This window comes from Nelumbo nucifera, chromosome 1 (assembly GCF_055504915.1).
Source record: "Nelumbo nucifera cultivar China Antique chromosome 1, China Antique-T2T, whole genome shotgun sequence".
Taxonomy (NCBI): Eukaryota; Viridiplantae; Streptophyta; class Magnoliopsida; order Proteales; family Nelumbonaceae; genus Nelumbo; species Nelumbo nucifera.
This window is the reverse complement of record NC_142649.1, coordinates 102,439,121-102,500,068: the sequence shown is the minus strand read 5'-3', so window position 1 is coordinate 102,500,068 and position 60,948 is coordinate 102,439,121. Positions and strand designations below refer to the sequence as shown.

The following is a 60,948-nucleotide window of genomic DNA, read 5'->3' as shown; positions in this document are numbered from 1 at the left end:
GTTTTGGGTTGCTTTTGGTGCATGGCGGGGGACGACAATAGGAGGGATAGAGGAGAGAAAGGAGGAAGAGGAGGAAAATGGAATAAGTTTGTATGGGGGAAGGGAGAGGGGGCAGTCATCGGACTGGTTTGATGATCACCCTATTCAATGATAATGGAAGAAGGAGAAAAAGATGGAAGAAGAAGAAGAAGAAGAAGAGAAAGTGGAGAGAAAATAAGGGAACCTACTGCACTTCTTTGGTTAGGTTGCCAAACTGGGGAAGGAGATGAATAGTATCTTTTCCATATTTCCCATATTGGTTTTAATGGGTGGGTTGGTAAAACACACCCACTTGTTATTGATTTTATATTTAGGGTAAATTATGGAAACCTCCCTTGAAGTTTTTGATCATTATTGAAAATTTCCTTAAAGTTCGGTAATTGCAATCACCTCCCCTAAACTTTCTAACACAGTTGCAAGTAGACCCCTTTTGTCAAAATCTTATAAGGGGCACAAAAATGTCCAAAATACCCATATAGTTACTAACTTACTATTAAGGCTGGTTTCTACAAGAAAAACAATACAAACTTTTTGAACAACAAAGAAAGAGAGTTTAAAGTTGTAGTTTTACCTTTGAGCGATTGATATGAACGGCAAATTTAGAAAATAAATCGATTTCGGAAAAGATATTGGAAGGGATTGAGGTAGCGATTAATATGAAGAGAAAATTAATTTGGAAAATAAACATTTTGATCGAAAGTAACTATATGGGTATTTTGGACATTTTTGTGCCTTTTGTTAAAGGATTCTAACAAAGGGATTCTACTTGCAACTGTGTCAAAAAGTTCAAGGGAGGTGATTGCAATTACTAAACTTCAATAGAGGTTTCAACAACGATTAAAAACTTTAGGGGAGGTTTTAGCAATTTACCCTTATATTTATATTCTTACTTCCCTCCAATCATGATTAAGCCAATTTAAGGATGACAAAAATAAAAAGATTTAGGTGGTGTGGATGGGCCATGATATATTTCCTTTCAATCCACGAGATAGTGTGGATCAATGCACACCACAACGCTTTTTCTCATCCACGGGTTTTTCTCGTGGAACCATCTATTACATTGTTTTTCACATGGAATAATGATCTCATGCTTCACATGGTCTGTTTAACCCTAATACAAGACCTCTTTTCTTTCTATCGTTGCAACACCTCCCACTGTGAGCTCACTAATGCTACTCTTATCAATTATCATTAATATTACTACTCATTTTTAATTAATATTAATATCATTATTTGTCATTAAATATTATTTTTATTAATTATTAAAATTATTAACAATTTATCAATATTTTTCTATTGTGTATATTACCAAAAAATAAAATATTGTTTTTTAATGATTAACAGTATAGATTATCTCAAATGCGCCACATCTTGCAAAATGCCCATGGGGTGTGGTGTGGATCGATCCACACATCTTTGTCCATGACATAGAACAACCACCTTGTTGGGGTGTGGTGTACCACCCAATTTCTCATCTACATTATAGAGCACCCCCTTAGTAGTGGTTGTTGCAAGGAGATGTACAAACAAATTTTTAGCTGAAAAAAGGTTTCATGAAGATTTTAAGGTTGCAATTCACCCACTTATTTGTCATGGCAAATAAAAAAATGAAGAAAAATGGAAATATGATATGCTTTTCACTTACACTTAGGGGTCAATCTATTTCATCCTATACCCGGTATTCATGCCTTGTATCTCTCTATCTCTAGTTATTTCTTCATAGCATCCAAGGATGGATTGATATTGATTTCTCGTTTTCATATCATTATCATCACCATCATCCATCATTCCATTCTATTATGTGTCATATATATCCATAATTTTAAATTATGGATGCTTAACTAATTTCTCTACCACTTCCACCCAAAGTCCTTTAGCTTGTAAAAAATCACTTTTCATGCTGTAGATGGTCTTCCATCCACTTGACAAAATGATCTCAATCTATTTTCTCTCATTTTGTCACCTATTAGAGATAGTTGAGAGTTTGTTAGTCTATTATATTTTTTTGATTTAAGAATGTAAAATTGTGTTTTAAAATATAAAAGAAAGGGGAAAAACCATCTTATAGGCCCATTGTTCATTTAACTAGGAAAAAAAACTATCTGAATTTTTAATTCTAATTTGAATAGGGAAAATTGTTTTTTTTATTAGGTCGGGCTTCGGGCTCAGGCTTGGGCTTCGGGCTTTTTATCAGGGCCGGGCTCGGGATCAGGCCTAGAATATTTCCCTTAATGACAAGTGAAAGCCCGGCCCGAGCCCGGCCCATGAAAAGGTCTAGTCTATTGTGCCACAAATGAAATACAGGAACAGAAGAGGATGTTGCTGCAGAAGAGGATGCTGAAGTAGTGTAAGCAGTATGAGCAGACATAGGTGTAGCAGAAGGAGATGAAGGCTGTTGAGACACAACAGAAGCAGGACTGAATGCTGAAGAAGAAACATATCTGGTTACATGTAAATCTTCAAAAGAGTAGAGACCTGCTCTAAGCTTGCCTTGCAAAAGAATTCTCTTGGAAACTTGGTCATTTACCACACAAAAATCAAGATAGAATTCAAAGAAAACATTATTATCTCTAGCAAATTGAGAGACATTAAGAAGATTCTTAGTAATAAGAGGAACATGAAGCAGATTTTTCAAAATCAAAGGTGAAGGAGAGGAAGAAGAGTGAATTAGAGCGTGTCCAACATTAGAAATTTGCAAACCTGATCCATCACCAATATAAAGAGCATCAGTTCCTGTGTAGGGAGTCTTGCTAGCAAGATTGGCTGCATCATAGGTAATGTGATTTGGTGCACCCGAATCAGGATACCATGAGTGGTCCGAGACTGATTCAGGAGTAGCAATATAAGCCTATAGATGTGGAGAGGAGACTTGTTGTTGCTATTGCTCCTGCTGCTTCTGTGCATTATGAAAATCTGCAACTGATAACTGATAATTCTGGTCATACCTATGGTAACAATTGGATGCAAGATGACCAAATTTACCACACACTTGACAAGTACCAAATGGTCCGTTGAAACCACCTCTGCCTAGTCTTCCTCCTTGCCTACCAAAGTTCATACCTCCTCTGGCACCTCGAATATTCATACCTCCTCTTCCTACAAATGGAGGTCTGCTGCTAGGATTATTTGAATTATTCTTGACTTGCAATTGTGCAACATTAACTGTGAGAGTCTCCACTGATTTGTGTTTCTCAATTCTACATTCTTGTGCAAGAAGAAGTGATTCAATATCACTTACAGTGTATGGATCCAGCCTAGATGTAACTGATGTGATGAAAGGATCAAATTCCTCTGAGAGTCCATCGAATATAGCTTCAATATGATCACTTGGAGAGATCGGATTTCCGATCGCAGCCAAAGCATCAACAATACCTTTAATTTTCAACAAGTACTCATTAATAGACAATGAACCTTTCTTTGTGTTCCATAATTGCGTCTTCAACTGATTGATTTTAGCGCGAGTCTGAGACGCAAAGAAGATTTGAATTCGCTTCCAAGCTTCCCAAGATGTCTCACAGCCAACAACTCTGGTCAATATGTTCTCGGACATTGACGAAAGCATCCAAGACAACAACAATTGATCTTGTTGATCCCATTCTATAAACTATTCACTGGCTCTACCTTGATCTTCATCTTCTTGCCTCTGAAACTTCTTTAGAACTGAAGAACCATCTAAGAAGTGTTGTAATTTGTATCCTCTGATCGTAGATATAATTTGCTGCTTCCATAGAAGAAAATTGTCCTCTGTTAATCAAACAGAAATCGCATGAGTAAAGGTCTTCACCTCAACCTTTTGATTGCTCGGTGTTGAAGCAAGCGTGGTGCTCGACGATGCCATATCTCCACTAATAGAAGGATAGTAGCTCTGATACCATGAAAAACATAAAGAACATTCAAGATAGAAAGAAGAGAATTCTTTTCATTACATGTCTGAGAGAGAGGTCACTATATTTATAGATACAAGTACAACTGGATGTAACTAACTTATGGAGGGAATCTTGTAACTAACTCTTAACAGACTTCAATCAAACTAATTCTATTAACAAAGGTGATGAGTAAAGCAGAAAGCGTTTTCATCTGCCTTTGTTGTACATTCATCTTCTCGAAATAGCAAATTGAGAGGAGAGACAAGGAGAGTTGAACCTTGTCTTTTCCCCAATGAACTGGCATTTTTTATGGAGGTGGTTTTAAGAGGGGCCAAAGGCAGTGGGAATGGAGGCGACAAAAACCTTCGAGAGCAAGAACCACGGAATGGAGCTGTTGATTGCTACAACCGATGTTCGTCTAGTGCATGAATAAAAGAATAAAAAGGATGATAAAGCCTAGTGTTTGTTAACGCAGTGTTTTTATTCTTTTATTTCATGTGTGTAGAGCGAAGCGGCTGTTGATTGTCGCAGCCATTTCAGCGGTTACTGGAGCTGTTGATTGCTAGTATTTGTTAACATAAGATGCAATGGCAAGCAATCGCACGTCCAAGTGCTTCAACACCTCGAAGAGCAGATCCTCGTAGAGAAGCACAAACCTAGTCTCTTGACTACTCTCCTCCTCTTCTTCTTTGCTCCTTTTTCTTCTTCCTCATTTTCTCATCATCAATCATCGAATCTTCGCCAGTGACAAGTGCTCTCCTCATCTCGAAATACAACCAAAAAACGAAAAACCCCAAAGGAAACTTTCGATCTTAGAAGTCTGAGTCTAGGACTCTTCTCCCTTGCTTCTCTCTAATTGTTGATTCCATAGCTCTGCTCCGAAATTGGTTTTGATTTGATGACAATGGTCTATCCGATAATAATGGAGAATAGAATAGAGGTCCCCAGCCCCAAAGTCCCCAATATCGGTGCTGAGTAATTTATATTGTTTGGTTGAGTTATTAAAATATTTAGGACTGGGATTTGATGAAATAACGAGGGGTAAACTAATGGATGGGCATTCTTGGGTTTCAAAAGTTTGGGTATTGGATTGTCGTATTTTAAAGTTTGGGGATCAAATTGTCACTTGAGCCAAAGCACAGGGTACTGATCGGAAATTTTTCCTTTGAGAAATCGGTATTCTTCTTCCAATAGTATGATTTTCATCATTTATAATAAATTAATAATGGCATAAACCCATTAAGTAATATGCCTGAAAGTAGAAGACAATGTGTAATGTGTGTCAGCGTGTGTTTTGTTCAGTGGTTATTTCTTGATAGACATTTATTAGAACGCCACCATGTCATCGCCAAATCAGCATTTTTCCCATCATATTTATCCGTACACATTGATATTCACAAAAGTGAGTTTTTTATTTACTATTCCCCTAATGTGGCACTTAATGGCGCCTAGTTGTCCATAAATGATTTATCAAGTACTTTTCTCGGTTTTGAAGATAAATCAAATACAAACGTTCATTTAATAAACGGAAGCTATACGAAATACATACAATGTGGTTCACCTCAAAATTGTTCCATATATATATGGGTTGAGACTTCAACATAGACAACACAATTTATATATAGTATAGTTATCATGCTTTTCAAACCGTCATTGACCTGGATGGTCGGATCATTCGACCTAGAAACTATTCAGGCAACCGGTTCCATTTCACCCCAAACCCGATCTTATGTTAATAAACTTTGACTTGGTCAATGATCCATTGACCTAGGCTGTCGAACCGTCAATTCATTCGACCCAATGAATGGATTTTGACCATTTTTTGGTTTCAATTATTTTTTAATTTTTTTTTTTAAATTGTGATGGGCCGTCCATTCGAACCAGATGATCGAACCGCTGACCCAAAAACCAGCGGTTCCGGTTCGGTTTTTAAAACATCGGATAGTATAGATAGAGATTAATTTGCAAGCTTTTAAATGTCAGTACGCCCATATCTGCAAGAGGGAATGGGCATGGGCTGATGATGTGCGTTCATCTCATCAGTCACCACCCTGTCGCCAGTTGTCACAACCAAAATCATATCCCAGTACAGCCCATACTATCTAATAATTTTTTGTGTGTGAGAGAGAGATCCACTGTTGCAAACCAGAATGCAATTAACTCCGCCCCATCATAAATTCATAATCATGTTCAAACTTTAAAATAAAAAAAAAAATGAAAATGTTATTCTTCAACAATTCAGACCTACACACCGAAAAAATAGAGATAAAACATTCAAACCAACATCACCACCATAAGATCTAAGCATAGTGTTCAGACGCTAATGCACCATTCTCTCTGAAGCTCATTTTTCAGCTGGGCAACTTGGTTTTCTGGCAGCGTCACAGTCACCGTTCTTCCTCCTCTACCTTCAGCAATACTGCCTGATTCTGGGCCTGGAAGCACCAACACAACGCCTTCATCGCCAACTCCGTCGATCAGACAGTTCGCATAGATAGGCTTCTGTCCCCTGAACTCCAGTCCATAAAGCTCGACCTCTTCCAAATTCACAAATGTCAGGTTTACGCCCAGTGCAATAAAGTCAGTCAGCCCCTGGTCTCTCTCTACTGCCTTCTCAATCTTGCTATTCTCCTCCACTGATCGTCCAACCAACATCTGTGCTAGTTCTGACGCACTGGCATCTGCAATAGAGAAGTCTGCCTTCACTACGCTCACTGCCTGGTTGTTGCCCAACTCCCCATCATGGCGACCTTTCCGATAAACAGTGACCGTTCTTGGCTCTGGTTTTCCTCTAACCCTTGCTAAGCTCTGCCAGATTATAGCTGAGAGCGATTCAAATGTTGGGGTTTTACCAGTTTGATTTCTCATCTTTGAGTGCAAGTTAGTCAGTTCTGCGGAAGTCAGTTGGAAGGAGAATGTCTCCATTTGGCAGTTATTAGCGACTAACCAGTGTTCTCCCACGGGTTCGACCTGTTTCACTGAGACTGGTTCTGAGCCATCATGAACCGGGGTTTCGGGCATTTGGGGTTTGGGCTCTGCTTTTGGGAGGTTGAATGATTTGGGTGGAAGACGATCGGACAGCATTTGGGCCCAGATGTTGATGAGTCTTGAAGCTGAGAATGGATCTCCAAGGACATGGGCCCAGCTTAGGCCCACTGATACTCCTCCACATTTGAACCAAGTAAACTGAAAAACGATACAGAAAATAAAAATTCTGTTGAGAGTTGGAACTGTCTGGAAAGCCAGTTGAGAATAACAAATACAACAGATCTGAGCTGTATTATTTATGAGTTCATCCACAAATTAGATGAGTGGATATTCATAAGTTGGTGTAGTTGTGGATGTGGACATTGGGAGAGCAAGATTATTTGTGGTAGATGGTTAGGCCCAATCCATGGAAGAAAATGGACTGTTGGGGTCCAATACCTCTATTGATAGGGACTGGACTACTACAGGTGAGGTGTTCTTTCAAGGGTATCTTCAATCCGATCTTGAAGGCATGGTTTTCAAAACCAGACTGGACTGGACGGTCGGACTGGAAAAATCAGGAACCGGTTCCATTTTACACTAGAACCGTTATTTACCCCTAAACCGTTAATTTGGTCAGCAAACTGCTGACCCGGACGGTTGATCCATTCGAACCATTCGAATCATTCGATGGTTTGGCCGGTTTTTATTTATTTTTTATTTTTTTGTTAGAATGGGCTGTTTGTTCGGTTTGAACGGTTGAACTGTTTGACCCGGGAACCAGACCCCTAACCGGTTTGTTGTCCGATTCGGTTTTAAAAACCTTGCTTGAAGGTACTTTGTGTAAAGAAATTAAAATCCTTCATTTCAAATTTTTAATGAAAGATTTTTCTTTTTCTAAGACCCTCCATTGTATCTATCGAAAAATAAAAACAAAAACAAAAGACCCTCCATTGAGAGTTGTTCACCAAAGTTCCACGATTCAAATAGCATTATTATGTGTTTAATATATTTCAAAAACTAAAATTAAAAATAAATCTGACATGGATGGTTATTAAAAATAAAAACAAACATATGTTTAATTTATTTTAAAATATTTATACCTATACTAATATGAATGAGCTTGGATATAAATCTAACATTAGAATTAGTTGGTGAGAAAAAGTATCTTAAATATATGATTTAATTGGAGAATGAGAGTTAATATTAGATCTATATTCAATACTTTTAACAATGTAAAGCCTATATTTTTTAAAACAAACAAAAGGCAAAATTGTTTTTGTATAGGTGGTAGATAAGCAATTCAACCATTCAACTATTAGGGTCAAATGGGTCAATCCATTTTTTGTAATTAAATAAAAATAAAAACACAAAAAGATTACAAAAAATACATAAAATTTGTAGAAACCATTTGGGCACATCCATGCCTTATCTCAACTATATGGTGTCCCCTACATGAATACCATTTAGCTAATCCATTCTATTTAGAGCTATATCTACCATTAAATTGTTAGTGCTTAAATAGTTTTGTACTATTTCTACCTATGTCTGTTTGGTCTACCCCTAACTCTTCTAGGCCCTTTCACTTGTAACAAATCATGAAACTACTTTCTTCTAACTCTAGCCATCCATGGTCTTCCATACACGTAATCAAACCATCTTAATCTACTTTTTCTTATTTTGTTACTTATTGAAACTATTACTAGGTTTTTATTGATGGCTGCAACCCGGATCCTATTCTTTCTAGTTTTTCACTCATCCATCCTAGCATTTACATTTCTATCACCCTCGTTTTCTAATGTAAGGCCAACTATGATGTATGAATCAAAGTGTTGGACAGTAAAGAAACAACAAGTTACTTTTATAAACATAGAAATATATAAAAAATTAATTCTATTTTCAAATTATTTTAAACAAAAAAAAGTTTGATAAATAAGAATCATTTTTATAAACATAGAAATGTATAAAAAAATTAAAATAATTTGGACACATTATTACTACCATCATCATTATCATCTAAAATTGCCATGTATAAATCATGTTTACATTAGCTAGTGAAATAAAAAGCTCAGAAACCTTAATATATTCTTGATCCCATATTTTTAGAAAACCATTGAATAAATAAAAGAAAGAAAACCATCTAAATTCAGATTTCAAATACATGTTTTTTATTTGATTGTATATCCCATTTCTAGTAAAAAAAAAGACTATAACTGATAAGGGCAACTTTTGGGCCCTAATATCAATAAAAATAATACTTTTAATATACTTTCTAAAATAGGTTATTTTTTTAAAAAACATATCAAATAAGGGCAAAATCTTCTTCCTCTTCCAAACCACTTTCACCCCAGCCCAGCCCTGTAAACCATTCAATAGCACTGCCACCTACCGCTGCCTCTAACAATGCCTCCACCCCAGTCCTACGAATCTCAATGACTACCATCCACCAGCATCGCCATCGCCCACCTTTGGCAATGCCAATCAGACCACATAAGGTGACCGGTAGCGTTGCTAGAGGTGGGCGGAGGTGTTGTTGGAGGTAGACCCCGTTCATGGGCCGGGTGGCCTGACGGGCCGGCCCAGCCCCCGAACGGGCTTGAACACGCAAATGGACCCGCGGGCTTAACCTCGAGCCAAAAAGCCCGGTCCGCAATAAATTCGAGTCGGACTTGGGATTTGCCAAAATAGCCCGACCTGGCCCGATCTATAATTAAAGTTAAAAACCCTAGTCGAATACCCCTCTTTCTTTCACCTCTTTTTCCAGCCGAACCTCTCTTCTCCACATCCTCCACAGTTCTTAGTCCTCACACTCTCAAGCAGCCACACAATCGGCGAGGCGGCGAACATTCACCGACGCAACAACTCCAGCGGTGAGTCTTCTCCTTCTCTCTCTCTCTCTCTCTCTCTCTCTCTCTCGTTCCTCTTCTCAAATCTCAGACATTGGCGACGGCGAGGCGGCGAATATAGGCATCGGTGGTGGCAGTAAGTTCTCTCTCTCTCTCTCTCTCTCTCTCAGACGCGAATTGATCACTGTTAAAATCGCAGGTCGCTGCTCACAGTCACTGCGAACTCAGCTCCGGCGAATAGGGAAAAATTCTAATTTTTTTATTAGGTCGGGCTTCGGGCTCGAGCTCGAGATTTGGGCTTTTTATCAGGGCCGGGCTCGGGCCCAAGTTGTAGGCCCATTGGTCGGGCTAGGCTCGGGCTCGGGCCTAACAAATTTCCATTAATGAAGAGTAAAAGCCCGACCCTAACCCGGCCCGACCCATGAACAGGTCTAGTTGGAGGCGGTGCTAGAGGATGGTGGTCATTGAGGTTTGTAGGGCTGGGTTGGGGCAGAAGTGGTTTGGAAGAGGAAGAAGATGAACAATACTGCTCTTATTTGATATATATTTTTAAAAAGTTAACATATTTTAGAAATTATCTTAAAAGTATTATTTTTATTGATATTAGGGTCCAAAAGTTGCCCTTATCAGCTATAATCCCTGAAAAAAATCATATTCCATGAATATAATTTCTGCACTACAAAATTTGTTTTTTCAAAAACATTTTTTTTAAATAAAAACAGAATTCTAGAACAGTTTTATTAATATCATTATTTTTTTTTTTTTTGCTGATGGGGCAGTCTCAAAAGCAAATGAAAACAAAAATAATGATGTTGTAGAACACCATCTTAATTGAATATAGTACCAACTGCCGGCAAAAGCCTGAAGAGGAACATGAAGGAAAACTATGCTAGATCAGTGTCCATGCTCGAATTGAAATCCCTTCTCCTTTTCCGGCAAAACTATACAACAGCTCTCTATAGAAGTCAGAGTTTGGTAGATGAGAGTTAGAAACAGTACCTGCACAAGAATCAAAGGAGAGAAACCCAAGTCAGGACCGAGGACTTGGTTCGGAAAAAGGCGTCTATGGAGAGAGTAATCGTTCATCTCTAACCACTGGTCAAGGGTGTTGCTGCACTGAGCTTCGATGACTCTCACGCCACCATCGTTGCACTTGATGGACGGCCGGCCCGACTCCGATCTCCGAATCCTGCCAGAGAGGACGCCATTGATCTCCAGCCATTTAAACAAGTGTTTCTTGTAGTCGTAGATCGTGAGACCTTGGACCATGTTGCTCTTGAAGAAGTACAAACCTCTGAGGTAATGAAGTTTCAACGCCAAATCCATGCTACTGAACTCATGAACTCTGTCTTCTCCAGTTATTGACGCCGGTACCACCGACGACAGCTTTATGTCATAAACTGGGTCTTCGACTTCCGCCGGAGCCATGACCAGAGGGGGCCGGAAAAGGGCGATGGAGGGATGGAAAGGAAGAGAGGGAGAGAGAGAGAGGTGGTTATGGCCTATGGGTAGTTGCTTATATGGAGGCTGGAGAGAAAGGTTGGTGCAGTGAATCTTTTCAAGATCGTTGGAGAGTTTTTAATGGCATCATTGCGTTCACATCTCCACTTGGGTACTGCTAACGAGATGGCCGCTGGGGTTGCATTTAATGCCCTAATTTACGTTTGATTCATTCACAGAAAGAAACACTTCTGATTTTTTCTGTTTTTTTTTTTGTGGTTATCATTCTTCACTTATTTGTTATTTGAAGAAGCAAGTCTAGAACACGAACACACAAAGTCGATGATCACTAGAGGCATAGTAGAAAGTGCTCGAGAGGAAAGTGATGTGGAGTAGAACCAAATAGGATTAAATGGGGGAAAATAAAAAATGAGTAAAAATCACCTAGCACCGCTGTTAATACTCGTGTTGTTTTAAAAAGTCGAGGCATACACATTTTTACTCGAGGCTTAAGCCTCACATAACTTTAATGTGAGGCTTAAGCCTTTATTAGAATGAGGCATAAGGTGTAAAAATCACAAGCCTCAAGTATCAATGGTTACTTTGTGATTTAATGCAAAAAATATATATTTTTATATTTTTATAAAAACATATAGAAAATAATACTGCAGTAATTCTAGGCCAAATAAAGAAGTAAAAAAGAAAAAATGATAAGGTAAATCAAATTTTATTAGTTTTTCTTAATGTTTTAAGAGAGTTCAATGCAAAAAGGACTAATCAAGTTCTTAGTTTCTTTTGGATAAATCAAGTGAGATTTTTCTTATTATTCTAAACGTAAGGTCCCAAGTTTGTTATTTTATTCATATCTTATACTAATGGATCTTTTTTCTTTTTAATAATGGATCTTTGTTATTATTATTACGTCTCACCTTTTTGGGTCATTATGCCTCAACCACCTTTAGCCTTTTAAAACCTTGAATAGTCGCAATGTTCATTGGAGATGAGGCAACGTAGATAGAGCTAAAGAGGTTTCGTAATTAGTTGGGGTATTTTAGACATTAGTGCAAGTTTGAAATGCATCTATCCGTGTTAAGAGTTTGAAACAAGACATGAACACAAATGCACTAATGGTCTGAAAACCAACCTTTTTAGACTTCAGACGTCTTAAAAGTATCATGAAACACCAACTACATTTCACCATGGTTAGATATTTTGGGCCTTGGCCTTAAAAAAGACTGCAGTTATATCTCCATTTGTCTAATGGTATGAACTATGTCTAAATTTTGCACTAGTATGTGTACCTATTTCATACTATGATTTGTATTTCCATCCGCTACAAAATTTGCAGATTTTGTCTCATTTACATTTGTAGGGAGTGTGCAGTTCTGCTTTTTGCATCACCAAACTTTATGCAAAATTTGCACCACTTTCCTCCCACCTCCCACTTTACACTTGTACTCTCACGCATTTATACTTTTTATTTTTCTCACACAAAAAGTGGAGACAACTTCCACACATCCCCATGCATTTACAATTTCTCCCATATAAAGTGGGACCACCTGCTCTTCCCATGCAATTTGTACCCATCTCTATAATTCCATTTGCATCTCAAACAAACCATGCAAAGTATAACCTCAATTTTAAGTGAACTAGAAGCTTCTTATATTGGTGATGAGTCCTACCTACCTTGACTGAGGTGGCAAGTTCTGAGGTTCTTAGAAATTCAGGGGTGATTTTTATTGGTCAGAATCTTGGAAGTAAGATTTTTTGGTAATAAAGAAGAAAGAGTTGGGGGTTATAAGTTTTCGTGGATTTTAATTTAGTAGTATATACTTTGGTACTAAGGCTCTGTTTGGGAATGATGTGAATGGAATGTAAACCTCGGTTTAGGGTAAATATGTAATGTGGTTCGATTTTGCCAGTGTTTGGCAAGAATACAATTATGCATTGACAAATGAAAGAAAACACATTTTCCAATGCATATTTATATTTAAAATGAGATGTAAATGTACATTGATAAAAAAGAAATAAATTTGCATTCAATGTGGAAGACATATATTCTATTGGGATTCATATTTGCATCCATTACAGTTAAAAGTTTGTTTGGTAAGAAGGTAAATTTGTTAATGCAAAACTAACCCAACTTTGCATTTACATGAACCGTTTTATACTCTGCATATTTGCATTATTCCCAAACAGAGCCTAAAGATGCACATGATGCACCTGGTTTGAAGATTTTACATTGCATTGGGCCAGATTTCTACTCTAGATCTATTCAAATTTTGATAAAATTCAGATTAATTACATATGGTGATTATATTAAATGATGCTTCACCCATGACAATGCCACAAGTCATCCCTGCATGCAAAGTGAGAAATTGGAGTGGTTGTGGGGGCAATTTACACGAGTTTGGGATCACCTGCCAACAAAACATACCTGAAGGTGTGTCTTTCCATGCAAAGACGAGTTAAAAAAAATAAATAAAACTTAAAAAACTTCATTTGCAGTTTTCCGAAAATCATTCAAAATGGGCTTTGTGTGTCCTTCCAACACGATGTCTTTTAACTATTTAGATCTTTTTCTAACAAAACGGAAAAAGATGAAAACATAGGCTCCCGAGTATCTAAAAAGCTGATAGCCCGCACAAAAAGACACGCCAAATGGGGCTTACTTTTTTGCATGTTTTTTTAAAGGATATACAACGGGGAATAGCCCATCTTCCAACCCATGTATAGGCAGGACTCAATCCCAAAGTCTCTGCTACGACCTGCAAGAGACCTTTATCAACCCGCTGGTTGGCACCTTTCCTCTGAAAAACTACTTCAAACTTAATACAGATGAGCTGTTAAATGAAGACAAAGTAAAGCCGGGAATTTTCAGAGACCACATGGGAAGATGGTGTGGGCCGGGGTTTTTTATATTAATATGGGATGGGCGTCCATTGAAAAAGCAGAGCTTTGGGCAATTCGTGAAGTGTTTTATATGCTCTTCAAAGTAACCTATTCCCTCTTATTTGTCCAGTCTGACTCCATGTCCACTATCAAAGCCCTTCAGGAATGCAATACTCCTCACTGGAAATGTGAACTATGAAGTGCTGCTCCAGGATACGTTACAGCTCACTATGCGTAGCAGATGGTTAGGTAGCCCTCCTAACCTTTTTTTACTTTTTTTTTTTTTTTTTGAGAGAGAGACGACCTGGCTGAACTTCTGCAATGGCGTTATTGTAAAGCAGTTCCTAACTATAATATAAACGATATCGTTTCGATAAAACAACGTTAACTGTTTTGGGAGCCCTGCACATGACACCTTAGCGAATTCCGGTTCTTATTTATCTTTTCAATTAAGAGAATGTCGAATGTAAATACTGTTTTATCCGCACTTATGATTAGATGTCATTTATAGTAGGCTATCAAAACCATGGTTTTTGAACCGCTATTGATTTGGACGATCAGATTATTCGGCTTAGGAACCGCCTAGGCAATTGGTTTTGATTTACCTCAAATTGTCCTTTGTCAAAAACCGTTGAATTAGTCAATGAATTATTGACCAATTTAATGATTTTTTGTCATTTTTTTATTTTAATTATTTTTTAATTTGTTTTGTCAGAACAGGCCTAGAATGGTTCCGATTCCAAGTTGTTTTTTAAAATATTGAGCAAAACGGCTAAAATTTTAAATAATACCTTTTTGTACAAAAAAAAAAAAAACCAGACTTCCATGAAAGATTTCTAATGCTTTGTCCCACAGAATAAGAAACAATTTTTTATTTGTCTTATTTTTGTGTGAGTCTGAGTATATATTCAAGTTTTCTGTATATATTAATGATTTAAGAAATAATATATTAATCATGGGGGTGTAGCTCATATGGTAGAGCGCTCGCTTCGCATGCAAGAGGTACGGGGTTCAATTCCCTGCACCTCCATTAATAATCAGCCCAAATCAGAATTTTATAGCCCATGCATCTTGACGTGAATTAATGTCAAATTCATAGGCAAGATGTGATTTATAGGGGGGAGGGGGTTAGAATTCAGAATTCTGCATCTGGCCTACTTCTCCGCCCTCAAAAGCCAAGCTCATCCCAAAAGGTTGGACAGAGCTTTTTCACAGTCTCATTTCTTATTACTCCGTTGATTGAGCCCAATAAATCTGTAGATAACTGTGGTCCTTCTCATTGTCCCCTGTTTCTTATTTCTCATATTCTCTCTCATTTCTTGTTTTCAACATACAAGAGAAGGAAGTGTCCCGTTAGAAAGAAATCTGGACTCTTTTGGAGGAGCTCTCATCATAATGAAATTGTCTATCCGGACTTAAGAAAAAAAAATCAAATTAACTTTGACGATGTCGTTCCCTCAAAATCATCAAGTCAATAGAAGGAGCTTTTGTTGTCTAATTCATCAATGTGAGTGTTGACAGTTGACACCACCCTCATTACAGGCCATATATGTACCTCCATCATCCTGCAGTACCAAAAATGCCCTTAACTAGTGTAAGGGCATGTGCTATTGCCACTGTTTGTTGGTTCCTTTACCTGCATATCTCTATGGAATTAAATTAAGGACAAATTTATTAAATTACACTTATGATTAATTATACCACTCGGAATGGTGTATGTCAAAGTGCACTTCCATTCATTTGATAACATGTCAGCTGCGTGTGAGAGTCGAGATAACTCCGTTAGTGTCTTATTTTTTATATTTTAAACTAAAAACCTAAAACAAATAAACAAGATAGTTTGAATTGTCAACCTGAAAAAAGGGGATTTTTCGATAAAAATTGATACTTGAAGACCTAATTTCAGCAAGGTGAAGTTGACATTGGGTGATGTTTGTGATGCGTGTTGCCCATTATTCCCCTCACTGTCGGACATGATCGGGTTTTGATTTTGCCACAGAAATTCGTGGAAGTGAGTTAGGTTATGAGAGGATTGGTTTCTTGAATGTTTTTGTTTTCTGTTGTCAATTTTGAAGAAGAAAGATTGGTAAGTCCTAGTTACAAACAGAGAAATTGATGCCAGCTAATCTAGAGAAAAGGAAAAATAACAAATCAAGCAGAGATGTTCTTCTTTTCCTAGAAAATATCACACCTAAAATGAAACTGCTACAGGGTACTGAATGTCAGATCTGAAACCATTATTCAACAACATTAACTCAAGCGAGATCGCAAACCATTGTTTAACAATATCAACTTAATAACTTACATCTCAAACTATTATTAAACACCATAGCTTTTGAGAAACAAAACCAAATTAAGAAATAGCAGAGTGTCTCTAACTCAGTCGTTTCGCTGGATAGCTGGCTCCTCTAGCCCTAAGAATGAGCTCATAATCATTCGTTAATGGAAGTGGTTTTCAATAGCATGAGTTAGATTGCTTTAATTGAACCCCAAAACTGAAGATCGAATACTTGTAATTCATCCTTGACTGAAGCTAACTTTTTAGCTTCAAATAATACGAGACTTGTAGCCTTAGATAAAGGTTGAAAAGGGAAACGCGAGTCTATTGATCGAAGATTTGAGAAGAAAAATAGATCTTTCTTTTTAAAATATATGCTCTGAATTTGCAATCGTTAATGGCTTCCGCCTCTAGATGAAGCTGGAAGAAGAAAGAGAACTCTACGGTTTGGTTGAGTTTCTTTCGTTTGAGTCCAAATTCTTGAAGAGTCGATATGGGCTTTTTTTTTTTTCACTTTTTCTTGTTTTTCTACTTTCAAAATTTGCATCATATATACATAACGGCAAAATCTGCATCATATGTACATAAAGCTAACTTTTTTTTTTCACTTTTTTATCTTCCCCCTCACCCTATAACTGTCTAGGAACACATTGGAAATTCCAAGAAACTTCAAAAAATAATTTATACCCATAATCACAAAACTAAAAACCAATAACATTTGAACCAATAGACTAGTGACTCCCCATATACTGAAGAGAGAGAGAGAGAGAGGAAATGGGATACAATGACATGCAAGAACATGAGAGAAAGGGGGAAAAAATAAAATAGCACCGTTTCACAAATTTTGTAAAGAAAGTTCTGTTTTAAAGGAGTACAAAAACAAATATATAGAGTGCAAAATCTTGTATTTTATATGTATTTATATTATAAATATTTGTATTTGTACTCTTATCAAATTTGCCAAACAAATAAAAATCTAGAGCATGAAACTCTCTCTCTCTCTCTCTCTCTCTTATAGGGCTGTTCATAAGAAGACCCAACCCAACCAAACTGACCAACCTGGGCCGACCCAACCCGAGTCGGCCGGGTTTTCTTCAGCACCGGTCAGTTTCAGTTTTCACACATGAAAACCAAAACTGACCCGAACTGACCCAAACCGACTTAGTAGTTAATAGTTAGTTCCTAGTTAGTAGTTACAACCTACTTAGTTCCTACTTAACTAAGTTATTTTTATCCTAGTTACAACCTAACTTAATTTCTAGCCTTCTAGTTAGGAATGACATTAATGGCAAGTATTATAAGACAATTAGACAATGAATTTTTTTGGAAAAGTTTAAAGAAAAGAATCAAATGATCCTAGTTACCCGAACCGACTTAGTAGTTATTAGTTACTTTCTAGTTAGTAGTTACAACCTACTTAGTTCTTACTTAACTAAGTTTTCTCTATCCTAGTTACAACCTAACTTAATTTCTAGTCTTCTAGTTAGGAATGACATTAATGGCAAGTATTGTAAGACAACTAGACAAGGAATTTTTTTGGAAAAGTTTAAAGAAAAGAATCAAAGGATCCTAGTTTCTCTTTTACACCAAATAGGCAACCGATTACAATTATAATTAGGTGTCCTTTTTTACTTAGATTAGAAGGTTTCTTGAAATATACAAATTTTAGTCTTCTTTCTCTAATACAGTTTGACTTTCTATTTTCTTGATAACTTCTATTCTAACTTGGTCTGCCCCCCTTAGCCCCTCAACTCAAGCACAACCTCTAATACAATTTGACTCTCAAGCATGGTTGAACTTAGAGTCAAAACCAACCCAAACCGACCCAACCTGACTCAAACCGACCAGGTCAGTTTTGCTTAACACAAGGTTGGTTTCGGTTTCAATTTCAGGTAACCCGACTAGGTCGAGTCGGTTGGAAAAATTTCAGTAAACCAATCCAACCCGTCCCGTGAACAGCCCTACTCTCTTATATAATTGATAGAAAGGTTGAAATTTGAATGGTGTTAATAATTTAATATTAGAACAACTATTCCAGGGTCGGGTATATTGGTATATGATTCTGGTCACTTGTTCTTACATACCTACTCACATAGCATCACCACAGTGTATTGGCAACATCTCCTCGTGAATGACAGGGAAATGCGTAGATGTAATGGTTTGTGGGCAGAGATGTGAGAATAGATCGTGGTAGCAGATTCGAGCTGGTTTTGGGCCATTGATACCATGAGATTGAAAATGTAACCCATCCAATGGCTCCTTTATTGCCTAGGGGTGCCCACAGGGTTTTTTAGGACCGAATCGGTATTACTGGTTTTTGGAAAATCAGTAACTGAAACTGAATCGAAACTAGTCGGTTAACCGATTGACCAGTTCGGTTAATCATCGGTTTAGTTCATTGGTTTTTCAATTTTTATAATATATATTATAAAAATATAATAAAATATTATAAATATATAAAATATTATATTCTAATTAATAAATAATATATCATATATTATAAATATATATTTATATAATGCATATTTATTAATTTATAATATATACAAAATATATATAGTATACATAAATATATATAAAATATATAGAGTATATATATATATATATCGTCAATTCGATTAATCGCCAATTTTCTATATTGGTTACCGAATCGATCAATTTGATTAACTGATTTTTCGGTTCAATTTCGATCGATTTTCTCGATCAGTTCAGTTTTTCGGTTTTTCTTTCTCACCCCTACTGTTGCCCAATGATTTGGATCCCCAGGCTACGTAGTCCACAATTAGCCCAATTAATAAAGCTCATTATTCTTGTTGTTGATGATGTTGCTGGGCTTATGCGCATGGGGTTGAAGCTGAGCCCAACGAGAAGACAAAATGGAATCCATTTTCTTTGGAAAATGACTAGGCCCATCAAATTTGGCTCGTGAGGGATGATTGACTGTGAAACAGATGAAGCAGCAAAATCACATACCGGATTAGCTGATGGTGGTTATTTAGACAAAAAGAACACATTCCAATCCTCTACTATCATGATCTCACACCACATATTTCAGATATGGCGGATTTCATTTTTATGATGGGTCCCAGTCTCATGGTGAGATGTAGGGTATTAAATCAAGTGGATAAGAGATATAGAATCAATATGAATTGGGATCTCCTGCCAACAAAATAGATTCCAACACTCTATCAACATGATCTGATGCCACATATCTCACCATGAAATTGGGACCTACCCTGTATGAGATGTGTCGTGTCAAATCTTGTTGGTTGGGTGTTGGAATGTATTTTGTTGATAAGAAGAATTGGTGATATACAAACACCACATCTTTGAGAGATGGGTACGTCAAAAAAAAAACTACGAAGAGTTTTTCTCCAAATGCATTGCACTTGGGATGTCAAATGTCGGATATCCGAATCTGATTTGATTGTATTTAATTTAAAAAAAAAATTAATAAATTATTAAAAGAATATATAACAATTAAAATAAAAAAATAAAATAGGATCGGACTTGGGATACAAAGCCTTACTCATGGAGAACAGTAGGCACACCATTAGGCTGAGAAATTCGCCTCAACCTATCCGCACATTACACATGCATTGCATACCACGGCTTGTCTGCTTCTCAAGGCGTAAGATACGTCAAGTCGTCAACTTGTATTCAGTTTCTGCAGCAACAGACGTCGAATTTGAGAATGGCAGCACCATGGTTGTAGGTTTCTTTCCAAATGTATCTGATATTCTGATTCCCCACGAGCTTGATTCACTTCTGTCTCTCCATTTTTCATGTACCAGACCTTCTATTTGAGTTTCCATGCCTTTTACCTTATCGGTCTCAAACTCAAATAGAGATCAGATAGCAGAAGGAGATGAGACCTGAGAATCAAACCACTTAGCGGAGAATGACATAATCTATCTAGTTTCTAATTAATCGCCTCCTCTCCTCCCTCAGGCCTCCACCACCCTTCACTTTCTCTGTCCCAGAAATCATTTTCTTCTTTCTTTAAAAACCCAGTTTCCTTCAAGGAGAACTAATCATTCTTCAAAACAGAAAACCAGATGAAGTATTATATTGTACTTTGTACATACGAGAAAAGGAGGAAGAAGAAACAGAGAAGTGAAGCAATTCACAGCTCCTACACTTCGTCTTTCTCTCGATCGATAACCACTGCAAAACCCGGAACAATCTCACAGAATCATCATCTCCTTCAATTACTATATATAACTGTTTGAAAGAAAGCCCGTGATGAATCGGAACTCGGTTTTACTTCAACCCATCGGTCGCAACATCTTCTCCGAAACACCAGCCTTCACAAAAGATTTCTCTGTAACCCAGCAACGCATGATTATCCACAGGAACGGGAGCCGGGACACAGGGCCAATCATGTCACTCCATGTCTGTCTGATGCGTGGGGTCCACGTGTACGGACCAAATTACTTACCCAGTACTATGAGTAGAAATGTAGACGATTGCAGTGCAGCTCGTCCAGTAATAATGGACACTGAAGTTGACTTAACGGGCTTGTTTTCGGTCATGGTGGTAACTGGTAAGAACTTATCGCAGAGGTAGGGCGCGAGTGTCTTGCACGTGGGGATCTTCCGGGTCTCCTCTGCTTTTGTCTGGTGAAAACTCGTTCCCTCTCTGCACGACTCGTCCCAATGTCTCCAATTTAAAAATATATCCAGAACAAATTAAAAACAAAAAAGTAAGATAGATAATTTCAGAAGCTCGGTTGGCCGTTCGATCAGGTCCAAAATGAACAGATTGTTTAACTTTCTTTTTAATTTTCATCACAAAAATTATTATTTTATTTGCTTTTTTTGGCATCACTTTTACTGCTCACAGGTCTGGACTTTTTCTTCTTTTTCATTCTCTTCTGGCCTTCTTCTGGGTCCTGTTCTCTTGTTTCCTTCTTTAATGAGTTGTTCAATCGTTGTTTCTACTGTTTCTCCCCTTCCGTGTTTCCTTTTCTGGGAATAAGGCCTCTCTAAAAACCATGAACACGCCCTTTTCTTCTCCAGCTTCAGCTTGAGAAGAAAAGAGGGTTTATTTTATTTTTCTCTGCTCTTCTCCCAGATTCTTCTGTTGGTTTACCATGAGAAAACCAGGGGAGAGGTCTCCAGGCGCGGAATCATTGTTTTCAGGTCAGTTTTCCATCTGGGTTTTCTGTTTTACAGGCAATGCTGCTCGTTTTCCATCTTCTATCCTTTCTGCTATTTCCAGTCTTGATGCTTTCCTGAGATTGTATGTCGGGTAGCGTTGGACTGAGCTTAATTCCTTCTGGTCAGTCGGTTCCTTTTCCAAAGTAACTGTTTTTTTCCCCTCCGTTTTAGAATTTCTGCTCCGGTTTTAGACTTAGTTTTGAGAATGTATAATGGGTAGCTCTCTTTAGTTGCATGCAGATTTTCTGTTCTACGCCCCACGTTGATCCCTTTTGACGCCCTTCTTCTTTAGCTTTATTCGATAATTTCTTTTGGTGCTGGTGGTTTACACTCTGTTGCATCTCTATATTTTCGTTTGCACTTCTTTTTCCCCTGTTCTCTTTTAACTTTATCTCTGAGAATTTATGATTTTCTTTTGAATTGAATGGTGGAGGATCAAACTGTTGCATATATATATATATATATATATATATTCGTTTACAGTCTTACAGCAAATGCCACCGATCTCTCTCTTTTCTTTTCCATTTAATTCTCTCCTTTTCCTTTTAGAAGAAGACCCCACAGCAGGACTTTTTCTTCTTTTTTGTCCTTCTTTTACTGTAACAATTAAAGCATATTGCAAATAGTCATACCTAGTCGAGTCTTGTTCTCACTATTAGTAGTTGATGCATTTGGATTTTTTTTTTAATAATTTAACTAGTGGAAGCTTGATGGTGATCACTGTCATGGGTTGATTGTTACGTTACATTGGCAATAAACTACTCCAGCAATGAATCTAAATATTAATTTAAAATCTTTGTAATGCAATTCACAGTTGGTTAGTGTTAGTTATGTAAGCAAATATGGTAGGATCTACTCTATAGTTCATAGTTCCAACAAAAAAACTTGAATTATCAAAATATTCATTATATTTCAGAGAAAAGCTAAAATTTCTTGGTGCGATAAAGTTAGAATCTCAGCTTTTAACACCATCCATTAGTACTGTGCAATGATCTTAAGACTTGTTCTTGAACCCAGCTGCTTTTCAAGTGGATGACAGGATGGTTTGAGATTTCATGGTGAGATATTGATTTGAGGGTATCAATGCATTGTTTTTCTTTTACCTCTTAAAAGAAAAAGGGTCCATCTCTGCAAAGAAAATAGGGTAACCTTGTATCAATCCTACTATTCAAGATCTAGAAGCTGTTCCCAATTTGCTTCACTAGAATTAACAGATGTTCTTCCATGACTAAAACTATGAACTTTGATCTTATGGTTCATGAAATCATGTTTCTGATGAAATCTTATTCCATCACGAACAGTAATAGTGTGTCTTATATGCGCATAAGAAAGTAGATATTTGGGATGACAGCTTTACTATAGACATTTAAAATGCTATGAAAGAGTTATTACTAACATTAGTAATACAAGTTTCCCTCTCAAAATAACATGGGGTCTTGAAACAATATAAACAGTTGACAAACTCAGCTCAGTTCTGTTTCTCCACCTGCCATGGCATGTCAGACATACAAGTTGTCAAGTTCTTCCTTCTATCTAGTATTGAAGCTAATCATTCTTCTATGTTTTCATCTTCCAGGTTTCGTACTTGATCCTGCAAAATGTAGTCAGTTGAGCTTGGAAGAAAAAAGGGAATTAGTTCATGAAATTTCCCAATGGTCAAATGATGCCCCAGAGATCCTTCGATCTTGGAGTCGCAGAGAGCTTCTCGAAATCATCTGTGCCGAAATGGGTAAAGAAAGGAAATACACTGGCTTTACAAAATTTAAAATGATAGAGCATCTCCTCACGTTAGTGGCAAAGAGAGCAGGGAAAAACATTACTAATGATTCATTATCACTTTCACCATCCAAGAGTCAAACTGGTGGTAAAAGGCAAAGGAAGAAAGAGCACCCACTCCGGTTATCCACTAACACAGAGCATCTTTTACAAGTGAACATTAAAGAGGAGCAATTTAACACTGTACTATGTCAAAATCTTGCCTGTAGAGCTAATTTGAGCCAACAGGATACATTTTGCAAGAGATGTTCATGTTGCATCTGTCATAATTATGATGAAAATAAGGATCCTAGTCTCTGGTTAACCTGCAGTTCTGATCCTCCTAATCAGGATGATTCATGTGGGGTGTCATGCCACTTAGAATGTGCTCTTAGGCATGAAAGGGCTGGTATCTTGAAGAATGGATGCCATACAAAGTTGGATGGAAGTTTCTATTGTGCATTCTGTGGAAAAGTTAATGAACTAATGGGGTAATAAGCTCTTCTCTTCCATGCCAAATATTTTTTGTTCTAATACGATTTTTTTTGATAGGTGAGTTCTAATACAAGTACTAGAATGAATGATTAGGTGTGAGCATTGTTTGGTAAATCCAAAAAACTGAACTGAAAATTTTGGTTCCGCTTTCAATTTCAATTCTCTAGTTTAGAAATCCGGTCAACCCAAAAAAAACGAATTAACCAAACTTTATTATCTATATATATATATATTAAAAGATATATATAGTGATGAAATTCGGTTTTAACCGAAATAACTGAAAACTGAACTGAAAATTTTGATTTTTCATTATTTCAGTTTCGGTTCGGTTTTTCATTTAAAATTCCAGTTTATTCGGTTTGGTTTTTAACTGAATAAACCATTTGCTCATCCCTGAATGATATACACAAATACATACATGCATGAACAAACATATAAACACTTCTGGTAGGGAATATCCTAGTACATTATTTTTTGTTTAAAGAAAATCAATATGAAGATAAAACAAAAATATAAGTAGAATGGTTAACCTTAAGTTAAGTCTTGTCCTAAAAAGCTAAAACCCATGTTTCTTTATACTTCAGAACCTGGAGAAAACAATTATTAATTGCCAAGGATGCCAGGAGAGTGGATGTACTTTGTTATCGGATATCACTAAGCCATAAGATTCTTAAAGGAACAGAGCAATATAAAGAACTTCAGAGGATAGTTGATGCTGCAGTGAAAAAACTCAAGAAAGAGGTTGGACCTCTAGATCGAGTATCTGTGAAGTTAGGACGAGGCATTGTTAACAGACTTTCTTGTGGTGCTGAAGTTCAAAAGTTATGTGCTTCAGCAGTAGAAGCCATTGATTCCATGTTTTCAGGCCCGAGTCCTGATTATACTGCTCTTAAAGGACAACTAAGTAAGCTGTTCTTTTTTAATCTTTGCTTAATCTTTTCAATGTTAGTTTCTCTGTTTCTGCATTGATGCTAAGTCTGGGGTGCTCATCAGCTTGTCAGATCCGATTTGAAGAACCATCAGCAACCACCATTGTCATTGTTTTGGAATATGAAGATAAGCTGTTGGAGGACTTCCTAGGTTGCAGACTTTGGCATCGTAGGTCCAATGTGATCGACTATCCAGAGAAGCCTACTTGCATTGTCCTGAGGCCAGAGAAGAGATTCGTCATTTCAGATCTTGATCCTTCAACAGAGTACTTCTGTAAGGTTTCTCTGTTCAGCAGCACAAAGGAATTGGGTGCATGGGAAGCTAAATGGATCACAGAAGCACCAAGCAGAAGTTCTGTTTCAGCTGTGGATGAAGAGCAGGGGAAGGAAAATCAAGCTCTGATGGTTCAAGCAAATTCACAGAGGGATTCAACCAATTCAAATGACCACCACTCAAAGCTTCGATCATTGGAGGACATCAGTAAGCTTGATGAGTGCCTTCTGCCCCCTCCTCCAGTGGAGGTTGCATGTTATGTTGGTGCTCCATCTGTTCCTCCCACACCAAGCAAATCTGATGGCATCCATGAAGTTCTGGGTTCTGTTTCTAAGAAGCAGTGGACTGAAAGGAACTATGAATATTGTGTGCGAGTGATCAGATGGTTAGAACGTGAAGGGCACATAGAGAAGGATTTCAGGGTGAAGTTCCTAACATGGTTCAGCCTGAAAGCAACAATGCAAGAGAAGAGAGTGGTCAGTGCTTTTGTGGACACTCTCATTGATGATCCCCCAAGCCTGGCTGGTCAGCTTATCGATACATTCATGGGGGAAATCTGCAATGATCAGAAACCTATCTACAGAAACGGTTTCTGTACTAGATTGTGGCATTGAATGTTGAACAGTTGGTTTATTCTGTCAACAGTAAGAGGATGGTAGGAAGTGGTTGTCCTGTTAAAATCCTGTGGGAGAACAAAGTAGTTTTTCTTTCACATTGGAATTCTGCATTTTTTTTTTCCACCATTAAAGTAGATAATCTCTTGGAAATGGGTTGGGCAGACTCGACAGACCCAAACCAAATCGACCCAATTATTTTGGGTCTGGTTCTACATTATGTGTTATGATTATAACTTAACATATTACAAAGATAGTCCGACTCTAATACCTGTTTTTTTCGTGATATACTAGTGATATTATGATGTCCAAATGTGTCAATTTAATAAATATTTTTATTATCAAATTACAGGTTAAAAGATGTAGCACAATATGATCGGGTCTTTATCCACAGAAAAATTGGGTCTGACCTTCTAGTCCCGATACAAATCCTATAGGGTCTGCTTCAAAATTGGTCCTGGCTTTGTATACACTTAAGGGTTGGGACTTACCCTGACCCAAATCAGACCCAACACATCAACAGCAGTACGGATGTCTCCTGCTATGTCCACACTCGCGACATTGATTCCAGGGGTGCAATTTGGGCCGGTTTGATCTGGTTGAAGGTCAACTCAAGCACATTTACAAATGTGCCCGAGGCCTCAACCCAGCCCAAAATACAGGCCAAACCATGCAAAAACTCGGGTTGCTTTTTACCAGGTTCGGTTTAGGCCCACCCAAGTTGCACTTCCAATCGACTCAGAGTGGCTTATCTTTGTATCAACCAGAATTAGTTGGATCATAAACTAAAATAGAAGCTTGAAAATACATACAAATTTCATTTACAAATGTGCCCAATGCCTCAACCCAGCCCAAAATACAGGCCCAACCCATGCAAAAGCTCGGGTTGCTTTCTACCAGGTTCGATTTAAGCCCGCCCAAGTTGTACCCCTAATCGACTCCGAGGAGTTTATCTTTGTAGTTCTACGCAAAGTGTTAAGTTCGAACTCCATATTGTTCTGTGGCAAGTCTCTCTGTAGCGCGCTGCTCGAGGAGATTGGTACATCAGTTCAAGGTGGGCGTAGGTCATCTAATCTAGATTCCCATCTGACGTCGCAAGAAGCTCTGCTGCATGTCAGTGATCCCATTTTCAATTGAAAATGTTGGGAATATAAATTATCATGTGGGTTTCTCTTATGTCAAATATTGTTCAAGTTTTGTGATCCTAGGGCCGGGCTCAAGATTAAGATCTAAGCCCAAATTGTTGGGTTAGGCTTGGGCTCAGATGTGGTCATTTTTTTTTAGGTTGCATTTGACATTTATTATTTGAAGGACTTATTTCCTTTTTACAATTAAAAATTCAGTATTCATAGGAGCATTTTATATGAAAAAAAAAGGAAAAAAATCCTTAAAATATGAAATGCCAAACGCAGCCTTATAAAGAGACTAAACCCAGTCTAACCCGTGAACAGGTCTAAATGGAAGGTGTTAGACTAGATATTGTGGAAAAATAAAACCACGTCAGATATGATTCTCTTTAACTGTTGCAGTGGTGTAAGAGGAGCTTATCCTGTGGATTTTATATGATCCATAGAAGAGACTATACACAGGATATCTTGATGTTCCACATACCAAATAGTAGCCCATATGGCTACACAAATATTTTTCAAAAACAAAAATGTCTTCTCGTTTCATGTTCTAACTAACGGGTTCAACTATGATATGGAAAAGATATGATATCCGAAAAAACAACAAACCTTAATAGCGTCTTATTTATCAAAATTTATAGGTGGGTTTTGATTGGTCAAAACTCTTTCTATATCATATCTTTTCTGCATCATAGATTTTCCCCCAACTATTTCATGCTTTCTAATTTTCATCATGAGCCCACGCTGGGTAATACAAGGGCCATGGAGGTAAATATAATTATTTGGGTAAGTGTTTGGACAAGTGCATTTACCAGTGTTCATGTTACATTATATTCTTTGTACTTTTTGTTTTGGATAAATCGATGAGACCTCCCCTGAAGTTTCTTACGGTTGTTGAAACCTCCCATGAAGTTTGTAATTACAATTATCATTCCTGAACTTTCTAACACGGTTGTAAGTAGACCCTCTTTGTTAGAATCAAGAGTCACAAAATTGTCCAAAATATCCATACAATTTCTGTTGAAGTTGGTTTCTACAGAAGAAAAATAATACAACCATTATAAACAACAAAAAAAATAGAGAATTTAAAGTTGCAACTTTACCTTTGAGCGATTGATATGAATGGCAAATTTGAAAAATAAGCAAAACAATTATAAAAAAGGGACTGGGAAGAGCTTGGGCTAGCATTATTATGAAGAGAATTTGGAAAATAAACATTTTGGTCAAAAGTAACTACGGATATTTTGTATATTTTCATGCCCCTTTTTAGAAGATTCTAACAAATGGAGTCTACTTGCAATTATGTTAGAAAGTTCAAGGGAAGTAATTACAATTACCAAACTTCAAGGACGTTTCAGTAATGGTCAAAAAAAGTTTCATCAATTTATCCATTTGTTTTTAAAACTTATTTTTAATAGACAATTTTGTCTCATTAATTTTAGAGTCTCCACATTTTGGAAATCTTAGATGGCATTTGATAAATCTGAAAATCTGAAAAGTTAAAAAGATATTAATGGTGTCTAAAATTTGAAAAGAGACATAAATGCTTTTTGACTTTTAGAGGTTCTGAATAGAGAAGGTTGTTTATGTTGGATCAAACCTTCAACATCTGAAATTCCTTAATTTTACTATTTTACCCCTAGAACATACTATTTGGTAATTTTGAGTTCAACTTATACTATTTCATAAAATACAATTTATTAAATTCAAAATAATATTAAAAAATCTGAACAAATTATGATAAATTATAAAATTATTAAAATAAGAATAAATTGAAACTATATATAAATTTATAAAATAAAAATAAATTATTAAAAGTTAAAATAATAACAAAAATAGTAATAAAATCCATGAAGCAATTAAAAAATATTTAATAATTATCAAATTATTAAAGTAAACCTACTAAACTATTTAATAATTAAAAAATTCAAATAATTAATAATTAATACAAATAAAAATTATGAAAAAATAATTTACTAAAATAAGAATAATATCGGAAATACATAGAAATTTATAAATTAAAAATAAGTTATTAATAATTAAAATAATAATAAATTATTAAGAATAGCATTCGAATACCACTACTAAGAGTTGTGGCGGCGGTGGCAGAAAGGCAAGGGGGGAAAGAGAGAGAGGGAGAGAGAAAGAGGGTGTGGGAAATCGAACGCCACTCTAACTCTTTGTAGTGGCGATGGCGAGAATACAAGGGGAGAGAGAGAGAGAGAGAGAGAGAGAGAGAGGGAGAGGGAAACACTATTGTTGAGAGTTGCAGCAACAGTGGCGGGAAGACAATGAGAGAGAGAGAGAGAGAAACACTATTGTTGAGAGTTGCAACGGCGGTGGTTGGAAGACAAGGGGAGAGAGAGGGAGAGGGTGAGGGAAATTGAGGATGGGCATTTTTGTCTTTTAATGCGGTCTGAAAAATGTTTGAGCGCATTAAGTCATTGCCTTGTCTCTTACAAATTCAAATCTAAAAAGTGCATTTCAGATATGAATTTTTAGACTCAACCCAAACATAAGTGGTGTCTGAAAAACAACATTTTTAGACTTCAAAGGTCTGAAAAGTGTTATCAAACGCCACCTTACTTACTCACACCTATACTTGCCAAAAAGCAAATGTGAAAAAAATTCCACAACTTTCCAATGGACCAACTTCCCTCAATTTATTGGAAAAATGTAAGCCCTCAAGGTCTAATAATTTCAAGTCCTATTTACAATGCAAAAATGAATATTTATTTAATCATATTAAAGATGTCTCATGTTCTAATTAGGGATGACAATTTCTATCTTGTCCGATAGGTATTTGTCCCTACCCTCTCCGATGAGGCAAGTTTTCTTGCTTGAAGAATGGATTTTGGGGCAGATATGGGTTTTGGAATTCTACAACCCGTATAGGTACAGGTAAGGTACAATATTAGGCAAAACCCGACCCTCTCTGATCCACACATTGTTGAAAAGCATATAAATTATATATACTAGGTCTTGAATGTAATAATATTTTAAATTTTACATGAAGAATAATTGATAGTTTGTGTTTTTAACATGTCTTAATCAAATAATTGAAACTTTTGTTGTTTAATTGTATTACTTTATTTGTCTATTACTTATACATAACAAAGAAATAATAAGAAATTAGATCTGCATTCTAAACCCAACCTGCCCCTACCTTGAATGCAGGGAGGGTTTTGCATTTTCACGTGCATTAAGTGATTGGATTCTCAATATCCAACCAGCTACGGGTATGGATAGAAAAGCGGGTAGGGTCTAAAATTTACAAAACCCCTCTCGAACCCGCCCGGTTGCACCCCCAATGCTAAATTGCTCATCATTCTACTTGAACCTGAAAGGCAGAGAGGTATAGGAAGAGGCTTACTTGTCTAAACTCTAAACTTTGCATTCAGGCATGTCCATGCTGCATCGTAGCCAAAAAATGGAAAAAACAAACATCGAATCTGTGGCATGGGATAGAATATTGCAGATATGTCGGAAACTATCGACTGTAACCTTGAGTGGTCGTCTCCATCTTATTTCTAGAGACTTGGTATATTCCATTTACTTCCCAAGATAAAAGGATTTGATCAATCCACAGGCTTTTTTCTGTATTCCTGATAGTAGACTCTGATCCTCTTATATCACATTACATTCTTTAATTTGAAATGCAGAGCGTGGGCATGCAGCTAGCATAGATATGCCGGCGAACAACAACAAACTTCACGTGTTTAACCGGAAAAAGAGCTGCAAGTCTCGTTTGTCCGGAGATCTGTAGGCAGGAACCCAGTCGAGGATGACTGTAAGAAGCTTCTCTCATATATAAAAATTATAATAGCTTGAGTCACGGCCTGCCTTCACGGGCAATGCCACGGAAAACTTGAGTGCTGAGATGATTCAGTCATGGCCGTCGTCTGACTGCATAAACTAATGCCAAGAAACGCAGCACAAGAGCAAGCTAGCTGTGTCAGATGAGAATCTAGGGAGAACAGGGTGAAAGCCAAAGCCAACTCATGCCAGAAGAGCTACCGATGAGTGTTTTTCTTCTTTTCCTGTTTTCTAATGTTATCTGATGGCAGATGGATAGATAGATGCATGGACTGGGTCTGAAGGGCGCTGAGCTCAAGGCTTGAGGGAGACAAAAACTGACAGGACAAAGAGCTCCGAGCGTGGGCGTGGTGTCAAAACTAGTAGACATATGTCAGTGCAGCTGGGCTGCGAGATTCCGTCCACGAGCGGCTAGCTGCTGAGTGGCTACTGACTGCTGCCTGAAGCAAGATGACATACTATTCCCGTCTAGCGTCTAGACTTCTGTGGTTTCAACTTGGAGTCCGCATTGAATGCGCCCCACAGAGTTTCTGGGTGACACGATCTTGCATCTTCATTAAAATATTTCTCAGCCTCTAACAAATGGTTGTGGTAAGGATTCTGCTCATCTTATCCGATCATCTGAAAGCTTGCATCTCTCTCTCTCATGTATTAAGGAAGGGGAACATGGAGTTATATAAATTGAAGATGTCAGAGCTTGAAAACCCCCTCTCCCTACCCATAAGGATGCATTTTTAATTATACCGAAAATCAATCCAATTGGATTAACTAAAACTATTACAAAGTTGGCTCCAGGACAAGGTTGAGTCTTTTATATTAATGGACTGAACAACAATTCATTTTATAGTTGCTACCTTGGAGGGATCCAATGTAGCTGTTTTTTTAATATTAAATGTATAATATATTAAATATATAGTATTTTCAGCAGTTTTATTGTAATGGGTCCCAAATCGAATCAACCCTTATAGAGTCTATAATTTTAGACCCAAAATCGAACTGATTGGTTTTTGAGATAATTGGGTCTGACTTTATGGACCGGTGACAATAAGTGTTACAGACCCGATTGTCTAGCTGAAAATACTATTACAATGAACCTACTGACAATTTATTTGATATAAATAGTATTTTCAGCAGGTTTATTGTTATCAGTCCATCGGATCTGACTCGATTTCCCTGAAAACAATCAGTTTGGTTCTGGGTCTAAAATTATAGACACTATAGGGATTGATTCGGTTTTGGGGCATTGATATTTCTTGTTGAATAGGTTTTAATTTTACCTGTCTCGACCGAAACCCAGTCCATTGACAGCCCTAATACTAGAATTTCCAGATGTTTTAATTCTCCTCCATTTTCAATAAGAAAGGCAACATACTTTTCTTGAAAATGTTTTAAACAATAAAATAAAATAAAATTATACCAATTTCAATTTCTTATATACTGATTATTGGCTCCAAATTCAACTTTGTTTGTTTTCTAATGCAAATCTGACTTGCGCCCAGTTCACATTTGTATTTGTTTGTTTGTAATTATGATTTACACTCTTACTTGATACAAAGTACATTTTGCCTCATTTGCACTCACTGCAATGCAAAATTTACATCAGTTTACTCCTACTCCCACATCAATCCTCTCTAATATAAAGTGGGGACTGCATCAATTTGCTTATTACTCCCAAATAAAATAACCCTCCTTCCACCTCTATTCTTTTTCTTATAAGGTAGGGTTCTCACAAATAAATAAAACAGACAGATTAGAAGTAAACCAGTATTATTTTCGATTTTCATAGTATTAGCTTTGTTGTTTTAGTTCAGACTTCAGAGGTGCACTTTATTAGTCGAGGAAGGAAAGGCGAGGGCACCAAGAAATATTTGGTGTAGGAACCAAGAGATGAAGAAGATTTGCTTTTTCCATTGGATTCAAGTCTTGGCTCTTAAGCAGAATTAACTAGATAGAAGAATGCATCGCACTTGATAAAGCAGATCAAAGGGACCATGCCATGATGTCAACTCTGTATTCTTCATTAATCCTCTTTGTCTTCGGTGCATGCATGTGTTTAGTCATTTTCTTATATTAAAAGATCAGCTGCATTCCATCTTAATACATTCATCTGTGTCATGTCTTCATGGGAAACAAAAATTGACTATCTTCACCAAATTATATACTACTTTTAAGAACTAATGGCCCGTTTGGTTAATTGGAATAGGGGTTTGGAATCGGAATCGGAATCAGAATCACCCATTCCGGTTCCAACCATTTGGCTGGACGGAATTAAAATCCCATTTTAATTGGAAACAAGATCTCATTCCAACCGATTCTAATTCCCATCTGAACCAAGCAGACTATGCGAATAGACCATTCCCATTCTGAAAGTAAACCAAACAATCCTTAATTGATCTCATAGCTTGTGGAAGATCTGAACATTGCTCATGTTTTCTATGTAAATTTCTGTGGGTTTGGAACTCCAGACTAAGAGGAGTGTGGCGGATCCGAGTCCAAAAATTGTGGCTCAATTAATGCATGAATGGGCCTCCATGGACCCATATAAAGTTTTCCTAGCAAATATCTGTCACTTCACCTTCACTCAATTTCACCAACTTTGCTCAGCCCTCCAAACTGACCGGCCCATAATGAGGTTGACGACGATAGGGCCCAATCTGGTCTGAGGGTTAACATGCTTCGGTTATCAGACTAGTAGACACATCTTTTCTCCAATTTCATACAGTTAAAGCAATGTCGAAAAATAATGCAACATTCAATCGGACTGTCCAACAGCATGTGGGCCCAGAGTTCGGATTTTGTATGGACAGAGATTGTGCCACGTTGAAGGCCTATGAACCAGCATTTAGAATTAAATGCATCACAGTTGCTTTAACCATTCATCCCCCTCCCTTGTTTTTCCTGGTGCAAATACACCGTTTCAAAGCTCAAAATATAATTAGTTGGATTAATAGAAGTGGTCCAGTCCTGGCCTAGTCGGCCCAACCCATGAAAGCCCTTACCTGTAAAGCCCATCTACCACCCGCCCTTCACAATCACACACGTCCATATCTGATTGAATCCCATCTAGAATCTTCCCCAATTTAGGCTAGTTCTGTAACCAAATGTTACAGAGTATTTTTTTATTTTGTTCTGTTATTTATTTATTTAGGGATTTAGGTTGGGTAGGGACCCCACTTGAGGGAGAGGTGGGGGAGCGAGCGACAATGTTGGACCATGCTGGCCACGTGGCAGACAGCATCGTCTAGTTTCCCACGTGGGTCCTACCCTAGCGGTCAGATTTGGCTCATCATAGGGTTAACGGGTATTATGGTACTCCCTCCCTCAACAGTCCCTGACTCCCTGTTCCCTTAACCGATCACAAAAAATTAATGAACCGAATTAATAACCAAATGTAATTTGGAATTAAAATATTTCGTAATAACCAATAAGCCCTTTCCTTAATTAAAATTTTCAAGTTAGGGCGTCAGTCGGCTACATGTCGGCGCGGCTCCGCTGAACTTGTCTTTGAAATTAATTCACCCGCCTTCAACAGGCACGAGAACTAATCCTTAATCCTAGGCGTTGATCAAATCATTCCTGACCGTTCGATCAAATCGTTATGTGTGGGCCTTTGGGCCTTACGGTCATCCAAGTTATCTTCCCAAAGTTTTCCTTTCTTTAACCATAATACGGTGGCCCAAACCCAACAACAATGTCAAAGAAGTCAACTGGAAATTTCTTAACGGTTAAAACTTAAAAGGAATCAAGACAACGTCACAGCGAGACCGCTTTTCGTTTATTTTTACTTCAGAGGCTCAGAGCCATCGCGGTCGAGCTGATGCCTGGTAGCTCCCAACGTCACCAAAAGAAATGTTTTAAACTTTTAATGGCGGAGAGATGAGATGGGTCAACTGAGCAGTAAATTAAAAATACTCCATTTCTGTCTCGAGTATCGATCTCGATCTCTCGATCCTATATAACCAGCAGTGGCCTCCACAAGATGCTCGACTGATCTCTCTGTCTCAAGCCATGGACGAAGACATCCTTTTATCTTCGGACACCGATCTCGACTTCAGCTTCACCAGCTGCGCTTCCAATACCTCCACGGATCGCACCTTCACCTCTTCCAGCGCTCGCAGCAGTCTCAGCGTCAGCTTCAACGAATCCCGCCTTTCTTCCTCCACTGGAGTAGGACGGCCCCACCGGAAATCCGACCCCCATTGGGCGGCAATCAAAGCCGCCACCAACCTCTCCTCCGACGGGTCCCTGCACCTCAGCCAACTCAAGCTCGTCCGCCACATCGGCAGCGGAAATCTAGGACGCGTCTTTCTCTGCCGTCTCGAAGATTATGACGGAGCCAACTTCGCTCTCAAGGTCGTGGATAAAGACGTTCTCACAGCTAAGAAGCTTTCCCACGTGCAGATGGAAGCTCAAGTCCTTTCCATGGTCGACCACCCTTTCCTGCCAACGCTCTACGCCCATCTAGAGGAGTCACATTACTCTTGTCTACTCATCGACTATTGCCCCGGTGGTGACCTCCATTCGCTCCTCCGCAAGCAGCCGACACACCGCTTCCGGGTCGACTCGGTTCGTTTTTTCGCGGCGGAGGTGTTGGTGGCTCTGGAATATCTACACGCGCTTGGGGTGGTGTACCGGGATCTGAAACCAGAGAACGTATTGATCAGGGATGATGGCCATATAATGTTGTCGGACTTTGACTTGTGTTTCAGAGCCGATGTGCTCCCCACCCTCGACAAACGCCACTTTCATCCGGCGGGGGTAGAGTCAACAAAAAAGCAGCCTACCTGTTTTGGAACGGTTTCCCGACGGCGTAAAATGACGGAGGTGGCAGAGTTCGTGGCGGAGCCGACGACGGCGTTCTCGAAATCTTGCGTCGGCACGCACGAGTATCTGGCGCCGGAGTTGTTGAGTGGCAACGGACATGGCAACGGAGTGGACTGGTGGGCGTTTGGGGTGTTCATTTACGAGCTGTTATACGGACAAACGCCGTTTAAGGGAGGGAGTAAAGAAGCCACACTGCGCAACATAGCGTCGACCAAGTCATTTAGGTTTCGGGACTGTGGTAGGGCGGACGAGGAAGAGGAGGGAATATCGGAGGCTAGAGATCTGATACAGAGATTGCTGGTGAAGGACCCGAGGAGGAGGCTAGGGTACGCCAAGGGTGCGACGGAGATAAAACAGCACCCGTTCTTTAAAAGGATAAAGTGGCCGTTGATACGGAGCTACAGACCGCCGGAAGAGGTGCGTGGGCTGGTGAAGAAGAAGGTAACGCACGTGAGGAACGTGAACATAGTTAGTTTGAGCTCAAGGAGAAGCCGAACACGGTGGTCGTGGAAGAACTTCCACCATTTTAGTTTGTCAACCAAAAATGGTGGCCACGAATGGATCTAAGTCCGGGGAAAAAAAAAAAAACGAAAAGAAAAGATTTTCTACCATTTTCTGGGGATTAAATTCAATCAGAAACTGGTGTACATGGTGTAAGTAGAATTCGAAAACCAAAAGAAAAAGGAAATGTTGTTTAGAATCAAAATCTTTATTACAAATTGAATTTGTCGATTTCATATTTTCAAACTTCTCAAACTGTGAATTGCAACAGCTTCCGTCATTTGGTGAGAATAATCATGGTTTTCAAAACCGGATTTGGTCAACAAACCGCTGACTTGGGCAGTCGAACTGTTTGATCAATTCAGTGGCTTTGACATTTTTTTTTGTCAGAACGGGCCATCCATTTAGTTCGAACAATCGGACCACTCAACTTGGGAACCGGACCCTGACCGGTTCATTGTTCGATTTGGTTTTAAAAACCTTGAGAATAATTTCCTTCAAGGATGGATCTTGTGCACAAAATATTGTAGCCGCCTATCGGTGTAACTTGGGATGTTGAATTAGGTTATGCTGAATTTAGATGTTAGAAATTGTACTTGTGTGGCTGCAAAACCGAGAAAAGCTATTAATGTGGGCGTTTATGATACATAGGCGCCATTAGGCACCACATCAGCAAAGTGCCAATAAGCACCTACCTGTTTCAAGAAGCTTTCTGAAACGGGAGAGGCGCACAGAACAAACATTGATACGTATGGAAACAATTAATGAGGCTTTTGCTGATGAGGTGCCTATGTGGCACTGTTTACTCAATAAACGTAAACAGAACCAAACACATACTTAATCTATCCATTGTAAGTAAGTCAAGAAACTATACTCCACCCCTACCCCAACCCTAATGGTGGGGCAGTTTCAGGGCAAGGCACCTGATGAGGGTAGATTTGGCCCTCCGTTGACTTAGCGACATGTGGCATCTATTTTTGTCGATTTGACACCTCAGTGCCACACACGTATCTCGCAGAGTCAAGGACATGCACCTCGGAATCAATCTGAGGCACCTCATACACAGCTTGGGCACCTTAGCAGGGCGGCTAGTAACACCTCGTTCAGGGCTGACCTGTAATACGTCGTCGTTACCGGTCCAAGGGACCTCAGTGTGAGGAGCTGCCTCCTCGAGGACATGTCGACTTGTGGTACCTCGTCAATACCAGTCGAAGTGACCTCGGCGTGGGCAGGAACCTCCTCGAGGACTTGCCAACCTGACTGAGGTCCAGGTGGTGACTTGCAAGACATGCTCGTCAGCCTCTTCCTTAAGCATGTTATTGTTTCTAACTTCTTCGGGATCACGATGCTCGACCGTTACACCTGTTTTTCCGTATCGCCTGCATCGGAGTTGATCAAACAAATTCTATCCCTCTCCTCCAAAATGGTGGGCACGGTTTCTCGAGAATCTTGGACTCTTTGCAAGAAGCTCCCGGTTTCTTACGCCTATATAAAGGCATTTCCTCCCTCGAAGAAGGAATGTGTGATTCAGTTCTCTGATACTCTAGCTATCTTACTCTCTAGTTCTCTCCTAAATCTCCAGCTCGCTGACTTAAGCATCAGAGTGCCCACCCCAGGTAAAGCAACCCGAGCACTCTCATATTCTCTCTTTGCAGGTCAACTCGGCATTCGAGTCACCTTCCAACAGGGAGCATCAAGATCACACACCACCAATTGGCGTCCTATGTGGGAACCGCTACTTAAAAGCTAGGTTCTCAACTCTCATTTCAAATTCGCACTCAACAGTAATCAGCCAAGATGAGCCTCGTCAGTTCTGTTCGTGAGGTCATTTTTACAAGTCAAGCCCTTCGTGACTCTTGTGGGAGTTGGCAGCCAATGAACTATGTAGTTGCCCTTGCAGGTCGAGCCATTCAAGGCTCCCATGCGAGTTGGCGGCCTACAATTAGTAGAGTCACCCCCACAGGTTGAGCTCCTTGTAGCTATCGGAGGAGTAGATGACCGTGCTTCTGAGGGCTAACGCAATGCAATTGTGCCACCGACCTATCATCCAACGCTGACAGCAACGTACATATCGACAATGCTATCACAAGGGGGGAAGAATCTAAGCGACCAACCTAGGCAAGTTTCAATAATCTGGCCCAAATAGCTAACTGCAAAGCCTCACTGCTAATTGAGCCCTCCATGGCTCCCATGAGAGTTGGCAGCTGGCTAACTCTGGAGCCAGCTTCATAGGTCAAACCTTACATGGTTCCCTTCAAGGTAGGTAACTTGCAGACAGTAGAGCCACCACGTCAAGGTGAGCCCAACATGGCTCTAGTAGGAGTAGATGGCCAATAGTTCTAGGGGCAGGTGCAATACACATGTTGCATTGATCCGCAAACGCAGGCCAGAGGAAGTCACTCCCTTGTGACTGCATAGATTTAGTCGCGCTTCGTGCCTGTCTCCTAGATGCTTCAGGTGCACCCACACCACAGCACGACTGGTAAGCTCGCAGGGTAAGTGTAATTCTAACCTATAAACGTCTATCTGAAATCGAATGATAGAAGTTGCAACTATAGAATGACCATCCACTTCAGCGAGTTGGTCAAGCCGAACTCTATAGGGAAGCTAAACCACTTTCAGCTTAAGGTCTCCTCAAGACGACCTTGAAACACGTCAGCAATAGGTAGACCGATCTAAGTAGGTTGGCCCCCATCTATCTAGCTCGGCAGTGTTATAACACTGCCACTACCACACTCGGATAGGTCTCAAAGGACAGAGGTTCTCCTCGCCGACCTAATAATGGAGAAGAAGGGAAGACTCCAAGAGGGTTTCATAAAACTAGCAAAATAGAGAATAGGTCTCAATAAATTCAAGTTTTACCGAGCTCGCAGGCTCGGTGCATAACAAGTAAAAAAGGGGGGGACAAAGGGAATTCGCCACAAGTCACAATTCTCTTCACCACCCTCATCATCATCTTCATCGCCGTCTACCTCCTCTGGAGTAGTTACCTCTTCCGTGACCTCTCGGGTCAGATCGTCTAGGACTGACCCAAGCGAGATAGAGCTCAAGTCGAGGTACGGGTACTAGCGTCGAAGAAAGCAATGACACAATTTGAAGCCCTCTTTAGAGAAGGAACCACTGCTTTAATTCTCTCCTGTTCAAACCCCGATGATCGGCAAAAGCAATCAATAGAAACAACTTGGGCTCGGTGAATGTCATCAAAGTGCCTGGCCCGCTATTCTTGAAGCTCACCACTCAGACTAACAATCGTCCCCCTAGCTTCCTCTAGCTCACAGTTCATACTTGCGTAAAGGGAACAGAATTGCTAGCGGTCCTCCTTGGCGCTAAGACGGGTTGCCTCTAGCTAAGATTGGAGGGTCTCTATGTTGGCCCTCATCTCACAAGACTTGCGCCTCGTGGTAGTGACTTGATCTAGCATGACTTGACCCAGCGGGTTGATCTGCGGACAAGAAAACAACTTGGTAAGGGACAGATAAAACAATGGGCCAAGTGTCTCGAAGATGCTTACCTGCATGGCATTTCGAATAATCCGAGCACCGAGTTCAGAGGGATCCAACTCGTCATAAATGCGGACATCTTCGGGAAGGAGAATACCCCTTCCCATATGGAGCACCGCATACGAGTCATGAATCCAATCAGTGATCAAGCAATTGACCCTAGGAATGAATGGAGGGACCTTCATGCCGTAAGGAGTCGTTGCCTCATTGAAGTGGGATGCGCTCGCTGAGTGCACTGGAGCAACATGAGCAGGGTTGGCCTGTATCGGGTCGCTACCCTCCTCCAAGTCGACCACAACACAGAGACCTTCCGCCGACCTCTCTTTGACATCGTAGCTAGACTCACCATCCACCCTCCTCTTCTTCTTTGATGAACATCGTGTTGCATTTACAATCGAGGAAAAGATAGTCATCCCTGTTATCAAACGAAAAAGAAAAACAATCAAGATACTAAGGGTAAAAATAAAATTCAAAGGTAATAAATATAGTGCAACCTACCTATGGGGCTAAGGCCGGCTTCATTAAGCATCGGTTCAGCCAAGAACTCATCGACCATGGAGCGCTGTTTAATGAGGAGTCTAAGGTCATTCAACAACTCCTCGTCAAACTTGACCTCATACCTATTTGCCTTGGCCCTCTAGGTCATCGGCATAGGCCAACCCTCCTCACAGCTCAAAAAGAAGAACTTCATCTTCCAATTCGTGATCTTGGACGAAAAACTACCCAGAAGCCTAAACCCAGATCAGTAGCTGATGTAGAAGCAACAGTTTTCACTTGGCACTCGCTTTATGTGACATATCCTGCTGAAGATCTCTATGTCTAAGGGGAAACCAAGGTGATAGCTAAGAGAAATGATGCCTACAATGGTCCTAATTGAGTTGGGATGCAGTTGATCCAGTGCTAAACTATAGTGATGGAGGACTTCACAAATGAACGGATGAAGGGGAAAGCGGGGCCTTGCAATGAGGGCCTCCCTGAAGACACAAACCTCGGTTTCTCCATGGCTCCATGGATATTGCCCATCCTCGGACTAAATACAGTTTAAGCTATTAGGGATTTGATAGGTGTTAATTAGGTCCACTATCTCCTTGACAAACAGTTCGGAGGGCCCGAAACCTGTTCTAGATGGGGCTTGTTGAGAGGTTGAGGCTCCTCCATGGGAATCTCTTCGTTCTTGAGCCGAGGTCCTCACCTCGGTCTGAGTGTTTAGGTAGCAGTCCCTCTCTGATCCGCTAGACATAACTAGGAAGAAATGGAGACTTATCGATGATAAGAAGAAAAGATGAGTTATCGGAAATTGTCACAACTGAGCTAGAGGTCGTCAACAATCTTCACCTTAGTGTAAGTCCAAAATCAAAAAGCGACATGGGACCCTTGAGGGAGAGTAGTGCAGACTACTGATGGTCTAGATTCGCCCAATCCAATGGCCTAGGAAGAAGCCCACATCCAAGATTTTGAAGGACGCATGCACCATAATTTAAATTTCGAAAGTGCGCTCTATTTTGAATTTTGAAAGACTACGCCCGCTCAAAAGTGGCGCTCGGTTTCATGTATACGCCTTCCCGCCAACAAGTAGCTCGGCAGGTCAGCCAACTAGTGCGGATTGACTTAACCGACGTCTAGAGTAGGCCACCTCGGGCCTCATCTTCAAACAAGTTACACCCTTCACCCAACTGGCCTCTGCTCGAGTGTGGGGGGCAATTGATGAGAGCAGATTTGGTCCTCCACTGACCAAGCGACATGTGGCATCCGTCTTCACCACTTGACACCTCAGTGCCACACAGATAGATGTGTATCTCGTCGAGTCAAGGAGATGCACCCTAGAATCAATCCAAGGCACCTCATACATAGCTCAGGCACCTCAGTAGGGCAGCTCGCAGCACCTCGTCCAAGGCCGACCTGTAGTACCTCGTCGTTAGGGGTGAGCAAAAAACACCAAAAAACCGAACCGAAAAATCAGTTAACCGAACCAACCGATATATTATATATATATTTATTTTTAAATTAATATGTAAAATATATATTATATATTTTTATTTTTTTATATTATAATATATTATTTATCATTTATCATTTAAAATATAATATTTTACATATATTTATAATTTTATTATATATTTATAATATATATTGTAAAAAGTAGAAACCAAAAAACTGAGGAATCGAACCAACAGTTAACTGAACTGGTCAATCGATTAACCGACTGGGTTCAGTTCGGTTCTGGTTATCGATTTTCTAAAAATCGGTAATACCTGTTCAGTTCCAAAAAATGCCCCATGGTTTGGTTAACTGAACTGTGAGCACCCTTACTCGTCGTTACCGTTCCAATGGACCTTAGTGTAAGGAGCAACCTCCTCAAGGACTTGCCCACCTATCGAAGTGACCTTGGCGTGGGCAGCGACCTCCTTAAGGACTTGTCGACCTAACTGAGGTCCAATTGGCAACCTACAAGACGTGCTCGCTGACCTCTTAAGCAGGTAGGGGCAGAGCTAGGAAATTTTCATTAGGGGGACCAAAACCTAAGGTGGATTGGGGGGAGGGGGGAACAAATATGGATGGTCATAGGGGGGCCAACCCATTGGAGTGGGGAATGAGGGAGGGGGAAATTTACATGAAATAGTGGGGATTTTTGGGCCATAGGGAGGGTCATGGCTCCCCTGGCTCCACTCCTGTAAGCAGGTTATTGTTTTTTACTTCTTCGGGATCACGACGCTTGACCATTACACCCGTTTTTCTGTATTGTCCACATCATATTTAATTGAATGGATTCTATCCCTCTCATCTGAACATGGCAAGCACGGTTTCCTAGGAATCTCGGATGCGTTGCAAGAAGCTCTTAGTTCCTTATGCCTATATAAAGGCATTTCCTCCCTCGGAGAAGGTATGCGTGATTCAGCTCTCGGATACTCTTATTATCTTACTCTTTAGCTATCTCCTAAATCTCCAGCTTGTTGACTTAAGCATCAAAGTGCCCACCCAGATAAAGCAGCCCAGACACTCTCATATTCTCTTTTTGCATGTCGACCTGATAAACTAGCCAGGTCGACATCTGTGTCACCTTCCAACAGGTAGCAACCACATTGCGCACCACCAATTGGCGCCATATGTGGATATTTTACAAATAGGATTGTGGGAATTTGGGGGTATTTTATAAATGAAATTATGTGATCCTAGGATTATAAGAATATGAGAAAAACTTAGAGATATTTTAAAAATTAATATTAAATCTACAGATATTTTACTAATTTACCATTTGTTTGGGGAATTATATGCAAACCCCATCCCTAATTTGGGGCAAAAATATTTTCCCTATCCCCATCCCATCTCTACCCCCTCCTTGTTTAAGATTTGAGAAAACTTGCCCCATTCGGGGCAGGGCAGGGTAGGGCCCTAGTTTTACAGGTAAAATTTCCATCCTTATAATTCTAATAGTTTTCTATAACTAATTAACTAATAGTAAATTAAATAATAACAATAAATTACAAAATTTTATGATAATTTCCAAACAAAAATTATTGAAATTGTTATTGATTCATAGTAATGTATAGTAAATCAATTATTTACAATAACAAAAAAATAATGTAAATTATTTACTTTTTAAGCCTAAATTATTTACTCTTAATCAAAGTAAATGTAATTATAGTAAATTACATTATTTTTAATTAAAAGTAAGCCATTTGTTGTTAACTAATGTAAAACTAGGTATAATCGAAGTCAACCAAGTGGTCTAGATTGGTGTGTATATACTTATAATAATTTTCCTAAGTTATTTAATAATTATTTATTGAAATTATAACAGTGGATTATTATTTAAATAATTATCAAACAATTTCTGATATATTTATTTCCTAATTTAATTTCCCTACATTTTTTTAATAATTAGTTAGTTGAATAATAATAACGGATTATTATTTAAATAGTTTTGGAGATTAATTACAATGATTAATTTAAATTATGCTAAACATTTAAATTTTCAACATTTATTAATAACAAAAAATTATTAAATAATGGAGTTTTTATTAATTTTTGGTATATTATTAAATTATTTAATATATTTTAAACAATGGATTATTTTTGAAATAATTATTTCATAATTTTGATAGATTATTTTCCACAAATTTTTAATAATTTTCATAACTAATGGATTATTTAACAATAGATTCTTATTTAAGAATAGCTTTTTTAACAATAATGGAAGATGCCATGAATATATAGGAAACATCGAACTCCTCTTATTCCCATCTCTTTGCTTGAAATCATGTCAATAGATATAAATATTGCTCGATTTGGAAAATCAAAATCTTAAAAAATTATAGCCCTATCTTTATGGGGAAGTGGAAAGATTAGAGGGGAATTAGAGATAGAAATGAAAAAGAGGATAAAACATATATTGAAATAATTAAGGAGAGATGTTAGGTTGTTATTGAAAGTGAGAGACGTGAATAGTGAGGGGGAGAGAGAACCCAATGGGAAGGGAGAGGAATCAAGAGAGATGGTGTTGAGATTGCAAATTAGAGTGGTGGGATGGGGGAGAGGAGAGAGAGTCAAGGAGAATGAAGGGTTAGGGTAATGGAGCAAGGAGAAGCAAGGTGACCTGGACCATCTTGCATACATACATACATACATATACACATTTAATTATGGTATAATTATGTATATTTATATAAAGTTTATAATTGATAAATTTGATGTTATATTTATACACATTTATTATTATATATATAAGTTAAAAATATTTAAACACAATAAAATAGTTGTAGATTAAATCTGAATCTAATCCGAAATCAAACATATAATTAGATGCAGGTGCAACTGAATCTGATCCAAATTCAATCCGTTTACAACCATAGATCAGACTATTATAGATTTGGCATTATTAAGGGTCTGTTTGGTTGGATAGAGATCTGATTCCCATTTCTTGTGGAATGGCATTCCCCAATTTTGAGAAAATGGCAATTCTGCCCCCTTTGAATTTTGATTTTGATTATGTCTAAAACAAGCAAGTAGGGGAATAGGTCATTTTGGATTCCAATTCCAATTGTGAACTAAGCAAACCCTAAGTTGGCAGTAGGGTGAAAATGAAATCTTTTGTTTGCTTGGGCCTCGGGGAGAATGTAATAGTGCTTCCTGAGGGAGTGGATTAGCTGAATTTGATATCTGTTTTGGGATCAATCATTTTGATCCACAATGGGCATAAAATGCAAGTGCAAAACAATGGCAAAAGATTACATGGCCTAAAATATAACAAAACGTCATATAATAGTGTCCAATGTTGCTCATTTTCATGAAAATTTTGTACTGGTGGTGGCACAGATTTTTATCAATGGATGGCTGATGGTCAATGTCCATCAACGAATATACATTTTCTTGACAGTAGGAATCGATGGACAGTTGACTGTTGGCCATCCATCGGTAAAAATCTGTGTAGGCTGTTTGGAGAATTAGGATATTGTCGACAAAAGGCTTCTTTGAAGAATGATAATGAACATGGGGAACAATTATTTTTATATTGCAAGTTATCTCAGGCCCTGTTTGGTTCACAAGAATAGAGGTCTGGAATCGGCATCGGAATGGGCTATTCCAATTCCAACTGTTTGGTTGAGCGGAACCCAAATCCCATTCCCATTCTTGCTGGAATGGCATTCCCCTATTTGGGAAATGGTCATTCCATGCCCTCCCTTGGGAATGGAATCACATTCTTACTGATTCCAATAGTTTTCATTCTCATTCCTGTCTGAACCAAACAAATTATGGGAATAGACTATTCCAACTCCGATTCCAAAGGATTTTAATTCCAATTCCAATGTGAATCAAACAGACCCTCAATTTTTGTGCCATGAGCTGTTTATTCGTTCTAAAAGTAATTTTATAACCAAAACTCTTGTGTTATTCATTCTTACACATTATTTTTTACAATGAGTAATAACTAAAAGAATGAGACCTATAGGAATTTACCAAACATGGCCTAAATAGCTATCAAATTCAACTACTCCTTTCTTATTGCCAAGCTGATAAAATATTTTTAGGTCGTGAATGGTTTGGATCTCCCCCTTCTATACTGGATGTTGATCTTAAATGATAATTTCTTCTATTGTTTAGTGTTTTGGTGGAACCGTGGAAGGGGGAGTACCCATACAATAATTTGGTTAGTTGTTTGTAATTTTTGTTAGGCATTTGTGGAATACATCAAAAGCCTTAAGATTCTTGAAAGTGGGGGCAAATGGGTGGGTTCAGTTGGGCGTGGGTTGAGTACCACCCCACCCGTATTGACCCTCTAACCCATTTGCCACCCATATTTATTTGACGTTATTAGGCCATAACCCACCCTAATCCTGGTCCATCTACTGGATTTTGTTTTACTTTTTTTTTATATTTTAAATGGATAAAAAACATATATATATATATATATATATATATATATATATATATATATATAACTAAGGGGATGTTTGGAACTGTGGCTGTTTTTTAAAAAAAATGGTGCCACGTCCGATCTACATAGGCGTTTCAACAAACGCCCATGTCTTTCATTGTTTGGTTCAGTCGATTATTGAAAATCGGGACCCCACTAATGCATGTTGGTGTTTCATGCATTGGTGAACCGGACTGATGTGTATCCAATGTGGTGCTTACCTGTCAGTACATAAGCACATACATGAAAAACGGTGATGAAAATCACCTTACCAAACAACATAGTGTTGCTCACTGTCAACGTGGCAGAAGCGTTTTTTTTTTTTGTAAAAATCGGGTCTTGGAAGCATGGGCATTTTTTCTTGAAAATCAGTCCCAAAAAGCGTTCACGCTTCCAAACACCATGTAAGAAAACATAAAAATGATAAAAACATTCAAAAATTATTTTTCAAATAAAAATAAAAATTACATAAAACACTAAAATGATAAATATATTTCATGTATAAAACATGAATAATAAAAAATTTCATGAAAATGATAAATATTTCATGCAAAACAATAGAAATTATAGAAAAATAAAAAAAAACAATAATTTAAACGAAAGTATCATTTCACGTAGAAACAGAAAATTGCACACAAATGAAAAACATGCAAAAAATTGCAAAATTTCAGAAAAATATAAAAATAAAAATTCCAGAAAAAAACCAAAGAAATTATAAAAACAATAAAAATTATACAAAAACACAAAAAGTTCAAAATAAATAACAAAAAATACAGGAAAATGCAAAAAAAAGAATGAAATATTGAAGAAATATAAAAATTGCAAGAAATTTAAAGAAACATGGTAAACCAAAAGCACCTAGATTCGAGCAATCAGAAAAAAATTAATAAAAAATAAATTTTAAAAGAAAAATTAACAAAAAAAATATTTTCATACTTGTTCAATTGCAAAAAGTTTAACAGGTATTGCATATACACCGGTAACGGCTACAGTTGATCAGATCTCCTGGCAAAAACTGAGATACGTTGGTTGACTCTAGAGTCTAGAGGCAAAGCTCCAACCCTTGCATTACCAAAGCCTCATCGATCCTGGCTACAAGCATCGTTGCATCATCCTTCGATGGTGAACAAGAAAAAGAAATAAATTTTCAAACCTCAGTCGTCAATGGTGAAAAGGAAAAAGATTGGCTGAGAATGTTTTTGGCAAAAGTGATTATTGCAATGCTTAAAGGTGGCGTTGAAAGCTTCCGTTCTCCGAAGCAACAACAGAGAGCACTTCTGCCAGTGGCATTTGATGATGGCGGATTTGGCCCTCCAATGACATTGTGACACCTGGCACCTCATGCCAACTAAGTGCAGCCTCTTGACTAGTAGACAGCTCAAGCTCGCCACCAGGCAGCTCGCCATAGGCAATTCGCCACCAGGCAGCTCGCCATAGGCAATTCGCCACCAGGCAGCTCGCCACTAGGCAGCTCGCCACCAAGCAGCTCGCCACTAAGGCAGCTCACCACTAGGCAGCTCGCCCTCTTTTAGCCTAGCACCTCAGAACAACAAGGTGACACCCAGAACCACTTTGACAACAACTTGCCGCGGCTTGGCACAGGAGCGACCAGGTGGCCTGGCCCTGGCACGACCTGGCCCTAGCACGAGCTGGCAACCTGGCCCTGGCGCGACCTGGCCCTAGCACGACCTGGCAGCCTGGCCCTGGCACAAGCTGGCAGCCTGGCCCTAGCGCGACCTGGCCCTGACACAAGCTGGCAACCTGGCCCAGGCACCGACCTGGCGGCCTGACACAGGCGCCAACCTGACAACCTCAAGGAGCTCACCACCGTACCCTGCATTTTACGGGATTGTGACTTGTAACGGCTATATTAGCTCACCCACTCCCCAGTTCTGACGGAAGGGACAGTATTACCGTTTAACGGCGTTTCACCCACCTAACACGAAAGCAGGTTCCATCACAGCGGGAATCCAGGAACTGCTCCACCTAACCTACGAGGACTCCAAGGGCGAAAAGAGGGCTGAAGGAAGAGGTGGTAATCTCTACTCTCTAGCTCTCTCATTCTCATATATCATCTTCAAGCTCTCTACTACTATACTGTGCTAACTTAGCCATCGGAGTGACCTCACTGGGTAAACACCCCCGGGTCCTCTGACATTTGGTTCCTTGCAGGCCTCTAAAAGAGCAACAAAGCTCATCAAGGTAGCTCACCACAAGGCAGTTCGCCACTAGGTAGCTCACCACCAAGCAGCTCATCCAGAAAGCTAAGCAGCCCACCAGGTAGCTCACCACCAGGCGGCTCATCAAGGTAGCCCACCTCCAAGCAGATCCTCAAGGTAGTTCGCCACTAGGTAGCTCCCCACCAGGCAGCTCACCACCAGGGAGCTCCACTTCAGCCTCTGAGTCACCGACCACATGGGAGCAGACGAGATGACGAGGTACTTAGCCAAAAAGTTGATACATCACGAAAAAATTGATACGTGATCGGAAACAATTCAATCATTTGGCGTCGTCTGTGGGATCACGCTACAAAAAGCCAAGTTCTCATCCTACAAAAAACTAAGTTCTTACCTTACAAAAAGCTAAGTCCTCACCTTTTTAGAAACTGAAGCTCTCACTTTGTAGTTTCCATTTTTTATGAACTCAAAGAAACTGAAGCTCTCGCTTCATAGCTCTAAGCCCCCCCCCCGGCGGCCTAGTGGCACGGCCTGGCAGCCTGTCACGACCTGGCACGGGCGCCGACATGGCGGCCTGGCCCAGGCATGAACTTACGAACTGAAAAGGCACCAGCCTTAGAAACAAGTAAGCAAGCTCTAGCTCTCAGATTGTGATTTCTAGCTCGCAATCTACTATGAGAGTACTGACTTAGCCATCGGAGCGACCTCACCGGGTTAGCCACCTCGGGTCCTCTGACATTTAGTTCCTTGCAGGTCTCTAAAGAGCAACGAAGCTCATCAATCCAGCTCGGCACCTGGATAATGCTGCTCAAGACCCATTCGCCTCTTTAGGCATGGGCAAAGTTCAGGAGTGGACTATGGGTCCCTCCCAAAGCCTAAGGGCCACTACTGCTGAAAGACCCAGTCGCCTCTTTGGCATGGGCAAAGTTCAGGAGTGGACTACGGGTCCCTCCCAAAGCCTAAGGGCCACTACTGCTGAAAGACCTAGTCGCTTCTTCGGCATGGGCAAAAGTTCAGGAGTGGACTACGAGTCCCTCCCAAAGCCTAAGGGCCAATACTACTGAAAGACCCAGTCACCTCTACGGCATGGGCAACATTACTACTTAAGACCCAGTCGCCTCTTCAGGCATGGGCAAAGTTCAAGAATGGACTACAAGTCTCTCCCAAAGCCTAAGGGCCACTACTGCTGAAAGACCTAGTCGCCTCTTTGGCATGGGCAAAGTTCAGGAGTGGACTACGGGTCTCTCTCAAAGCCTAAGGGCCACTACTGTTGAAAGACCCAGTCGCCTCTACGACATGGGAAACATTACTGCATAAGACCCAGTTGCCTCTTCAGGCATGGGCAAAGTTCAGGAGTGGATTACGAGTCCCTCCCAAAGCCTAAGGGCCACTACTGCTGAAAGACTTAGTCGCCTCTACGGCATGGGCAACACAGCTGCTGAAAGACCCAATCGCCTCTAGGACATGGGCAATGATACTGCTTAAGACCCAGCCGCCTCGTCAGCATGGGCGAAGTCCAAGGGTGAACTATAAGTCGCTCCCAGAACCTAAGGGCTAAAGTACCAAAATGGCAGAGACCTCAGCACCTTACAGGGAGCTCGCCACTAGGCAGCTCACCACCAGGCAGCTCGCAACCTTGCAACAATTACAGGCAGCTCGCCACCTTGCAACAATTACAAGCAACTCGCCCTCTTTTATCCTGGCACCTCAGAACAACTAGGAGACACCCGGGACCACTTTGACAACAACTTGTCGCGGCTTGGCACAGGCTCGACCTGGTGGCCTGGCCCTGGCGTGACCTGGCCCTGGCACGAGTTAGCAGCCTGGCCCTAGCGCGACCTAGCCCTGGCATGAGCTGGTGGCCTGGCCCAGGCGCGACCTGGCGGCCTGTAACAGGCGCCAACCTGACAACCTCGAGGAGCTCACCACCGTACCCCACATTTTACGGGATTGTGACTTGTAACGGCTATATTAGCTCACCCACTCCCCAGTTCTGACGGAAGGGACAGTATTACCGTTTGATGGCGTTTCACCCACTTAACACGAAAGCAGGTCCCATCACAATGGGAATCCAGGAATTGCTCCACCTAACCCACGAGGACTCCAGTATATAAAGATCTCACCCCACAAGGGCGAAAAGAGGGCTGAAGGAAGAGGTGGTAATCTCCGCTCTCTAGCTCTCTCATTCTCATATATCATCTTCAAGCTCTCTACTACTATACTGTGCTAACTTAGCCATTGGAGTGACCTCACCGGGTAAACAACCCCGGGTCCTCTGGCATCTGGTTCCTTGCAGGCCTCTAAAAGAGCAACAAAGCTCATCAAGGTAGCTCACCACAAGGCAGTTCGCCACCAAGTAGCTCATCACCAAGCAGCTCATCCAGAAAGCTAAGCAGCCCACCAGGTAGCTCACCACCAAGCGGCTCATCAAGGTAGCCCACCTCCAAGCAGCTCCTCAAGGCAGTTTGCCACTAGGTAGCTCGCCACCAGGCAGCTCACCACCAGGGAGCTTCACTTCAGCCTCTGAGTCACCGGCCACATGGGAGCAGACGAGATGACGAGGTACTTAGCCAAAAAGTTGATACATCACGAAAAAATTGATACGTGACAGGAAACGGTTACATCAGCATTAAAGCTTCAATGGCAGAACAAAGAAACCGTAATAGCTTCAATGACGACTAAGCTTTTGGCATAATAAAGAGAAACTTTCATTTTCTTCCGTAATAGCTTCAAACTTGTCTTGAATGAAGCCTCCAAATCCTGCTCTTGACTGAAGATGGAAAAAGAAAAATCTGTCTTATTGAAGAAGAAAACCTATATTTGAAGAAAGATTGAATACAAATGAGTGCTTTCATATAGATTTTTCATTTTCACCCTTGGCTGAAGCTTAAGGAAGGAAGTCTTCTTAATGGTGTATAGATTTAGGGTTTCATCATGAGTTTGTTTGGAGTCCAAGGTTAACAAACTTTTGTGTTTCCACTCCTTTTTTGTTCACTTTTACCCTTTTTTAAAGTAAAAAAAGGGGGGGTTTATTGTTCAGTCCACCTCAGAAATCTTAACCCCATTTTATAGGTGGAATGAATGCTGGCCGTGGATCGATGCCAAATCCACAGGCAGGATGCGGTTTATAGGGGGTTACTAGTAGACTAGGAGGGGGTTGTAATTTCAGATTTTGAGGTGGAGTGCAATCTATTTATCCCAAAAAAATAAAATATTAATCTAATAGGAGTTTTACCGTTTGATCTCACCCCACACATGTGGGTGGGATCCACATTTTGAACATAAGATGTGTTCATTTGTGATTCTATGTGCTCCCCCGCCCACATGTTTCAAGTGCAAGAGATCTAGGCTCGGTCAAGTGGGTTGGGGTCAATATTGCCACTCCTATTGTTGAAACACACCAACTCATTCTACCTTTGAGTAATGTGATACATCACCATAACATCATGCTTCCAAAGCTATAGCTCATTTCTTACCCTAGCGGTATATAGTTCTTTCCCTAGGGGCTCTTACTTTGTTAGTTGGTAGCTCTCATAGCCCAAAACAACTCACACTACAACTCTACTGCTCTACCTCAGATTAGTTGAAGGCCATGATAAATTCATGGGCCCACTGTGATAGGTGCAGGCTTCATGTATTTTATTATTGGCGTGGAACTTTATCATTGATTTCACAGGCATCGCATTCAGCCAAACTCAAACAAGTAACCCTTTCCATGATGTCTCTCACTACTTTCAGGGGATTTTTATACACTTGACTAATATGTCAAAAGCTTTAGAAGTGTTGAACAAATAAAATAAAGTCAAGCTATTTAGCCTTGACATGTTTTCTTATTGTTGGTACGGCCAAAGACTAACATTTACTCAGAAACCACGTGGCATTGAACTGAGCCAAAACCGGCATTTCCTCATAAACAACAACCTAATAACGGTTGAGTCAAGGTTTTAAAAACTAGACCGGACACGGAACTATTTTGAGGACCGGTTCTTGGGTCAAACCATCTGATTATCCGATTCAAATCGGATGGCCTATCTTGATTTTCAAAAATAATTAAAATAAAAACAATAAAAAACTGTTGTCTAAGTCAATGGTTCTACCACTTGGGTCAACGGATCATTGACCAAATCAATAGTTTTTGGCCCAAGAGCAATTTTGGGGTGAAACATAATCGGTTACCTGAGTTTTCAGGTCAACCGGTCCAACCATCCGGTCCACTCCAGTTTTCAAAACCATGGGTTGAGTACCGCGAAGAGTAAAGGTAGCTACTTTAGGTAAGAATCTCAGATTGAACAAATGACCATTACTTTTACAGTTATGACATTAGAGAAGGCAATTTCACCCATCCTCGCCCTAAAGTTTCAAGAAAACCCAAAACTCTGGGGATCGAGAACGGGCTGAGGATGGTACTTGTTCACCCCACCTTGAAGAACCTGTCCTAACTAGATTATCTTACATGTATCTATCTATCTATCTATCTATCTCTCTCTCTCTCTATATATATATATATGATGGAGGGTGATTTGGCCCAACCTCGTAGCACAGGTACACGTGGGCGTGACCTTGCTCAAACAATGACTCAGCATGACAGCGCAACAAGCGTGAGCACAACTCGGAGGGAAAGTCCCACCAAGTTCAGCACAGTAACTCGGCAGGTAAACTACTCGCCGAAAGCCGCCTTGCCCGCGCCTCCACCCCGGGGTTAAGGCGCTTCAGGGAGTCCCGAGTTCGGGGCACCCTGACCCCTTTTTGAGACCCGAGCTCCCCCCAACGGACCTTGGGTCACTCCCTGGAAAGAACGCACCGATTCTTCTCCGGACGCCCCGAGGCACAAACACCTTGGGTCGACTAGCTTGGCATAACCGGCTATAGGCGGCCCGTCACTCAAAGGACAGCCCAACATAGGGTAATTCGTAGGAGAGCAGTTCGGTATACCACAGGAGGGCTTCATGCCCGACCGCCGTACCCGACAAACCTGTGGACAGCAGGCATGTCCCCCTCGCCGCGCCTGCCACCTTTAGAAAGGCGTCCCGCACCTGACAGACACGTACCCTGCAACAACGGCCCCGCACGTGCCACCTCAGCCCTGCCTGTAATGGCTGTGGCAGACTGACAGTGGCGGTTATACCTGCCCTGTCAGAGGTCAAAAGGCCTGAAGCAACGGAATTCAGTTATAAGGGGCTTATTCTCAAGGAACAAGGTATCTTCAATCACTCGCGCAACCTGCACTCTTAGCCTTCGTTTTCCTTCAGCTTCTTGCACACAATACTAACTTAAGCATCGAAGCGTTCCCGCCGGGAAAGCCCCCGGGAGTTCTTCCTCTTTCCTCTCGTTTCAGGTACCTCTCAGGAGCCACACGAGTGCCAGCTAGGAGTGACCGGATTACACTACATCATTTGGCGCCGTCTGCGGGAAACGCTTCAAAAGGCCTTTCTCTCTAAATTCTTTCAGTTCTTTCCCTCCTTGAAACAATCCAACGCTCATGGCTTCCTCTAGCAACGTCGGACGAAGCACGGAAATGGATAACTCCAGGGAACAACCCCAGCTTCCTACTGTCTGTATCGGACAGTTCACCGTCTCCCTCTCAGCGGACGGAATCCCCAGCTTGAATGTGCCTCTCACAGTGGCACCTGTCATCGCCCCACTTCCTGCTACAGTCGGAACGACGTTCACCGAACCTTCGGTCGTGCCCCCAGCGGCTAGCCCGAACCAGCTAGAGGACTTGATGCAGTGCATGAGGGCCATGCAGGCTCAAATGCAACAGTTCCAACAACTTCAGCTCGATCAACAACACGTACTGCACCAGGTCTCCTAGTATCATTACTAGCAGCAGTTCCCCCAGTTGCTCCAACCTCAGCTTCAGCAACCTCAGCTCCCGCCTCAGCACCCAGCCTCGTAGCAAGCCAAGTCTCGCCGCCAGAACGAGCACCCCTCCGGCCAAGGAGAGGCCCCTCAAAATCTGCCAAAAATTCAGGCCTCCCCCGCGGCAGACGCGAGAGACCGGCTACCCCAATCTCGCCTCGGGCGGACAGGTCGGGAGGACCCCAGCTCGACAGGTCTACATCACCTCGACGGTCAAAGTTTGGAACCACGATCCTTGAAAACCGGTTCGAGATCTTGGCAACAGACTCCAAGCAGGACCCCTCTGTCCACAGCCATCACCAACAGACCGGGCTACTTCCTACGCAAACCATTCCAGACAGCGCAGAGGTGAGCAACACGAACGCCAAGCCCACCAAGAGGCAGAGACGCCACCGCCGAGCTCGCCGATCCGTCACTCGCGATTTGCCCGAGCTCATGGGCAAAGGAGAGGTAAGCTCAGCTGAGGTCAAAGCTCCCCTCCTCTCAGTTCCATCCCCCCTGTCTTCCGAACTCCTGGCAGTCCCGATGCCCAAAGATTTCAAGCTCCCCCCTCTTGACAAGTACGATGGGTCGTTTGACCCGAATGATCATGTAGATGCCTTTCAGTCACAGATGCACCTGGCGAGAGCTAGTGAGTCATGCATGTGTGTGGTCTTCTCCACCACTTTTAGAGGAGCCGCCCGCATGTGATACCGGAATTTGGCACCTGGGTCGATAAGAAGTTGGGCGCAGTTCGCACAAACCTTCACGTCCCACTTCGTCACCAGCAAACGGTGTCCGTGAACTGAAGAAAGCCTTCTCAGCATAGTACAGAGAGAAAGAGAGTCCATTCGGGGCTATATCAAATGGTTCAACGATGCATGTATGCAGATACCGCGCCTGGACCCCATCGTACGCCTTGCAGCAGCCAAGAAGGGCGTGACACACAAAGAGTTCAAATGGCACATGGTCGTCAACCAGCCCGCGACCATAACCGAGTTTCTGAAGCTTGCGGACAAGTTCATAGCCACCAAAGAGGAGATCAACCAGAAGGGCGAGGGCACACCCGAAAAAAGAAAGAGGGAAGGAGAGCCTTCCAGTCAAGGGGACAGCCGAAAGAAAAAGGAAATAGTTCGGGGGGCAAAGCCGGGTCAATTGTTCCAAGCTCCTACAACGGACCGAGCTGATTACACCCCACTGAACACGAAGCGGGCCAAAATCCTGATGACGATCAAGGACGCCCCGTACGTGAAGTGGCCACCCCGTCTGAGGGGGAATCCCAATGAAAGAAGTAAGAGTCTGTATTGAAGTTTTCACAAAGATCACGGTCACAGTACCGAGAGTTGTAAAAACCTTCGTGACGAGATAAAGGAGTTCATCCGTCGCGGATATTTGAGAAACTTTGTACAAAATAATAATAATCATAATAATAAGACAGATCGGCAAGGGGAGCATGGTAAGGATGCTCCCGAGTCCAGTAGCAGACCAGCCAAACAGTCGTAGAGGCAGCCTCCGGAGGAAAGGCCAGTTCGGGGGACCATCCACATGATAGTGGGAGGTTCGATCGTTGTGGGTTACACTTCAGCAGTAGCTCAGATGTCAGTTTGTGAGGCCACCCGGGAAGAGCAGAACCCCCCAAAGTGGCCGAAGATGGGAGACCCGATTTTCTTCACAGAAGACGATGCGCGGGGGGTCCACTATCCCCACGATGATGCGCTCGTAATAAAACTAAGAATTAACAACTTCGAGGTCAAGCGCGTACTCGTTGACTCAGGCAGCTCAGCCGACATTCTTTTCATAGCTGCGTTCGACCAACTTCAGTTGCAGAGAAGCGACCTGAAGCCTACAGACACTCCTTTGGTGGGCTTCAGCGGAGAAGAAGTCTGTCCCCTTGGGAAAATAACAGTACTTGTAGAAGTTGGCACATGGCCTTGTGTTGTCAGTTTCAAACACGACTTCCTGGTGGTCGCGACCCCCTCCCCCTACAATGCCATAATAGGTCGACCAATCACCCATGTCCTACGGGCGGTGGTCTCCACTTACCATTTGGCTATGAAGTTCCCAACAGAGTTCGGTGTGGGAGTAGCACGGGGCGACCAGCTCGAGTCCCGCAAATGCTATGTTGCCGTCCTGAAGGGGAAAACCAAGGTGGCCGACGACCTCGAACTGGAGCGACCCACGGAGCAAGGCGAAGAGCGAGCCATGCCCACGGAAGAAACAGTCGCGGTCCCGACCTCAGCAGCAGACCCAGCTCGGACACTTCATATCGGCGCTTCCATCCAGGAGCCCCTACGATCCGAACTGGTAAGCTTCTTACTTCAAAATTTAGATACTTTTGCATGGTCCACGGCGGAGATGCCTGACCCCGACCTTATAACTCACAAGCTGAATACTGACCCTGTAGTTAGGCCCGTTAGACAAAAGAAACACAACCTAGCCCCGGAGCGGTGGAAAGCGGTCGATGAGGAGGTCGAGAAGCTTCTCGCAGCCAACTTCATAAGAGAAGTCCACTACCCCAGCTGGGTAGCCAACCCCGTCCTGGTAAAGAAGGCCAACGGCAAGTGGCGCATGTGCGTCGACTACACCGACCTGAACTGGGCTTGCCCGAAAGACTGTTTCCCGCTCCCCAGAATTGACCATTTGGTGGACGCGACCTCAGGGCATGAGTTTCTAAGTTTCTTGGACGCCTATTCGGGCTATAACCAAATCAAGATGGATCCGGCGGATGAAGTAAAGACTGTTCTCATCACAGAATTCGGCCTGTACTGTTACAAGGTCATGCCCTTCGGGTTGAAAAACGCAGTAGAAACCTTTCAAAGGCTTGTAAATAAATTGTTTGCGCCGATAATCGGTAGAAAAATAGAATGCTATGTAGACATCATGGTCATCAAAACTCAATTCTCGCATGAATTAATACAAGACTTGCATTCCGTTTTTGAAATTCTGTGTAAGTTCAATATGAGACTGAACCCAAACAAATGTGTATTTGGTGTGACCTCGGGCAAGTTCCTAGGATACATCGTTAACCGGCATGGCATTAAAGCCAATCCAGATAAGATTAAGGCCATCTTAGACATGAGACCACCCCGTAAGTTGAAGGAGGTTCAGAGGTTGAATGGCCGCATAGTCGCCCTGAGCCGCTTCATGTCCAAATCGGCGGACTGTTGTTTGCCGTTATTTAAGGCAATCAAGAGCAAAGGGTTCGAGTGGACCCAAGACTGTCAGCTCGTGTTTGATGAGCTCAAGAAATACCTCGCTAGGGTGCCAATCTTAACCCGGCCCGAGGAGGGCGATGTTTTAGGACTGTACCTCTTGGCAAGTGACGAAGTGGTCAGTTCGGTACTAATAAAAGAGGTAGATCGAGTTCAATGACCCATCTATTATGTTAGTAAAGTATTGCAGGGAGAAGAGACGAGATACCCAGAGATAGAAAAGCTAGCATATGCACTGGTAATCGCAGCTCGGAAGCTCCGCCCGTACTTCCAGGCTCACACTGTTGTCGTTCTCACCGACAAACCTCTGAGGCAAGTCTTACTTAAGCCCGAGGTCTCTAGTCAGTTGACGAAGTGGGCCGTTGAGCTCAGTGAGTATGACCTCCAGTACAAGCCGCGAACTGCCATTAAGGCCCAAGCCTTAGCAAATTTCATTACCGAATGCACATTCAGCTCTGAAGCCCCTAGGCCGGTTGAGTACGAGGCTCCCAACTCGGGTGAGCCCGAAGCTCCTAGGCTGGTCGAGTCCGAGCCTTGTGAGGTAGCAACTAGTGCGGCATCTCTCCTAGTTCGGCCAAGCTCGAGCTAGGATGAGGAGCCCTGGATCCTTCACGTAGATGGCTCCTCGAACCAGTAGGGCAGCGGAGCCAGAATAGTCCTGCATGGCCCAAGTGGCATGAAACTGGAGTACGCGCTACGCTTCGAGTTCGCAACATCTAACAATGAAGCGGAGTACGAGACGTTGATAGCTGGACTACCTCTAGCCAGAGAAGTAAAAGCCAAGCACATCGTTATCTGTAGCGACTCCCAGCTTGTGGTCAACCAGGTCACCGGCGAGTACGAAGCTCGCGAGCCAACCATGATCGCTTACTTAGCCAAAGTCAGAGAGGCCCTGCTCAACTCCCAGTCACACTTTATCAGACAAATCCCTAGGTTAGAGAACGTTGAGGCCGACGCGCTGTCCAGGTTAGCCAGCACCAGTGACATCACCATGAGAACCGTGTACATAGAGGACCTGTCTCGGCCTAGCATTCTCAGGGGGCAGAGGAGGACGCTCCCATCGTTCAAGCAGAGCCGAGCTGGATTACCCGTTCGCGATCTTCTTACTACACGGGACCCTCCCTGCAGACCACAATGCAGCTAGAAGGGTACAGCGCCAGGCAGCCAAATATGTCATGATAGACGAACAACTATACCGGAGATCTTACACGCTCCCCTACTTGCGTTGCTTACGACCTACCGAACTCAAGCTCGTACTCCGCGACACCCATGAGGGTCTGTGCGGTGGACACTTGAGGGGCAGGTCCCTCGCCCAAAAGGCACTTCGACAAGGGTATTATTGGCCAACAATGAAGGCAGACGCTATTGAGCTCGTCAGAAAATGTGACAAATGCCAGAAACATGCCAATATTCACCACCAACCCACTGCCGACCTCAAGTATCTCACCAGCCCGTGGCCCTTTGCACAGTGGGGCATCGATCTACTCGGGCCATTCCCACCAGCAACGGGTGGAAGGAAGTTCTTAGTAGTAGCAGTGGACTATTTTACCAAGTGGGTAGAAGTCGAACCCCTCGTGACGATCACAACCCAAAATGTTCAAAACTTCTTTTGGAAGAACATCGTGTGCCACTTCGGATTACCTCGGGTATTGATCTCCGACAACGGCAAGCAGTTCGAGGACATCAAATTTCAAGACTGGTGCTGAGACATGGGAATCCCACAGAATTTTACTTTAGTTGCGCACCCTCAAGCAAACGGTCAGGCAGAAGTCACGAACAGAGTTATCCCCCGCGGACTAAAGGCACGGCTGGACCGAGCTAAAGGATTGTGGGCAGACGAACTACCCAGTGTCCTATGGGCCTACCAGACCACGGAGAAGACCGCCACGGGAGAAACACCCTTCAATCTCACCTACGGCACCGAAGCAGTGATCCCCGCAGAGATCGAAGTACCTACGCTGCGACTAGAAGCATACAGTGATCAGACAAACGAAGATGAGCTACGTACCAACCTCGATCTACTCGACGAAGTAAGGGACCTCGCGTACATCAGGACCGCAGCCTACCAGCAGAGAGTAGCTCGGTACTATAATGCCATGGTCAAGAAGCGGAACCTCCGCGTTGGCGACCTGGTCCTTCGTAAAGCTATGGTACCTGAGCCCGGCGCTGGCAAGTTCGGGTCCAACTAGGAGGGCCCTTACCGAGTGAAACGAGTGCTCGGGGAAGGAACATACGAGCTCAAGACCCTTGAAGGGAAACAAGTACCTCGAGCATGGAATATTGTCAACCTAAGACAATATTATCTGTAAGAATCGAGTAGGCCACGAGCCACTCCCTAAGCCTAAGGGCCAGAATACCGAGCTAACATGACCTCGGCACAACAGGACCCAGTCACCTTTATGGCATGGGTAGACCCCGAAATGGGCCATGAGCCACTCCTCCAGCCTAAGGGCTAAAACGTCAAGCTAATGAAAAGACCTCGGCAGCGTACAAGACTTAATCGCCTCATTAGCATGAACTAAGTACTTACAACGCCCAAGGTGCAGGCGGTTCGGGCACGAACCTTCTAACGAATAGCCCGCCCTGGCATGCAACGAGTTGAACCAGTTAAGGACAGCCGATGTCAACTTAACCCGAGTGCAGACAGGTCGGGCATGTACCCTACTTTGTCACTCACTTCGGGTACGTAGCTCTAATAGCTCGGGTGTTAAGATCGCCTTAGCAAAGATAAAGAGTGCACACCATACTTAGGGGAAAAAGAAGAACTTTCATTACTCCATACTTAGCAAAGATAAAGAGTGCACAAGAAAAGGCCACGTGCCACCTCAGCATGAGGGAAATTCAGGAACGGACTACGAATCCCTCCCAAAGCCTAACGGCCACAAAACGCCAAACTGACAAAAACCCGGTAATCTCTAACCCTTAAGGGAAAGACAACTCGGGTATGAACCCTACGACATCTACACCCCTGCTGCTCTTACACAGCTCGGGTAACCTACACATTAAATTGACCAGCTCGGAGTCCACTCACACTTAGAAGTATTTTTGCACTAAGAGATACTCGAAAGAAACTATATTTCATTAAAAAGAGAGTTCAGGTACAAGAATTTTTACCCGAGCTCAAAGGCTCAGGATAGTACATTCACAGTTCAGAAAGGGAAAAGACTAAGTTACAAATATAAAGAGCAAACTACTTTGGGGGCTCGCCGCCTCTATCAGGGACCCCCTCGGGGACAGTATCTAGACCGGCATCCTCTGCTCCATCTTTGACACCCTCATCCTCGGAATCGGGGTCATCTTTTGATTGACGCACGATGTCGTTAGTAATCCGCGAAGTAGTAATGGCGCTCGTGTCCAACTCAGGGTAGAGGTGCCTGATCAGCCACCGACTGAGCTTGAAGCCCTTACGGTAGGCCTCCGTCATCATGTCGTCGAATCTCGAAGAGTTGACGTAGTCAATGATGGCCTGGGTCTTGGCCTCCTCGAGAGCACCCTCGAAGATTGCAGTCTTCTCCCTTATGTCCTCCTGGAGGTACCCCACTTCATGCTCCAGTTTCCCCTTCGCCTCCTTGAGGCCTTGTACCTCGAGTCTCAGGGCATCCCGCTCAGCCTTGAGGCTGCTCACCTCGAGCCCTAAGGCCTCCTGACCGACCTTGAGACCGTTCACTTCGGCCCTCAACTTGTCTTTGTCTCGAGCCAACTCCCCCTTCTCTGACATTAACACCTCGATGAAACTCTTTTGAGCCGAGGCGTCACTCTCCAAGCGGTGAACCTGACAACGAGCTGCCCTCAACTCAGTATGGGCTGCGCGAGATGATTTCTCAGCCTCCAGAGCCCGCCTCAGATGTCGATCTAATTGGAGGGTCAAAGCGCAAATGGCGGAGTTCACCTGCAAAAAGGAGAACCGGTTAAGAGGGAGACCAGCAAAAAAAAAAAAAAGAGAAAGGAAGAAAAAGAAAAAAGAAGGGGGACTCACCACCATAG

General features: G+C 41.3%; 2 protein-coding genes, 1 non-coding gene and 2 pseudogenes across 3 annotated transcripts; 3 read left to right on the top strand and 2 right to left on the bottom strand.

Annotated features, from left to right (window-relative positions):
* Positions 1-3,790: 3,790 nt before the first annotated feature.
* Positions 3,791-4,669, bottom strand: LOC148803638 (F-box protein GID2 pseudogene; annotated as a pseudogene).
* A 1,387-nt stretch (positions 4,670-6,056) lies between these two features.
* LOC104611927 (protein ECERIFERUM 2-like) lies at positions 6,057-11,264 on the bottom strand. Its single transcript, XM_010279215.3, has 2 exons — positions 10,718-11,264; positions 6,057-7,091 (listed from the first exon to the last, which is right to left on the bottom strand). The coding sequence occupies exons 1-2, from the start codon at positions 11,144-11,146 to the stop codon at positions 6,219-6,221; spliced, it is 1,302 nt and encodes a 433-aa protein (XP_010277517.1). The 5' UTR covers positions 11,147-11,264; the 3' UTR covers positions 6,057-6,218.
* A 3,743-nt stretch (positions 11,265-15,007) lies between these two features.
* On the top strand, positions 15,008-15,080 carry TRNAA-CGC (transfer RNA alanine (anticodon CGC)). Its single transcript has one exon. It is a non-coding gene; the product is annotated as a tRNA-Ala (tRNA).
* Positions 15,081-21,162: 6,082 nt separating this feature from the next.
* On the top strand, positions 21,163-25,825 carry LOC104611928 (VIN3-like protein 2). Its single transcript, XM_010279216.3, has 4 exons — positions 21,163-21,472; positions 23,067-23,736; positions 24,325-24,644; positions 24,734-25,825. Exons 1-4 carry the CDS (start codon positions 21,424-21,426, stop codon positions 25,555-25,557), a joined length of 1,863 nt encoding a protein of 620 aa, XP_010277518.1. The 5' UTR covers positions 21,163-21,423; the 3' UTR covers positions 25,558-25,825.
* An 8,472-nt stretch (positions 25,826-34,297) lies between these two features.
* On the top strand, positions 34,298-36,030 carry LOC104611930 (serine/threonine-protein kinase WAG1 pseudogene; annotated as a pseudogene).
* Positions 36,031-60,948: the final 24,918 nt, after the last annotated feature.

What these genes read in the sequence shown, in the direction of transcription:
- LOC104611927 (XM_010279215.3), bottom strand. Translation starts at nt 11,146, where the DNA reads ATGGCTCCGGCGGAAGTCGAAGACCCAGTTTATGACATAAAGCTGTCG. An exon ending in CTCCTTTGATTCTTGTGCAG is followed by an intron (nt 7,092 to 10,717) that starts GTACTGTTTCTA and finishes ATCGTTTTTCAG; the next exon opens with TTTACTTGGTTCAAATGTGG.
- LOC104611928 (XM_010279216.3), top strand. Translation starts at nt 21,424, where the DNA reads ATGAGAAAACCAGGGGAGAGGTCTCCAGGCGCGGAATCATTGTTTTCA. An exon ending in AAAGTTAATGAACTAATGGG is followed by an intron (nt 23,737 to 24,324) that starts GTAATAAGCTCT and finishes TTTATACTTCAG; the next exon opens with AACCTGGAGAAAACAATTAT. An exon ending in TGCTCTTAAAGGACAACTAA is followed by an intron (nt 24,645 to 24,733) that starts GTAAGCTGTTCT and finishes GGTGCTCATCAG; the next exon opens with CTTGTCAGATCCGATTTGAA.